This window comes from Bufo bufo, chromosome 7 (genome assembly GCF_905171765.1).
Source record: "Bufo bufo chromosome 7, aBufBuf1.1, whole genome shotgun sequence".
Lineage (NCBI taxonomy): Eukaryota > Metazoa > Chordata > Amphibia > Anura > Bufonidae > Bufo > Bufo bufo.
The window spans coordinates 145,158,905-145,215,598 of NC_053395.1; the positions used below are offsets into that span (position 1 = coordinate 145,158,905).

A 56,694-nucleotide genomic window follows, 5' to 3' on the forward strand; every position below is an offset into this window, starting at 1 on the left:
CCATATTCTGAGCCATAGTTTTTATATTTTTTGGGCGATTGTCTCAGGTAGATTATCTTGGGTGGGGTATGATTTTTGCAGGATGAGATGATGGTTTGATTGGCACTATTTTGGGGTGCATATGACTTTTTGATCGCTTGCTGTTGTACTTTTTGTGATGTAAGGTGACCAAAAAATTGTTTATTTAGCAAAGTTTTTTTTTTTTTTTTACGGTGTTCATCTGAGGGGTTAGGTCATGTGATATGTTTATAGAGCCAGTCGATATGCACGCGGCGATGCCTAATATGTCTATTTTTCCCCCCCATATTTTTTACCAATTTTATTTAACTTTATTTGGGGAAAATGAAGTTTTTGTTTATTTTTACTTGAAACTTTTAATTTTTGGGGGGGAAAACTTTATTTTTCAACTTTTTTTTTCACTTTATTTTTTGTCCCACTTTGGGACTTCCACTTTTGGGGGTCTGATCCTTTACATTGCATTCCAATACTTCTGTATTAGAATGCATTGGCTGTATGAGTAATACTGTGTGTATTACTCATACAGCTTCCGGCCTGTGAGATCCAGGGGGCTGGATCTCTGGATCTTACAGGCACGTCACAGGAAGGCAGCGGCGATGCCTCAGGAAGGCATCGCGCTGCCTTCCATGCCATCGGGTCCCCCCTACAGCCCTATGGGGACCCGTTGGCACCGCAGCCGCACAATAAAAAGCCGCACACCAAAGGTCTGAATTGACCTGCGGTTTGCCGCGATCGCCGACATGGGGGGTCACGGGACCCCCCGCGCATTTAGCCGAGGTGCCTGCTCAATGATTTGAGCAGGCACCGGCTTCCGATCACCGCCCGCCGCGCGGCGGTGATTGGAAATACACAGGGGGTACAGGTACGCCCTTTGTCCTTAAGTACCAGGACATCAGGGCGTACCTGTACGCCCTGTGTCCTGAAGAGGTTAAAAAAATTATAATAATATTCACATTTTTCAATTTTCAAAAAAAATATATAAACAATAAAAAAATATACGTATTATGTACTCCACACCCAAAAAATTCCAAACTATTAAAATATTAAAAAAAACATCTCCTATGCGGTGAACACCGTAACAGGAAAAAAAATTAAAAACAAGCAATTTGCCATTTTTTAGTCACCTTGTCCCCCCAAAAAATAGGATAGGACTGTTCTATTATGGGCCGGACGTTCCAAAAAATGTGGAATGCATTGCATGTGGAATGGTGTTTTATTTTTTTTTGTGTGGTATAGAATGGTATTGAGTATCACAATACTTTTTTATGGTATCGAACTCGAATTAAAGTTTTGGTATTGTGACAACCCTACTGGGTAGATACCCCTGTGATTATTTTGCCTGGGCATGTATATCAAAGTGCCTGTAACGTACAGTGACGACAATAAGAAAGAGGAAGTAGTAATGTGTTGTCTGCGGGGCGGTTCCCTCAAGTTAAACTCGTCAGACTTTCACATTTTTTCACTTCTAGGAGTGAGACAGCAGCGATTGAAGAAGAGATCAGAAATCATCCAGGAAAAGTTACTAAAGTAAGTGAAGTCAACACACTCTTGTCTCTAAAACCTGCATCAGGTTCATTAGGATTGTATTAGTTTTTCTATAACTGAAAAATGATTTGTGTTAGAAAATAGAAAGTGAAACCTCTGTTCTGTTAGCACAGCACAGCACAGAAGAACATAAACTGCACACATTTTCTGTAAAGTTATTAAGACCTGATCATTTAAAGAGGTTGCCCCATGACAACTTATTCCCTATTCACATGATCGGACTGCTGGAGCCCCACTGATCGCTAGAACCGGGGACTGTGTTCCTCTGTTTGAATGGAGCCACAGACATAAGTGTCTGACACTCCATTAAACTATGTGAGGCGGGCAAAGATAGAGGTACAGGTGCTCGGCTGTCTCCAGCAGTCCCATAGAGTTGAATGGAATGGAGGATACACATGTATCTGCCACTGCAGTCAAACAAGGGAACATGGGCCTCTGTTTTAGTGACTGGAAGGGGCCCCTTGCAGTTGGAACCCTGCCGATCAGACACGTCCCTTATCCTGTAGATAAGATAAGATGTTGCCATGGAACAACCCCCTTAATGTAAGCTGTAAGGATTCCTACAGTGACTGCAGTCATCTATGAAAGCGTTTGTCCTGTTTAATAATACTGATCAGTGATGACCTATCGTCAGTAAAAATCATCAGTATCAGACTGGTGGCGGTATGACTCCCAGCATAACTGCCGATCAAATGTTTGAAGGGGTCTTGGATAGGGATGAGCGAACTTGTGTTTTTAAGTTCGGCGTACGAAGTTCAGTTTTGGATTATCTAAGAATTCCGTTATGGATTCCACTACCATGGACCATAAGTTATTGTCCGTGGTAGCGGAATCCATAACGGAATTCTTAGATAACCTGAACCTTGTACACTGAACTTGAAACAGAAGTTCGCTCAACACTAGTCTTGGACCTAAGTCCTATTCAATGTTTACCTGCACATCGTCTACATTGTAGCTGCATAATTACAGCTTCCTGTAGCATTCAAGTGAAGTTACAATTACCCTGCACCGCTGCTACAATGTAGACGGTGTGCAGATAAACACTGAAGAGGATCCAGCACTCACACCAGTGCCATTGCCCCTTCAGTGATGCCGGTGGTCAGAACCCCACCAATCTGATATTAATGACCAATCCTCAATATCATAAAACTGGACAACTCCTTTAAATCAGTCCATCATGTTTGTTTTACTTAAAGGGGTTGTCCCGCGATTATTTTGGGGGGAATTTATCATTTGCAGTGTTTTTGGTGTTAGTGTTAAGTCTGTCTTTGGTTTGTGTTGCTGCGTCAAATTTATTATTAAGTGCAATGTGGTTTAGCCACAGTCAGTGAGGGTTGCCTGACATAAAGACGCGCCTTTTTGTGTCTTTTTAAAAAGTCGCACATCATAAATGAGACATAACACTGTTTTAATCTCTAAGGGTACTTTCACACTAGCGTTAAAGTTTTCCGGTATTGAGTTCCGTCACAGGGGCTCAATACCGGAAAAAAAACGCTTCAGTTTTATCCTAATGCATTCTGAATAGAGAGCAATCCATTCAGTATGCATCAGAGTGTCTTCAGTTCAGTCCCTCTTACGGTATTTAGCCGGAGAAAATACTGCAGCATGCTGCAGTATTTTCTCTGGCCAGAAATCCAGAACACTTGCCGGAATTCCAGATCCAGCATTAATTTCCATTGAAATGTATTAATGCTGGATCCGGTACCAAGTGTTCCGGAAAAACATATCCGGTTTCCCGGTCTGCACATGCGCAGACCTTTAAAAATACGTATTTTTTTTATCTGATCCGTTTTTCAAGATGACACCAGAGAGACGGATCCAGTATTTTGATGCATTTGTCAGACGGATCCGGAAACAAATGCTATCTGTTTGCATACGGATTTCCAGATCCGGCAGGCAGTTCCGGCACCTCAAACGCAAGTGTGAAAGTACCCTCATACCAATCTACTGTTTACTCCACTTCTGAAACTAGCAAGGCTCATCAAATGTCTCACAAATTTGGCAATTGTTGCAAAAAATATGCACAAAATGTCACATGTGATATCACTTGCAACTTTTTTACGCCACAAAACTGGTGTAGCAGATTATGCTTAAATGATCATGCAAAATATCAATCTGAAATGATTTATTAAAAATGCTCCTCTCTCTAGATGTTAATGTTACATATTTGTCATGGGGAAGTCTGGTGTTTGATTTCCTTTTTAGAAAATGTATCTAATGTGTCCAGTGCCAGTGAGGGCAGGGCAGGCACCAAGCTGATATGGGTTTCCAGTTATCCACAGGATAGGGGATAAATATTAGATTGGCCCTGTAACCCCTGCAGACTCCCTGAAATGAACAGAGCAACCGGCTGGGAATGCATACGTCCAATCTATTCATTTCTATAGGAATTCCGGAGATAGCAGAGAGCTGTACTCGGCTATCTCCGGAACTCACTTAGAAATGAATGGAGCTGCCACGCGCATGTGAGACCGGCCGCGCCGTTCATTTCAGGGGGGCTGCAGGGTAAACGGGTCCCTGTTCTCGTAATAGGTGGGGGCCCTCAGCGGTATTCCCTACTGTTTGATAGGGGATCATGTAAGCTAACCGGAATACCCCTTTAACCTCTTCCTGACACAGCAATTTAACATTTTTGTATTTTCGTTTTTTACTCCCAGTCTTCCCGGAGCCATAACAATATTTTTTTTGTTCATATAGCCTTTTGAGGGCTTGTTTTTTGCAGGACAAGTTCTACTTTCTAAAGGCACCATTTAATATTGCAGTGGGAAGCTGGAAAAAAAATCCAAATTGGGTGCAATTGGAAAATAATATGCCTGCGTTTTATGGGGTTGTTTTTACAGCATTTACTAACAGTGACCCTTGCTCTTTTACCATTACATCATTCAACATCTGCTCCCCTGGGTATAGATGCACAACTGCATATGGGGTTGAGCACTTCCTGCCTTTTGACAGCATGCCTTTCTTGTAGTTTGCATATAGATATGTTTGGAGGTATATAAACTCCATATTTAAATGTGCCTGATTTTCATCCACTGTCAACATTAAGGTGCACCTGTGAGGCCTGGGCCTTATCAGTCAGTCTTAGGTGGGACTCATAGCCTCCTCCCTCCTCCCATTGCAAGCATGGCTGCATGCTGGAGGTAACTGGGAGATTGCTGTGAGTCGGACCTTACGCTCCTGTAATTTGCCCACTGGCTCCTGGTATTGCCCATACAGCACAGGTATGTTAGCGTTAGGTCCCGAGCTACATAAGATACCTTGGCGCGGTGCTCGGGCTCAGATATGTCCTTCGTATAAGGATATATTGGCTAAATTCTCAATTTTAACACCAGATTGATGGTTTAGTCAGACTTGTTTGTTTGCATCCACAGTAGTGCACCTTCATTATTAATGTTTATTTCATATAGGATTAAGCTAGACCCACAATATAACCTGATTTAGGGCTCCAGGACACGATAGTTGGATGTTTTGTGGTCCACAATTTGCAGATCTGCATTCCGCATTTTGTGAAACGGACGGCAGGCCCCTAATATTACAGGCCTATTCTTGTCCAATAATAAGACATGTTCTATTTTTTTGAGGAATGACAATGCGGATGATTTTTTTTGTGGCCCAATTGAAGTGAATGGTTCCGCATACAGCCTGCAAAAAAAAAAACACTTGGAGAAGTCCAGATATACGAGATTTATTGATTCGCCGCGTTCAAGTCTAGAATTTACCTCCTCATAGAAACTGATTAAATTAGTTTGACGTGACTGATCCCTCATGAAGCCATGCTGATATGGGGTTATTTGCAAGATAGCATCTCTTAGAAAAGATGCAAGATAGCATCTCTTAGAAAAGCTTCAAACAGTTTATTCACGACAGATATTAAACTTACCGGCCTATAGTTTCTGGGCTCTGTTTTTGGACCTTTTTTGAATATTGGCACCACATTTACTAAGCGCCAATCCTTTAGAACACTCCCTGTCAATATAGAGTCCTTAAATATCAGAAATAAGGCCTCTTTCACACAGGCGTCATGGTTTTGGGCCGGATAAAATGCGGGTGGGTCGCGGGAAAATGCACGATTTTTCCATGCAAGTGCAAAACATTTTAATGCATTTTGCACGCGTGTGAGAAAAATTGGCATGTTTGGAGGGGTTAAAAATAAATAAATAATAAAAAACTCACCTTAATCCACTTGTTCGCGCAGCCCGGCTTTTCTTTCTTCTTTCTTCAGGACCTGAGTAAAGGACCTTTGAATAAATCACTGCGCTCATCACATGGTCCATCACATGATCCATCACCATGGTGATGGATCGTGTAATGGACCATGTGATGAGCTCAGTGAGATCACTACAGGTCCTTTTCCTACTGCACAGCAAAGATGAAGACAGAAGAGAAGCCGGGCTGCGCGAAGTGGATTAAGGTGAGTTAAATTATATATATATTTTTTTTTTAACCCCCCCCAGCCCTATTTTACTAAGCATTCTGTATTAAGAATGCTATTATTTTCCCTTATAACCATGTTATAAGGGAAAATAATAATGATCGGGTCCCCATCCCGATCGTCTCCTAGCAACAGTGCGTGAAAATCGCACCGCATCCGCACTTGCTTGCGGATGCTTGTGATTTTCACGCAGCCCCATTCACTTCTATGGGGCCTGCGTTGTGTGAAAAACGCACAAAGTAGAGAATGTTGCGATTTTCAAGCAATGCACAAGTGATGTGTGAAAATCACTGCTCATGTGCACAGCCCCATAGAAATGACAACAAAAGACTACACACCGTGCTTAAATAAAAGGTATTTATTAACACACTACACTTTACAGTCTAATATTTGCTTATAATTATTTATATCTATATCAATGGAATAGATATATGTATTTATAGCAGCACACAGCAATATTATATGTAAACACACTATAACAACACAGCAATACGGTACTAACTACACTAGACACAATCCCACTTCCAATATTCAACCCTAAAATCGAACTACTCATAATACTCATATACACATTAGCAGCCCACCCAACCTGGCTCTAAGCTATCCCTAAGGGAGAAACGAGGGGTTAACACACACTCAGCTGCTGCTGGGGTAGGCAAGGCAGCAGTGAAGGGGTATCAAGGAGTACCAGGGGATCAGGGGTAGATGATGGGGTGATATAGCAGGACATAACAGGGGAGGTATTACAGGGGTTAAATAATCCAGGGGAGCACGGGTTAACTGTGCAGGGGGTACCAGGGGGATGCAGGGGTGATATTGGAAATGCAATGCAGGGGGAATGCAGGGAAATTAGGGTTAATACAGGGGCGTTGGGGAATTAGGGAATAATGCAGGGGAATAAATAAGGGTTAATGCAAGGGGCATAAGTGTTAATGCAGGGGAATAATCGTTGGTGGTATAGGGAATCGTTGGTGGTATAGGGAGAGTTAATGATACTCAGCCGATGGTATTATGCTCGTTGTCCAGGGGTGCACGTTCTTCTAGGGGATGATCCTCAATGTTGGGCTGCCGTCCTCTACTAACTTGAGTGCAGCCGGACTATTTAAGTTCGGCGGCGCTCGCTCCCGATCAGCCCATGCTGCGCGCGCATGGGCCCCGCCGGCAAGAACACGTGGGTCGGCACGGTGATATGATGTCACCGCGCCGGCCCGCGCATCCCGGAGCGTGCTGTAGCGCATCTGCATACCCTGCGGCGTGATAATTATCGCGCCGGAGGTATGCAGATAACAGAGGGAGGGACGTTTGTTTCCCTCTCTCTGTTATGTTAACTATCCCCAGCAGAGCTGGAGATAGTTAACCAAAAGGCATCGGATCTCTATTGATCCCATGCCTTTTGAAGTCACCAGAAGCTGGACATAATTGTCCAGCCATCTGGTGATCTTCTCATCTCCTGCAGGGATGCAGGAAGAGGTTGGGGGGGGGCACCCGGACAGGGGGACAGCCGCATTTGTATAGGATATGTGTATAGATGCTAGGGGCACATCCATACACATATATATATATATATACATCTTCTGGAGGAATATATATATATATATATATACACTGCTCAAAAAAATAAAGGGAACACAAAAATTACACATCCTAGATCTGAATTAATTAAATATTCTTCTGAAATACTTTGTTCTTTACATAGTTGAATGTGCTGACAACAAAATCACACAAAAATTAAAAAATGGAAATCACATTTTTCAACCCATGGAGTGGAAAAACACACTACAGGCTGATCCAACTTTGATGTAATGTCCTTAAAACAAGTCAAAATGAGGCTCTGTAGTGTGTGTGGCCTCCACGTGCCTGTATGACCTCCCTACAACGCCTGTGCATGCTCCTGATGAGGTGGCGGACGGTCTCCTGAGGGATCTCCTCCCAGACCTGGACTAAAGCATCTGCCAACTCCTGGACAGTCTGTGGTGCAACGTGACGTTGATGGATAGAGCGAGACATGATGTCCCAGATGTGCTCAATTGGATTCAGGTCTGGGGAACGGGCGGGCCAGTCCATAGCATCAATGACTTCGTCTTGCAGGAACTGGTGACACACTCCAGCCACATGAGGTCTAGCATTGTCTTGCATTAGGAGGAACCCAGGGCCAACCGCACCAGCATTTGGTCTCACAAGGGGTCTGAGGATCTCATCTCGGTACCTAATGGCAGTCAGGCTACCTCTGGCGAGCACATGGAGGGCTGTTCGGCCCTCCAAAGAAATGCCACCCCACACCATTACTGACCCAATGCCAAACCGGTCATGCTGGAGGATGTTGCAGGCAGCAGAACGTTCTCCACGGCGTCTCAAGACTCTGTTACGTCTGTCACATGTGCTCAGTGTGAACCTGCTTTCATCTGTGAAGAGCACAGGGCGCCAGTGGCGAATTTGCCAATCTTGGTGTTCTCTGGCAAATGCCAAACGTCCTGCACGGTGTTGGGCTGTAAGCACAACCCCCACCTGTGGACGTCGGACCCTCATATCACCCTCATGGAGTCTGTTTCTGACCGTTTGAGCAGACACATGCACATTTGTGGGGCTGCTGGAGGTCATTTTGCAGGGCTCTGGCAGTGCTCCTCCTGTTCCTCCTTGCACAAAGGCGGAGGTAGCGGTCCTGCTGCTGGGTTGTTGCCCTCCTACGGCCTCCTCCACGTCTCCTGATGTACTGGCCTGTCTCCTGGTAGCACCTCCATGCTCTGGACACTACGCTGACAGACACAGCAAACCTTCTTGCCACAGCTCGCATTGATATGCCATCCTGGATAAGCTGCACTATCTGAGCCACTTGTGTGGGTTGTAGACTCCGTCTCATGCTACCACTAGAGTGAAAGCACCGCCAGCATTCAAAAGTGACCAAAACATCAGCCAGGAAGCATAGGAACTGAGAAGTGGTCTGTGGTCACCACCTGCAGAACCACTCCTTTATTGGGGGTGTCTTGCTAATTGCCTATAATTTCCACCTGTTGTCTATCCCATTTGCACAACAGCATGTGAAATTGATTGTCACTCAGTGTTGCTTCCTAAGTGGACAGTTTGATTTCACAGAAGTGTGATTGACTTGGAGTTACATCGTGTTGTTTAAGTGTTCCCTTTATTTTTTTGAGCAGTGTATATATGTATATATATATATATATATATATATATATTGTAGAGGATGTCAAGTTTGGGTACTCAGTCACAGATATGTATCACCATTATTTGGGTTGTGGTGCCTTTAAGAAAGCACTACCTAGGATCTGGTACCCACAGGGTTAACTCACTCTCCTGCTAAGAGGAAAAGGAAGTGAGTGAGGGGGTGGTGTGGAGTGTGTGGTGTGGTGGACACACTGCTGTGGCTGGCTGTGAACAGAGCTGGAAACTGAGGACATGTGGAAAGTTTGGCAGGAAAGCCGACTAGAATCTATCACGGACTAAAAAGAACCCAGGGTAAAAATACCTTTATTTTTGAACGGACTGTTCTATTGATTATGTTGCACTGAACTAAGTGGACTTTAAGTTGGGTTTGTTTGGACCTTGGCTGCTGGAAGCTGTACCTATTTTCATTTTGGAAAATAAACCTCTGTTTTCTTTAACCCTGATTCTTCCCCCCCCCCCCATATTAATATATATATATATATATATATATATATATATATATATATATATATATATATATATATAATGTTCATAGATGTTTGGGGCACATCCATAAATATATATATATATATATATATATATATATACATATACACACCAATTAGCCCACCTATACAATATATTATATACATAGAGATGCATGCTGCCAAGGGTACATACATACATCTCTATGTATATATCCACACCACCTGGACAGGCCCATATAAAACGGACAATATATTTATATGCATACCGTATATGTCGGGGCAAATATACATATATATTTATATCTAACACTTCCCTCAACAATCCCCCTGTTGTCGGTAACATAACAATAAACATTTTGGGGGAAGGGTTGGGATGTATTTGTCTCCTCAATCGCACTCTTGGTGACAGTTCAGGAAGGACTGAAGCAATATGGCTCTTAGGTACCTAGACTTCACCCATCGCGACTAACACCTCCGACCTGCCCTTCACCACACATCTCCATCCACAGAATACACCGTCTTCTTCCCGCTGGATAACTTTCTTGGCATCTTTCATTATGATCTTCAGGTATCAGCCACTCCCAATGTAGTCTATTCCTGACTCTGGAATGGCTTCACCCTCGCCGTCTTTAGGTTATTCTACGCAGAAACCGTGGACTGTCCTTCTTTCTTTCTCTTTGTCAGTGTTGCTCTTCTGGCGCCAGCCACCCCCAATGTCAGTGCCAGTCTTTCGGTGTCATTCACTCCAAATGATTCCAGAATGACTTTACCCTCAATCTATGTAGCATGATACCCTTCTGGGGTACGGACGGCCGTAGGCTGGCTTCCTTTCAACACAAGTATGACTTCCATCTTGATTGAAGAATCAGTTGTTGGGGAGGTTCTCCCATGGACAGATACGTAGGTCTTTACAAGGCAGGTTGAAAATTCTGGTAAGAGGTGATGTCATGGCACCTAAATTCTAACTGCGGGAAAGAACCCCACACTACTAACATTCAGTCCAACCCTTTCAAACGTCACCGTTTTTTAGGTTAAAGTTGCAAATACCTTGGTAAAGGAGGGGCCTGTCCCTATGGAATCTACTCTTCCCCACTCACACAAACAGATGACATCCCTCCCAATACAGCCAAATTCAATTTAGTGTGTGTACCCATAGAGACTCATGCAACCTGGCATATCTCTCTACACTTCCAAAGACACCGGTAGGTTACAGACCCCCGTTTCAATGGGAATCGACTATAGGATGCAAGTGTGCATTCAGCCATATTGTAGTATGGTGGCCATACACTTGCACCTAGAGTGTCCATGGGTACACAAGAAACTCATATGCAAATAATCAATATATATATACACACAATACTATGAGGTCACAGGATGGCCTTGGATTACATCCCGAACCCTCATAGGAAAACCTACTACAATATAATATATACATACAAACAATACTATGAGGTCACAGGATGGCTTTGGATTTTCATCCTGAACCCTCATAGGAAACAGTATGTCCATGCGATCTCTGGCTTCAGGACTTTGTTGGAGCTATGTCCTGAGCCTCCTACGATTAACTTCGTGAAGTTCTGTCTGGTTCTGGTTTAGTTGGTCCGCAAGTCTCTTGACCCTCCTGTAGATTAGACACAGTCCCATGTACATGACGATTACCAGAACCAGAAGAACTATCACCGGGTGTATCAATAGGTTGAAGAAGGATGTTGCCTTCGGACAGTAGCCGAACAGACTTTCCCACCAGGAAACCTTGGAGTCCTTGTCTAAGGCGGTAGTGATTGCAGTTATTCTGTTCTTGTCGTGCGACAGTTAAATCACTGTCTCTCGAAGATTCTGAAGTATTTCGTCTTCTTGGCTGAAGTCTAGCAGGAGATGTTTGAGTTCTATTCCAAAGCCAAGAGGAATCTTCTGGAGTCTCACGGGAACGTCAGGGCGGATGTCGAGTCTCTTCTCCGGGGTGATTGGTGTCCTTCCTTGTAGCTCTGCGACATCTAAACCTCTCTCGGTGCAATTAGTCCCATAAATTTCATAAGACATATTTTGCCTTTGGTACCAACACCAATACCCCTGTCCCAAGTATTTAGGGGAGGAGGGTATTGGGCTGGCCTTCATCTCACAGGACCCCTCGGTGCTCCAACACTGGTGCCTAAGCACCCAATCCTGACTACCTTGACAGAGGATAGCATCCTCTTTCTTCCATCCCTCTGTGTTTAACAGATAAGGATGGCCTCCCTCATAGGTTAGAACGCTCCAGGGGAGCTGTGGATAAAGTACCGTTCGGTTATTTACGACAATCCCTAGGCTAACTGCACTATAACCCTGTCTAAGATGGCCAGATACAGGAAACAATGACGAAGCAGTGCAAGTGAGATTCCGACATCCATGCCACTGGACTACCCACCAGTTGGTGTGATTGGCTGCAAAAGGAGATATAAGAGGACTTACCCGTTGGTGGAGGTTGAATGGGAAGTGGCCGCCGTACAATGATGATACAATATGTTGTCCGAGAGTTGACTTTGGACTTGCGTACACGCCAGAGCAAGCTGAGCTCTATCCTGTTCCTCCAAGAGACCCTTAACTAACCTTCTAAACTTCTCTCGTAGAGCAGAAGATAGAGATGTAGTGGCATCTATGTGCGAATGCTGTAAACCCTCTAAGACGTGGTTTACATCAAGCTGGGTCTCAAATCCTTCCCCGACATGACACGCAACATCCCCAAGTTTACCTCTCAGGACTTCCATATCTATAGTGTTCAGGGCGCCCACTCCCAACGCACCTCCGCCTAGTCCCATGGCTACCAGATCTCTTCTTCCCCTGTGATTCCTGTGTACGAGATCGAGATTCCTGTGTACGAGATACGAGATTTCTTACCTCTTGCCCTGCCTCTATCCAACTTCTTATGATGTCAATTTGGTTCCTCACAAACTCCCCACATCTGTGATCCCACTGATCAACTCTGAAGTCATCTACGGAAATTCTCCAAGTAAATAGGACAAATTTTGTCCCCGTGATGATCTTCCATGGGGATGACAGTTGAGGAGCTATAGGATCTGCCAATTGATGGATAGGGGCGTTGCAAGAGTCTGAATGCAGTTTTACAGGTTGGAGACCTGTCGCTTCATAGGGGATCCTCACCACTGTTACACAAACTTTCCCTCTACCTCTGAACGGATACCATTGGTTGCTTTCTCCAGCCTGTAACACTAGTTTTCCTATGGGTTTGGATTTGGACAGATAGACCCATTGTATAAATGTCCAGCACCCTTCATCTACTGCCTCGCAAAAAGGCCACTAAACGAACCATCTATATTAATGTCAAACTTAATATCCCTGCCACTGGGGTCTTTCCAATCGGACGACACATACCTACCCCGGTATTCCTCATTCATAGGGGTACCGTCCATCCATACATCCACTGTAGGGGTATCCACCCCATTGCACACTAAATCCCAACTCCAGGGATTAGTGTCTAACATTACCATCTGGGTATCTTGTTCCCAGTGGGCATAGGGGACGAAATAGTATCCAGTCACCTCCTGAACACAATTGTCTCTCATGATGGTGATCATGAAAGACCGTATGGATGAAGATCCCTTTAACTAAGCATACCTAGGATCCTTGGCATCTGTCCGTACTTTTAAAACGGTGGCTCGGTAAAAGCCTTCCAGTTTTACCGGACCACTCTGGTCATTCCATAGGGCCTGGCCAGAGTTACTGCAGTTTAATTTTAACATCATTATACTGGTTCGTATGTAATCTGCGGACACATGTCCCTGAACATAACTGGATTCTCTAGTGATAATCATCTGTGAATCCCTTAACATACAATAAGATTTTAGGGTACCCTTTACCGGAATGGGTCTATCAAAATATGTCCTTACTCTCAGCCCATCATGGCTATCCCTCCTTATGAAGGTAGCTTTAAGGATATACCAGCCACTATACTCTGCCCCAGTGACATCCTCATGACTCAGAACCCCCTCCTTGGTACACAGCACTGTGGTAGTGTTGGCTTTCACTTGCTTGTAAGGGTGCAAGTGAGGGTCCCTAGACACCCATCTTAAAGATTTCATAGGAGTAGGGCCAAAGTCCTGAAAATGTCTGAATTCCATGAGGCAGGGGGCATGTAAATCATGTTGTATGGCAGACACATTCTCCACAGGGGTATAATGTTTAATTACACCTTTGACAAAACCCACCCTCTGGAAACCATACAGATACCACTGTCCCGGTGTAAAGGAGAAGTTCTCGTATGGTTTCAGGATTTTGCCCTCCAAACATTCCACCATTAAAAGGCCGGGTTTATCGATAGATATGTTGGCCATACCATTATTAACTCCCAGGCCCTCCCCGAAGAGGTTGAGCCTTCCATCATCATGCTTACCACCAGTGTCACAAGCTGGAGACGTGCCATGTTCAGAGGATCTCTAAATCTTTTCTGGCTAGTCGGAACCTTGGCGAGTCTCCCTCCCGTGATATGTCAATTCAATGTAAATGTAATCAGTTTCATGGATCCACCATCGACCCACCAAACTCCCCCCCCCCCCTCACCCAACTCTAAGCACATTATTGAGTTGGGGAGGCTCGGGTGGCCTTGGCCTGGTCGATATGGATCCACAAAACTTCCTGCCGCCTGCGTGACTTTTTCTTGGTCGTCATCGGCCTTTGCACCTTCAGCATAGTGTCACCCATTACTTCAAGGACCTGATAGGGTCCTTCCCAGTTTGCGTCCCAGGGGCCGGCCCGACTGAATATTTTTACCATCACCAGCTCTCCTACAGAGGGCATCGGTGTTTCCCCCTGTAGATACGGTCTGTGCAGTCGTATCGCTGCATGAGGCAATAACTCTTTCAGGTTTAGTTGAACCTGTTGGAGAAACATGTCTCTGGCGATGGCGTTCTTCACAGGCTCTGACACTAGAGGTTCATTGGGCAGGCATAGGGGCATTTTGCATCCGGTCATGAGTTCAAACGGGGTGATACCGGTACTGGTAGCCTCGGTAGCTCGGATTCCCATTAGCACATCTGGCAGAGAGGTTACCCATGAGGAACCTTTCTCCAGTAGCGCTTTAGAAAGTTGTGTCTTAATGATCCGGTTCATCCGCTCCACGATGCCTGCAGACTGAGGGTGGTAATGCACATGAAACCTTTGCTTTATGTCTAAAAGACCACAAAGCGCTTTCATTACCTTACCCGTGAAATGGGTCCCTCTGTCTGACTCTATCAATCTGGGGATACCCCATCGTGACAGAACCTGTTCCCAGAGAACACGGGCAGTGGTTGTAGCCGAATCGTTGACTGTGGGGATGGCTGCTATTCATTTAGAGAAGACATCAACTACCACCAGTGCGTAACGACAGCTACGACTTCCTGTTGTTATAGGTCCTATGAAATCAATTTGTAGTGTGGACCACGGACCATCAACAGGAGGAACTCCCGCAACACCGGCTTCAGGGCAGACACCCTTGGGTTGACCTGAGCACATACCATGCACTGTTGTGTGACTTCCTCTACTGTATTGGACATTCCCGGCCAGTACAATTTGTCTCTCAGGAGAGACAAGAGTTTATCCCGGACAAGGTGTCCAAACAGTTGGTGGTTCAATCTCGTTAGCTCTGCTTGCAGATGCTGCGGAACCACGGGAAGAGGAAGTTGCTGTGTACCGGTATCGTAACATAGGATCCCTTGCTGTGTTCACCAGGGATGCTGTGTAGATGTGAGGTGTGTCATTAGAAGAGGATCTTTGGCTTGTTCCTCCTCAAATGACACCGGGCCTTTTTTCAGGTTGGTACGAACTGCAATCCGGTAAGCTGGTAACAGCTCAGTGCCTGTTTCCCGAAGAATCCCAGACACTGCCGCTGGTTTGGTCAATTCATCCGCCTTGTTGTTACCTAGCGTCAAAGGCTTGCCCCCTTTCTGATGCGCAGGGATTTTTATGATAGCTGCTTCCGCCGTGTGTGCCATGCCCCATTCCCATAGTTCCTTTTAGACCGACAGATGAGCTAGAGGTTTGTTTTGGCAGTCCACAAATCCTTGTCTTTTCCATGTGTTCAGGTGCAGGGTGAGAGAACGAACTACATCTGAACTGTCGCTATATATAGTTAGTTTCCCTGGGGGTTGAAGAAGCAAGGCTTCCTTGACCGCCTCCAGTTCTGCCCGCTGTGCCGACATTTAAGTCTCAATAGCTCTTTCAACAGAATCAAGTGTTCTTCTATGGTTTCTGTGTGTAAGAGCAAGTTGTCCACGTATTGCAGAAGACATTCCGGCCGTGAAAATACGCTCAGAACGGCCGCCAATGCCTGGTGAAAATACGTGGGACTACTGTGGAACCCCTGGGGGGGTACACCGAACATGTACTGTTTTTCCCCTACTGTAAAGGCAAATTTGTACCTACAGTTTTCAGTGAGTTCAATTGAAAAGAACCCATTGGCAACATCTATGCGACTTTTGCCGCTTATTCTAGCCATGATATCGGCAGTTTGTGCCACCACTGGAGCGGACATTGGGGTGTATTTATTAAGGACCCGGAGGTCTATGGTGAGCCTCCATGCATTGGTGTCCTTCTTCTTTACTGGCTAGAGGGCATTGTTGCATTTAGAATTGCCCTCTATGACCACCCCCCTAGTTTTCAATTCCTGGACGGTGTCCAAAATTGAATGGGTGGCGTCTGGCGGAAAGCAGTATTGGCGTTGAGGTGGATGGTCGGGACCTTGTATGTCCACCTGAACTCCAATCAGTCTGCCACAATCATTTTTGCTCTGGGGCCACAGATCGGGGTACTCATACACAATAGGCTCAAAGTCCGGATTATACGAGATCTCTGGCCATTTGTGTTTGAGTACTTCGGTAAAATTGTCTACTGTTGACAATGGTGGTCCCAGACGCTGGCGTTGGATGACAAACACCTTGGATTGTCTGGGACCCTTCCATACAATACCATTTGCCAGATCTAGGATCCACCCATTTTGTGTTATTACGTCGGTTCCAATAATGTTGTCAGAACCGGGGTAATACCACATTGGGATCCTAAGGGTCATGTAACTGGTAATCTGGACAATTACCTCAAAGATTCTGTCGGCCTTCACCCCCCCTTGTTGGTGATCAAATCTGATCACCACACACTGAGGGCTGTTGGGATGTAAATCATGTTTGACATTGGTAATTGAAATTTCCGCACCAGTGTCAAGCATGATTTCAGCATCCTGATTCTTTATTTTGGCTTTTATGTGGGGTCTCCCTGAAGAATCCAGTATGATGGGACATACTGGCGCCAGATCTTTAGGGACCCCTGATCTTCAATCGATTTCTACCAGACTCTCCGTAGGTAACTGTGAGGTACATACTGCCACTTGTGGGTTCTTGCTTTGGACACTTGGTGTGGATTCCCGGGATTCCACACCCCTTACCGAACGCGCTGGAGCATTCACAACAGCCACACGTTTTTGGGTCTGGACCTGTGAATGTTCCAGATTTTTCTCAACATATTCCCCCACTGATTTGGCATAATTAGGTTTCATCTTGAAACCGTTATTATTGCCCGTTCTCTCAGGATTTGTCCGGTTATTACGTGGCCATTGTGGACAATTCCTCTTTATGTGCCCGTATTGTAAACACAGGAAGCATTGAATGCCTCCTGTCCTTTCCAATGGCGGGGCTGTGGGGCGAACAGCTGAATTAACCTTTGTGTGCTGTACCCGTTCATCTTAAGATGTAACGTGTACAGGAGCACGCTCTGTCACTTTGACGGATTTCTTATTGAGCAGTGTATCCTGTCTGCACTGCTGAATAATCATAGCCGCATCCGTGAGGGGTGGCTCCCTAGCTGCACTCAACCGGATTGCAGTGTCAAGGTATGGGAATTTTTCCACAAACATACGTATCATACCCTGTGGAATTCCGATACCGTGATCCTTTGTAACCCTTCTGTACATTGCTTCAAACCGACTACACATAGACAGAGGTTCGTCATGTACAGTGGGTCTGAATTTGGACAGGATATCTGGAGTGATGTCCCAATGACCCGTTGCCAGTCTCATGAGTATGGAGAGACGTTTATCCTTGTCATAAAACTGTCCATTTATGGGTTGCGTCCTCCTCGTTACCTCATAGCTTTGGTTTAGGTGTGTAGGTAACCATAACTTGAATAACTCCATGCGATATTCGGGAGTCACTGAATACTTGTTAGTGACCCTCGAAGATATCACATGAAGTAAATGGATCTACACTAGGATCGTATATTGGGATCTCCTTGCAAATCCGTAATAGGAAGTTTATCCTTTCCATACTGGAATGGTTAGGATAAAAGTCTTCCTGTCTTTCCGGACGCGTTGGCGGATTGGAAGTGGTAAATGGCCATACACTTTCCTCTCCCCAATTGTTGTCCTGTTCCTGGAAGCGGCTGCTATACCTGTTCTCCCTGGGTGTTTGGGTGAAATGTAGCGTCCGTTCTACCTGTCCCCAAGTGTCTACCACGTCGGATGTTTGATCCGTGGGAGACCTTGGCGGCGTCACCGCTGTCTCCTCCTGCACTGTTCCCGAAACACAAACCTGTTTCGTGGGCAACATGCTTTTAGCACCAGGCCGTGACAGATTCGAAATGACCTGCTGCAAATCCGCAATGGTTTGCGTTTTCGCAGTCAGGTCCTCTCGAAGTTGAACAATTATGGTATAAGTAGATACCGCATTGTTCCTAAAATGATTTATCTCAGTGTAGAGTCTGAGCAGTTCCTTGTCCATGTCAGAGTAGAAACTCTCCTTGTCCGAGAGTCTAGACTCTAACACGCAAATCTCTCTGCCCCTCTCGACCGTACACTGGGACTTCTCTTGTAATTGTGTTTGTAATGTGTGTAACTGTTTGATGTTGTCAACACAACAATTGCAGTGAAAGTTTGCCGTGTTGGAAACTTCCTCTGACTTTGTTGTGCTGGTGAGTGTTTCAAGATGTTCTGGCTTCCAAATGGTATCCTCAAAGGTGTAAACCAATTTGGTTAACATTTGGAGCCGTTTTTTTATTTTTTTTGAACATACTATTATTAATACAGATTTTATCATGAGCGTATGCCTGGTCCAATAGAGTGGATCATAGCAGCTCAGTGGATTTGTAAGTGGTGGGAATGATGGGGTTGAATGTGCTATGTATGCTGAGGTGTTGCAGTGTGGAGAAGTTCATACTCACTTTTTGACGAGAGGCCATCTTCTTTGGTGCCGTTGTTTGTTGTCCTGTGTTGCTGCCTGGAGGAGGTCCTTCAATATTCGGAACGCCGTCTCCCGACCAGCCAGACGACTTCTGTTCAGCTTCAATGATGATGGTTGTCTCTTCAGTGGTGTATGTGATAACTTCTCTCCAGTTCTCAGTGGGCGTGTAAGGGAATCAGAAAATACTTAATACACAAATCAGAAAGATTTAAGTTCTCTGCTGTAGATTTTGGCTCGTGCCTAGCTCTGGTTGAAAAATCGCTCTCTGTCCGAATTATCAGGTCCTGGACGCTCAGAAACCACTGACCACATCTCTCTTGCCTGACTAATTCACAGAATAGCGACTTCCTTCACCAAAGCCAAATTAATATTCATAAATAGGCGTGAATCGTCTAGTGATGCCTTTGCCTTTTTATACCAATTAAACAAACGCTACTGATTACCTTACTCTACACTGAACTACATGCGGCGCCTACTACAACAAAAGACTACACCGTGCTTAAATAAAAGGAATTTATTAACACACTACACGTTACAGTCTAATATTTGCTTATAATTATATATATCTATATCAGTGGAATAAATATATATATTTATAGCAGCACACAGCAATATTATATGTAAACACACTATAACAACACAGCAATACGGTACTAACTACACTAGACACAATCCCACTTCCAATATTCAACCCCAAAATCGAACTACTCATAATACTCATATACACATTAGCAGCCCACCCAACCTGGCGCTAAGCTATCCCTAAGGGAGTAACGAGGGGTTATCACACACTCAGCTGCTGCTGGGGTAGGCAGGACAGCAGTGAAGAGGTATCAAGGGGTACCAGGGGATCAGGGGTAGATGATGGGGTGATATACCAGGGGAGGTACTACAGGGGTTAAATAATCCAGGGGAGCAGGGGTTAACTGTGCAGGGGGTACCAGGGGTGTGCAGGGGGGATTTTGGAAATGCAATGCAGGGGGAATGCAGGGGAATTAGGGTTAATACAGGGGCGTTGGTGGTATAGGGAATAATGCAGGGGAATAATAAAGTTTAATGCAGGGGAATTAGGGTAAATACAGGGGCGTTGGTAGTATAGGGAATAATAAGGGTTAATGCAGGGGAATCGTTGGTGGTATAAGGAATTATGCAGGGGAATAAATAAGGGTTAATGCAGGGGCATAAGTGTTAATGCAGGGGAATAATCGTTGGTGGTATAGGGAATCGTTGATGGTATAGGGAGGGTTAATGATACTCAGCCGATGGTATGCTCATTGTCCAGGGGTGCTCGTTCTTCTAGGGGATGATCCTCCATGTTGGGCTGCCGTCCTCTACTAACTTGAGCGTATCGCCGCCGGACTATTTAAGTTCGGCGGTACTCGCTCCCAATCAGCCCGTGCTGTGGCAAGAACACGTGGTCCGGCGCGGTAATATGACAGCACCACGCCAGCCAGCGCATCCCGGAGCGCGCTTCCAGACGGGGGGATTTTTTGATCCTCCGCCTGTAGCGCATCTGCATACCCTGCGGCACGATAATTATCGCGCCGGAGGTATGCAGATAACAGAGGGAGGGACGCTTGTTTCCCTCTCTATGTTATGTTAACTATCCCCAGCAGAGCTGGAGATGGTTAACCAAAAGGCATCGGATCTCTATTGATCCCATGCCTTTTGAAGTCACCAGAAGCTGGACATAATTGTCCAGCCATCTGGTGACCTTCTCATCCCCTGCAGTGATGCAGGAAGAGGTTGGGGGGGGGGGGCACCCGGACAGGGGGACAGCCGCATTTGTATAGGATATGTGTATAGATGCTAGGAGCACATCCATACACATATATAGATATACATCTTCTGGGGGAATATATATATATATATATATATATATATATATATATATATATATATATATATATATATATATATATATATATATAAACAAAAGATCGGACTGCACTCCAAAGCGATTCTTCTATGAAATAGTGTGTTTATTCACCCATATGGTGGCAAAAAGCGACGTTTCGGTTCAAACATGAACCTTTCTCAAGATGTTTGGGGCACATCCATAAATATATACACACATATACACACCAATAAGCCCACCTATACAATATATTATATACATACTGATGCATGCTGCCAAGGGGGCATACATACATCTCTATGTATATATTCACACCACCTGGACAGGCCCATATAAAAGGGCCAATATATATATATATATATATATATATATATATATGCATATATGTTGGGGCATATGTACATATACACTGCTCAAAAAAAAAAAGGAACACAAAAATAACACATCCTAGATCTGAATTAATTAAATATTTTTCTGAAATACTTTGTTCTTTACATAGTTGAATGTGCTGACAACAAAATCACACAAAAATTAAAAAATGGAAATCAAATTTTTTAACCCATGGAGGTCTGGATTTGGAGTCACACTCAAAATTAAAGTGGAAAAACACACTACAGGCTGATCCAACTTTGATGTAATGTCCTTAAAACAAGTCAAAATGAGGCTCAGTAGTGTGTGTGGCCTCCACGTGCCTGTATGACCTCCCTACAACGCCTGTGCATGCTCCTGATGAGGTGGCGGATGGTCTCATGAGGGATCTCCTCCCAGACCTGGACTAAAGCATCTGCCAACTCCTGGACAGTCTGTGGTGCAACGTGACGTTGGTGGATAGAGCGAGACATGATGTCCCAGATGTGCTCAATTGGATTCAGGTCTGGGGAACGGGCGGGCCAGTCCATAGCATCAATGCCTTCGTCTTGCAGGAACTGCTGACACACTCCAGCCACATGAGGTCTAGCATTGTCTTGCATTAGGAGGAACCCAGGGCCAACCGCACCAGCATATGGTCTCACAAGTGGTCTGAGGATCTCATCTCGTTACCTAATGGCAGTCGGGCTACCTCTGGCGAGCACATGGAGGGCTGTGCGGCCCTCCAAAGAAATGCCACCCCACACCATTACTGACCCAATGCCAAACCGGTCATGCTGGAGGATGTTGCAGGCAGCAGAACGTTCTCCACGGCGTCTCCAGACTCTGTCACATCTGTCACATGTGCTCAGTGTGAACCTGCTTTCATCTGTGAAGAGCACAGGGCGCCAGTGGCGAATTTGCCAATCTTGGTGTTCTCTGGCAAATGCCAAACGTCCTGCACGGTGTTGGGCTGTAAGCACAACCCCCACCTGTGGACGTCGGGCCCTAATATCACCCTCATGGAGTCTGTTTCTGACCGTTTGAGCAGACACATGCACATTTGTGGCCTGCTGGAGGTCATTTTGCAGGGCTCTGGCAGTGCTTCTCCTGTTCCTCCTTGCACAAAGGCGGACGTAGCGGTCCTGCTGCTGGGTTGTTGCCCTCCTACGGCCTCCTCCACGTCTCCTGATGTACTGGCCTGTCTCCTGGTAGCACCTCCATGCTCTGGACACTACGCTGACAGACACAGCAAACCTTCTTGCCTCAGCTCGCATTGATGTGCCATCCTGGATAATCTGCACTACCTGAGCCACTTGTGTGGGTTGTAGACTCCGTCTCATGCTACCACTAGAGTGAAAGCACCACCAGCATTCAAAAGTGACCAAAACATCAGCCAGGAAGCATAGGAACTGAGAAGTGGTCTGTGGTTACCACCTGCAGAACCACTCGTTTATTGGGGGTGTCTTGCTAATTGCCTATAATTTCCACCTGTTGTCTATCCCATTTGCACAACAGCATGTGAAATTGATTGTCACTCAGTGTTGCTTCCTAAGTGGACAGTTTGATTTCACAGAAGTGTGATTGACTTGGAGTTACATTGTGTTGTTTAAGTGTTCCCTTTATTTTTTTGAGCAGTGTATATTTAAATCTAGCACTTCCCTCAACAATGAGTTTTTAACGCGCGTGAAAAAAAACCCTGAACCATTCTCTAGATTCACCTTTACTGCCAACATATATCAAAACCCCTAGCATACATTATATTTGTGGAAAGCTCCATTTTTTGTGGGAGGTTTGGTTGTTTGGCTGGTTTGTGTGATAGGTTTTTATTTTAACACGGTATGTGATATATGTACTAATACCTCATTACTGTAAAGATTAAATGTAGGCACTATTAAATGTATGCCAGTATCATAATTAATAACGTTGTAGTTGGCCTCATTATCAATTACTAACAACTATCATTACATGTGTCTTGTCACTAAACTCCATCTGTATTGTCTAGACTCTAGACCAGGGATGCTCAACCTGCTGTTGTAAGACTACAACTCCCAGCATGCCCTGCTGTAGGCTGATAGCTGTAAGCTGTTCGAGCATGCTGGGAGTTGTAGTTTTGCAACAGCTGGAGGGCCACAGGTTGAACATGCCTGCTCTAGACTATCGTGTGCATAATGTACATTAAAATGTTTTTAAGTTACTTTTGAAGATATGTATTATAAATTCCCAAATGTTGACTAAAGTCATTCAATTGGTTGATTTTGTTTTTAACTAAATTAATATGTATGTGTGTAAATGAATTATAAATCATGTTTATATAGTTACGTGTATTTAGATTCTATTATTTATAGGAAACGTGTACAATTATTGTGTTCTATGTGTTTGTGCTGCATAAATATAATTATTTAATGTGTAGAATAAAGACAGCAAAGAATCAAATAAATGAAAATAAAACTCAGTTTATTTTTTGGCACAGAGTACTCAACTGATTTTTGTTATAAAAAAAATAACATAAACAATAAATAGAAATAAAAAATGAAAGATTAAAAAAAACGGCTGGGTGAACCCTGGCGGTGACTGAAAATGTGACACATGGTAGGTGCTTTGGGAAGAAGGGACAGAGTGCTGGGATGGGGCAGCTTGGGAGGAGGAGAAGGGGCCAGGCTGGCCATATGAAGACTCGCCATACAGTTGGCTGTATGGCCTACTTTTTCGCCCATAATGTTCCCTAATTGTGGGGTTTTGGAGCAGCCCCTGTGGAACCTGGTAAATTGGCCAGGGGACAGACATGTGCCCATGGGTGCGCCAATTTTCCAGGGCCAAAAATATTTCTGACGGATCATGAGGAGGAGTGGCTACCTCCAGAACGATGCCGAGAGCTGCTTGAGTTCTCAGCAATCGTTCTGGCAGCACACTCCTCAGATGATGCGTCACACTTTGACCAAAATGGTCAATGTGGTCCTCCTGCCGGGCTCTAGCCAAGTACTCTAGGACCTGGCTATTGACTAGAGTCTCAGCAGGAGGCATGGGCCGTCTTCTTGGCCAGCTCGATATGGGCAAAGTGGGGGTAGGGGGGATCCTGTATCGAGGCAGCGGGATGTGCGGCTGCTGATGTGGTGGGTCTTTCCGCATTCTCTGCAGGTGTGCTAGAGGTAGTCTCCTCCTCACACGTGGTCGAGTGCTGTGGTGGAGATTCATCAGCTTCCTATTTAAGATTGTCCTCCGTTCTTTAAAAAAAAAAACACATTAATATATGACCACAATGTTGTAAAAAAAAAAAAATTGTCACATCACATCTTACTATCATCGGCCAAATACATTTACCACATTGTACTACATTAAAGAGGACCTGTCACCACTCCTGACATGCCTGTTTGAATAGCTTCTTGCATTCCCCATTTAAAAACCATTCAGGAGCATCTATTCTTCCACCCATGTGGCAACCTTCTTATAGCGGTTGTGACCTGATGTCCCAAATGCAGGACCTCTCCTGCACGAGGAGTATCAGCCTCTCCACATCCATTGATGATTGTGTAGCTTTGGACATGTTTCAATTGCTCAAATCGCTCCGCAAGGGCAGGAGACTCACAAATACAACCTTCTCACTGCACTGCCTGGAGCCGCACACTGTGGAACAGAACTTCCTGTCTTAAATCCCTTCACTGTTGCTAAGTTACTTGCGTTTAAAATGCAACGCAGTGCATCCAGATACAATGCGTTTTTTAACGCAGCCCCATTCACTTCTATGGGGCCTGCGTTGCGTGAAAAACACAGAATATAGAACATGCTGCGATTTTCACGCAACGTGGAAGTGAAAAACACTCATGTACACAGACCCATTGAAATGAATGGGTCAGGATTCAGTGCGGGTGCAATGCGTTGACCACACGCATTGCACCTGCGCGGAAAACTCACTCGTGTGAAAGTCTTTCCTTTGTACATGTCCTCTATTTATGATCCATTCTGGCTGTGGCTTCAAAAACAGCATAAAAAAACTGACATCTGCCTTAAATATGTTCTATATAAGCATGCACGGCAGTCTACATGTATGTGAAATGTTTACTCTTATACATGATTTTCCTTTTTCATAGTATTACATTCACACCTGAGATGGATAAAGACCTACAGACCACTCTGCTGCAAATCAGTGATGAGCTCACAGATAAAGAATTAGAGGCCATGATCTTTTTATGTGGAAAGAATTTAAAAGAAGGAGATAAGGAAAACATAAAAGAGGGAACAACGCTGTTTTCAACTCTGAAGAAGAAAGGTTTTGTTTCAAAAGACAATTTGCTTTTTCTTAAAGAACTTCTGAGTAAAATAGGTAGAAAAGATATCTTAGCAAATGTCCTAAAGACTACAGAAAATGAAATGGAAGAGCTTGAAAGATCCTTCCAGCATGTTCCCAAATACAGGTATTAACCACAGCCTAACCAGCAAGATCTTTGTAAGGCCTCCTTCACGCATGTCCGCCGATCTGATCCAGTTCTCCTCCGGTGTGAAGTAGAAAATGCCAAATCAGCTAGAACTGATCCCATAGTTTTCTATGGGATTGTTCTCATACATCTGGTTCATCAGTCGTGATGCCAGATGCCAAATGGCACAGGACAGAAAAACACTGTTGTGGTCATTTATCAAACTGGTGTAAAGTAGAAATGGCTTAGTTGCCCATAGCAACCAATCAGATTCCACCTTTCATTTTTCAAATGAGCTGTCAAAAATTAAAGGTGGAATCTGATTGGTTGCTATCGACAACTAAGCCAGTTCTACTTTATACTTTTTAATTTTTTCTGTTCTGTGCTATAAGAGGATAGATGCTGGATCTGTGCAGTAAAGGCTACTTTCACACTCTCGTTTTGGCTTTCCGTTTGTAGATTTGTACCTCTGACACTGGTTGACCTGTTACATGTGCGCTTGGCAGCTGAAGACATCTGTGTTGTTCCATGTTCATATGTGCCTGCATTGTTGAGAAAAATTAAGTTTCAATATATGCAAATGAGTCTCTAGGAGCAACGGGGGCGTTTCCATTGCACCTAGAGGCCCAGCTCTCTCTGCAACTGCTGCACCCTCTGCACTTTGATTTACAGGGCCAGGCAGTGCAAACTTCATTATGTCCGGCCCCGTCAATCAGAGTAGAGAGGGTGCAGCGGTTGCAGGGATCGATGTCCTTTATCGATCTGATGCATATGCAATAATGTATTAAGGTATCAAGAGGTGCAATCTAGCTGTATGTTCACACTCATTTGCTGGTGCTGTAATTTTAGGAGGAACTGAAATGCAAAGTAGTTAATTCTATTCCTTTGTTATTATCCACAGGTCCCTGCTTTATGATATTTCTATGAATCTAGCCTCTGAAGAGACTGAGAAAATCATGTTTTTGTTATCTGATGAGATAAGGCACCTTCGTACCCTTAACAAAGCAGTAAGATATTCTGGATTTTAAAATTCTATATGCAAATACATGCACATAATCTCAGGAGCCGTGATAGAGTCTTCTGGGAACTGCAGGGTTTCTACAATGGTGATATACTACATAGACTATGGTCTGCGCGAGTTTTTAGGACACACCCCAATACACCTCTCTGGCCTCTTTAAAGGAATACCTCCATCCAAAGATTGTACCTGTATTACGTATTAACAACCTATATGTAAATATTCTATGCACCATAATTTTTATTTATAAAAAACATATGGAAAGGTTTTCTGGATATGATTTTTTTGAGGTCACTCCATGTATTCTACTTCCTCTGCTGGCTCTTTAACGTCCTCTTTTATTTGGACTTTTAACATGCCGGGCAGCCTTGCTTGACTTTCTCAGTCAGACCATCGCTGTGACCAGAAAGAGCCCACCCTTTAGTGAGAGAGCGTGACACATTACATTAATTACTCCAATACTCTTTTGTGGGCATCTTTATCTAGCTCTGTCAAGAGAACCATACAGGTGTCATACTGTCATCCTAAATTCTACATCTACTATTATACTAGCAGATAACATCTTACCCTCACAGCAGAAAATCAACAATGAATTTCCTATCTATGTGGAGCTTAACCTCTCTGTGCTGACTGCTACAGAAGGAGAATATTTTGTATTTAAATTTCAATGGTATAGTAGTGCTGAAATAAAAAATGTTTAATCCAGTTTTTAAAAAAATAGCCCTTTCTAACAGGAAAACAGGTTTATAATTTGTAAATCATGAGGCTGAACTTGAAAAAGAAAGTCATCTGCTAATTTAGTAGCACCCGCACCATACTTAACTTCCACCACTGGATTTTACATGTGCACTGTAGAATTTTCAAGAAGCATTGTTGGTGGCTTTCCAGAATTAGGAAAGTATGCTCGGTTTTCTGGGCTACAGATATTGATGACCTATGATCTCCAAATAGGTCATCAATATAAAATCGGTGGGGGTTCGACACCCGGCACCCCAACAGATCCTGTTTCTGGCCGCTGCAGCGCTAAACACTACAGTGTACGGAACTGGAAGAGGACATAAAAAGAGCAGCACAAGCTCAGGTATGGATAAGGTATGGATAAGGTGCTCCCAAACCAGCGGAACCTCTTCTGGTAACTTCCAAATAGCAGAAATATAGGGACAGCACTCCTTCCATAAATGGCTTCTTTATTCAGCAAAACACTGTACAGCATATTGTTCTGCCATACATGCAAAATGTAATCAAAAACAGTGCTGTAATGTAAAATTACTTACAGTGATCTGGAGTTCTTCCTCAGTCACAAAAGTTGCTGCCAACTATTTTCTCCAGTGCCAGGAAACTTCTAGCAGCTTGAAAAATGTAGCAAAAAATGAACAGACCTGTATTGCGCAAGCAATACGCGCATATTACATTGCCGGTTTTTGCAATCATAAAAATAATGACTGGAGATCACGAATTCTAGAATTTGCGGATTTATGGCGATATTAGGCCAAAAATTTGCGAAATATTGCGAAAACAAATATTGCCTATGCTGCTCATCACTAGAATGGCAATTTTCCCGGTCTTAATGATTTATTTGCAATAATATTGTGAGAGGAAGATACCTTATAATCATCTATAAATAGGATAGCAATACTGGATTCAGCATCATTATACGTACATGCGATTCGGAGTATGTGGCGTATATTTCTCAGTGCCCTTGCCCTCTTATTTATGTGAGATGACCATGCCAGTCAAAGTCAGAATTAAATGGGTTATCCGGGAATTTATATTGATGACCTATCCTTTGGATAGCTGATCAATATCAGGTGGGGGTCCGACACACAGGACCCCTGCTGATCAGCTGTTAGAAGAGGCCGGCTGTTATCAGCTGTTAGAAGTCTATGCTGGCCATCAACTTCTGTTATGATGGAATGCAATACCGAATGCCTCTTATAGGCTTCCGTGGTGCATGCCGTCATAGAATTCCATTTATGGTCCGTGGTAGTGAAATCCATAATGGGATTCTCCGATAACCCAAACACAAGTTCGCTCAACACTAATTATAACATATACTATTTTTGTCTGGCCCTGACAGTCTTGCGCCTGCGCTGCTGCACTGAGTAGCTGTGCAGACGCTGAGCCTCTACTTAAAGGGAGCCTATCACCACAATTTGCCCTTATACACTACTTACATAGCACTGTAGCATAACTATACAAGCGTCAAATGGTACCTTTGTTGTTTTGTTCTGCAAAAACGCTGTTTTATTCATATGAAACAGTCTAGGGAGGAGTTGTTTGTGAGAAGAAGGCAGAGCGGCCTGGGTACTTACAGCCCGAGTGTTCTAATGACAGACTCCCTTTAAGAAACAGTAACTGTTCATCTCTTGGTACCCAGAAGTATACCGGCTCATGCGCTGGTATATATTTATGTGTGCGGTATATAATAACTACTGGTATATATTTATGTGTGCGGTATATACACTCACCTAAAGAATTATTAGGAACACCTGTTCCTATTTCTCATTAATGCAATTATCTAGTCAACAAATCACATGGCAGTTGCTTCAATGCATTTAGGGGGGGTGGTCCTGGTCAAGACAATCTCCTGAAACTCCAAACTGAATGTCAGAATGGGAAAGAAAGGTTGATTTAAGCAATTTTGAGCGTGGCATGGTTGTTGGTGCCAAGACGGGCCGGTCTGAGTATTTCACAATCTGCTCAGTTACTGGGATTTTTCACGCACAACCATTTCTGGGGTTTACAAAGAATGGTGTGAAAAGGGAAAAAACATCCAGTATGCGGCAGTCCTGTGGGCAAAAATGCCTTGTGGATGCTAGAGGTCAGAGGAGAATAGGCCGACTGATTCAAGCTGATAGAAGAGCAACGTTGACTGAAATAACCACTCGTTAACAACCGAGGTATGCAGCAAAGCATTTGTGAAAGCCACAACACGCACAACCTTGAGGCGGATGGGCTACAACAGCAGAAGACCCCACCGGGTGCCACTCATGTCCACTACAAATAGGAAAAAGAGGCTACAATTTGCACGAGCTCACCAAAATTGGACTGTTGAAGACTGGAAAATGTTGCCCTGGTCTGATGAGTCTCGATTTCTGTTGAGACATTCAAATGGTAGGGTCCGAATTTGGCATAAACAGAATGAGAACATGTATCCATCCTCTGATGGCTACTTCCAGCAGGATAATGCACCATGTCACAAAGCTCGAATCATTTCAAATTGGTTTTCTTGAACATGACAATGAGTTCACTGTTACTAAAATGGCCCCCACAGTCACCAGATCTCAACCCAATAGAGCTTCTTTGGGATGTGGTGGAACGGGAGCTTCGTGCCCTGGATGTGCATCCCTCAAATCTCCATCAACTGCAAGATGCTTTCCTATCAATATGGGCCAACATTTCTAAAGAATGCTATCAGCACCTTGTTGAATCAATGCCACGTAGAATTAAGGCAGTTCTGAAGGCAAAAGGGGGTCCAACACCGTATAGTATGGTGTTCCTAATAATTCTTTAGGTGAGTGTATAGTGGGCTACTTGGTTGGCTTTCATACTATTTTTTTAATGGGGGGGGGGGGGGGCATTTAAATCTTTATCTCAGGCAGCAGAAGAGCTAGAATTGGCCCTGCCTGCAGATGTGATAATTATGACCTATTCTGAGGATTATCAACTCCTGGATAAGGCCTCTTGCACACGACCGTATGCCATCTGAGACATACGGTCTGTGAGCGGGCCATATGTGCCAGAGCGGCATTGATCGTGTGCAGGGGAGCACACGGCATCATAGATTACAATGATGCTGTGCACGTCGGGCCGCCCGCGGGGCTATTGTCCCGCACTCATATTATCTTATGACTGCGGGACAATAGTCCTGCGGGCGGCCGGACGTGCACAGCATCATTGTAATCTATGATGCAGTGTGCTCCCCTGCACACGATCAATGCCGCTCCGGGACATATGGCCCGCTCACGGACCGTATGTCTCTGACGGCATACGGTCGTGTGCAAGAGGCCTAACCCCTTTAATAAACACTAAAGAACTAAAGGAAGATGGTGGAGTTACCTATTCCACAACACTTCTGGGCCGAAATGTTGCTAATATGCCATAAATTGTTTTTGCTAAATAAACTAGATGTTTTATGTCCTTTGATGTCGTTTTCTGCTATCCAGAGGATAGTTCATCAATATCTGTAGCCTGGAGATCCTCTTTAAAGAACCTACTCCAGAAATGTGACTATCCCAAATGTTGCTAGCAACTATTTTGACCATAGGGAAAAACTGATGTTGCTACCACAATTTTCCAGAAATTCACAGGTGACTTTCAGTTACTATGTAACCCAAGTCTATCACAGATGGTGCAATAAATAGGGAGAAGAAAAAGTGTATTACTGTAGTATCACCTTCACAAGGTATAAAGCCTCATTCACACGTCAGTGTTCCACGGATGTGTGGTGTACGTGTTCTCCAAGGACAGCACATGTCCCCATTCATTTAAGGGTTCATTCACACGAGCGTAAGTGTTTTGCAGTCCACAAATTGCGGATCCGCAAAACATGGATACCGGTTTCGCATTTTGCGGAACGCACATGGCCGGCGCTATAGAGAATGCCTATTCTTGTTCTCAATTTTGGGAAAGAAAAGGACATGCTCTATATTTTTTGCGGGACCGGAGCATTGAAATGAATGGGTCCGCACCCCTTCCACAAAATTGTGCAACGGAGGCAGACCCATTATATGTTTGTATGAATGTCATGCTTAAAGGAAACCTGTGAGGAGCTTCATGCTGCCTGAACCATGGGCAGCATGAAATTCTGACTGGCTCTCAAGTTCAGGAGAACGTTGTGTTACCCTGCAATTCTGTATGGAAAAGATAGTTGAACATTAGTGGGAAACAAGGGAAAAATCAACAGGACACATTGCAGCCGGATTCTCTCTACCCAGCTTTGGTTGATTGACATGTCTCTTCCTATTTGTGAATAGATACACAAACATGTCAATTCATTTTTAACTATGTTTTCCCTGAAATGCCCCAGCATTTGTAACCAGAGAGCCTGTTGGATGCTGCCCATAGTTCAGGCAGAATAAGGTCCTAAGAGGTTCCCTTTAATTCAACCAGTAGAAAAATATGTGCATGCAGTAGGTCATATTTTGTAGATATTCATGAACTAATTTGGCACATTTCTGTTATGTGTCTTATCTCAAAGAAATGCATGATGGTGGTCCTTTCTGAAATGGAGAAACAAAGAAAATTAAGTGAAGATAATCTGAAAATGTTGAAATCTTATTTAGAGGAAATCGGACGATCAGACCTCTCTCACAAAGTAAAGAAATTTGAAGAGCAGTGTATGTATAATTTATGTACATGCAGTATCCTATGTAAGGTTACTGAAAATCATGATTAAAGAGAACCTGTTATCTTGAATATGCAGATTAGACCGCATTAAAGGGATTCTGTCACCTCGTTTTAGGTTATAGAGCTGCGGACATGCACGGCTAAATTGCCGCTAGCATGTGGACAATATACTTGTCCTATAGGGCTGTGTCCTTTTATTTAGTTTAAAAAATGATTTTAGAGATATGTAAATGAGCTTTGTAAGGTGCCCAAGGGGCTGTACTAACCTTCTTGGTGCCCCAGCCACGCCCCCTGTGAAGGAGCCCAGCACCGGCTGCGTCCTCGAATCTCCTCCTTTCTTCACAGTTAGATTGCCGTAATCTCGCACATACGCAGTTCCTTCCCTAAGGCTGATGCCAGCACAGGGAAGGAACACTATACCGGCACTGCGGCATGCGCGAGCTCGGCAATCTAACTGTGAAGAAAGGAGGTGATTCGGAGGACGCAGGGCGGTGCTGGGCTCCTTCACAGGGGGGCGTGGCTGGGCACCAAGAAGGTTAGTACAGCCCCTTGGGCACCTTACAAGGCTCAATTACATATCTCTAAAATCATTACATAAACTAAATAAAAGGACACAGCCCTATAGGACAGGCATATTGCGGACATGCTAGTGGCGATCTAGCCGTGCATGTCCGCAGCCCTATAAGCTAAAACGAGGTGACAGAATCCCTTTAAAGGGGTTATCCAGGATTTACATATTGATGACCTATCCTCAGGATAAGTCATTAATATGAGATCGGCGGGGTCCGACACCCGACACCCCTGTCGATCAAATCTTTGAGGAGGCCTTGTAGCTTACCAAGCACAGATCCGTCCATTTGGTAGCAGATGTGCTTGGTATTGCTGCTCAGTCCCATTTACTTGAACTTGGCTGAGCCGCGCCTAGGACAAGTGACCAATGAACGGGATGTCACAAGGCCTAGGAAGAGGTATAATCACTGCTGTATTTCACTGTTCCCATGCTAGTTCCCTTATGACATTATATGTTCTCTTAACCTGTACCGATCCTCTCCTTATATCCCATTTCTGCAAGTGCCCCAGACCAGCATCTAATGTACTCTTCCTAAGTCTTCTCATTGTCTGTAAAGTGCTGTAGAATGTGCTACAGCTGTACAAACAGGGGCTGCTATTATTATTACTACTATCAATCTTATTATGAAAGACAGTCTTTTATGAGTGTTTTTTTTACATAATACAGGTCATCAGAGTGTGCTTCACACTAAATTAGAGAAAATGGCTATTCAAGGTATGTACAGTATATACAGTACAATCTCAAAAGGGATGGCCCAACTCAAGCCATCCTAGTGATGGGCCATGGGTATTTTGTCTAACCTTTCTAACCCCCAACATTCAGATATGGGCAGGGAAGCTGTGTGCGTCAGCTCATTTCTCTGCATGGGAAGCGTAGAATTGCTTGCTGCCTGCGCATATACATAGTAGTGCTTGGTTCATCTTTCTAGCAGCCGTTTGCTCTGGTTCGTAAGAAGCAACCTTACAAAATCATTATGTCCAAATAGATTGCTACCATCAGCTAAAAGTGTATTAATGATAGAATGTTCTGGGGGCTACTTACCACCCAATGGGAAAGGTACTAGGACTAGTTCTAGAAAAAATATTTTTCTGGAGTGGTGGGGAAAAGGGCCATATTTACTTCACATCTCGAAACCAGTTGACAAAAATTTGGATTGTGCTTTCTTTGCCCCTACTCATAGGGGGCAACCTCCCCCTTTATGACATCTACACACCCAAACTGTGTATTCACAAAATAGTATTACATTATCATTTTGTCAAGTTATCTAATGAGGTATTTTTTCTTGTAGAAGCATCAGGCGGTGATGTAAATGTAAACAGCGTTCAGCACGATAATGAGAATGATCCATCACTAACAGATAAAGTAAGAAATTATATTTTCTGTAATATCCTTCTCATAATAACCCCCGCTCTAATATCCAGAGCAGAAATTGAAGTCAATGGGTCCACAAAAAATGAGGATGCAACATGGGCCGTTATCCGTATTTTTCAGATCCACAATTTGCAGACTGCAAAACAGATACAGTTGTGTGCATGAGGCCCCTATTACAATTTTTTTCAGTACATTGGATAGAGCGCAGAATGGTACCATTGAAAAAATAAGACTTAATACGGCAACATCTACAGATAAAAAGAAAAAAGTTATGACTCATGGAGGGCGTGGAAGAAAAAAATAGTAAAATTGCCATGTCATGAAGGCCAAAACTGTGTAATAATGAGGGAATGGAGCGCCGCACACTGTAGTTGCTGGTGCTCACAAAGACTGAGTAGTCGAAATCAATAATACGTAAATTGTGGCACACAGAATTTTTTTTGCAATTTAGGTTATTTATTGATGCGATATCATACTAAGTTCAGGATTCAGTTACATTCTAAGCCCAATTAGGCAACCACTCTTGATAATGACGATGTGATCCAGCCCATCGCTTCCTCACCATAAAAAACAGATAAGACCGCTGAGGAAGGTCAACTTGGACCGAAACGTCCGGTCATCATCATTATCAAGAGTGGTTGCCTAATTGGGCTTAGAATGTAACTGGATCATGAACTTTGTATGATATTGCATCAATAAATAACCGAAATCGCAAAAAAAAATTCTGTGTGCCACAATTTACATATTAATGAAGGCCAAAACTGACTGTGGTAGTAAGTGGTTAACAGATGCCCGATTACTATTATTCGGAAGGAACATTCATTGCTTAGTTATTTCCAGAGCATATGAAACTGCCCAGGTCATTCAATAATCAAGAGAAAAGATGGATTTACAGGGCTCAACTTTCAGTCCGATTATCGGGAACAAGCGTTACGACTAATGCTCGTTCCTGTTAAGTGGCCGTTGTAAGTGTGCTGTCGATCAAATGAAGAACAAGCAAAACACTCGTTCATCGGGTGAATTAATTGTTGATGTAGCACATTAACTCATCTTTCACAAAGCACAATCTGCTGCCCAGAAGCGCAGGAATCTGTATGGCTGTAACAATCAGTCATCTTCATACAGTGGGGTGAATGCTGCATGTAAATGCAGCTCTTCACCTCCGCTGACAAAGCGTCCCTTCCTGATCACTGCCTGCTGTGTTGGACAGTGTACAGATGTAGCAGGGTTAGCACTCAAGCTCTTAACTCTTATCTTGAGACAAAAGCCATTGAAAAGCAATTGAATGTGTTTCCTTAACTCATTTAGTTTAGATAACACGTCTCATAAATCATGAGTAGAGTTGAGCGAACACCTGGATGTTCGGGTTCGAGAAGTTTGGCTGAACTTCCCGAAAATGTTCGGGTTCGGGATCCGAACTCGACCCGAACTTCGCCCCGAACCCTATTGAAGTCAATGGGGGCCCGAACTTTTCGACACTAAAAAGGCTGTAAAATAGCCCAGGAAAGGGCTAGAGGGCTGCAAAAGGCAGCAAAATGTAGTTAAATCCCCTGCAAACAAATGTGGATAGGGAAATGAATTAAAATAAAATAAAATAAATAAAAATTAACCAATATCAATTGAAGAGAGGTCCTATAGCAGAGAATCAGGCTTCATGTCACCCACCACTGGAACAGGCCACTTTCAGATATTTAGGCCCCAGCACCCAGACAGAGGAGAGAGGTCACATAGCACAGAATCAGGCTTCATGTCACCCACCGATGGAGAAGGCCACTTTTACTTATTTAGGCTCCAGCACCCAGACAGAGGAGAGAGGTCGCATTGCAGAGAATCAGGCTTCATGTCACACATCGATGGAGAAGGCCACTTTTACTTATTTAGGCCCCTGACACCCAGACAGAGGAGAGAGGTCCCATAGCAGAGAATCATGCTTCATGTCACCCACCACTGGAACAGGCCACTTTCAGATACTTAGGCCCCGGCACCCAGACAGAGGAGAGGTTCATTCAACCTTGGGTTGCCCCGCAATATAATGGTAAAATTAAAAAAAGAGGATTGAATGAAGAAGTGCCCTGGAGTACAATAATATATGGTTAAGGGGAGGTAGTTAATGTCTAATCTGCACAAGGGATGGACAGGTCCTGTGGGATCCATGCCTGGTTCATTTTTATGAACGTCAGCTTGTCCACATTGGCTGTGGACAGGCGGCTGCGTTTGTCTGTAATGACGCCCCTGCCGTGCTGAATACACGTTCAGACAAAATGCTGGCCGCCGGGCAGGCCAGCACCTCCAAGGCATAAAAGGCTAGCTCTGGCCACGTGGACAATTTGGAGACCCAGAAGTTGAATGGGGCCGAACCATCAAGTCAGTACGTGAAGGGGTGTGCACACGTACTGTTCCACCATGTTAGTGAAATGCTGCCTCCTGCTAACACATTCCGTATCAGGTGGTGGTGCAGTTAGATGTGGCGTGGTGACAAAACTTTTCCACATCTCTGCCATGCTAACCCTGCCCTCAGAGGAGCTGGTCGTGACACAGCTGCGTTGGCGACCTCTTGCTCCTCCTCTGCCTTCGCCTTGGGCTTCCACTTGTTCCCCTGTGACATTTAGGAATGCTCTCAGTAGCGCGTCTACCAACGTGCGCTTGTACTCGCGCATCTTCCTAACACGCTCCAGTGCAGGAAGTAAGGTAGGCACATTGTCTTTGTACCGGGGATCCAGCAGGGTGGCAACCCAGTAGTCCGCACACGTTAAAATGTGGGCGACTCTGCTGTTGTTGCGCAGGCACTGCAGCATATAGTCGCTCATGTGTGCCAGGCTGCCCAGAGGTAAGGACAAGCTGTCCTCTGTGGGAAGCGTATTGTCATCGTCCTTCGTTTCCCCCCAGCCACGCACCAGTGATGGGCCCGAGCTGCGTTGGGTGCCACCCCGCTGTGAACATGCTTCATCCTCATCCTCCTCCTCCTCATCCTCCAGTAGTGGGCTCTGGCTGGCCACATTTGTACCTGGCCTCTGCTGTTGCAAAAAACCTCCCTCTGAGTCACTTCTAAGAGACTGGCCTGAAAGTGCTAAAAATGACCCCTCTTCCTCCTCCTCCTCCTGGGCCACCTCCTCTTCCATCATCGCCCTAAGTGTTTTCTCAAGGAGACATAGAAGTGGTATTGTAACGTGATAACTGCGTCATCGCCACTGGCCATGTTGGTGGAGTACTCGAAACAGTGCAACAGGGCACACAGGTCTCGCATGGAGGCCCAGTCATTGGTGGTGAAGTGGTGCTGTTCTGCAGTGCGACTGACCCGTGCGTGCTGCAGCTGAAAGTCCACTATCGCCTGCTGCTGCTCGCACAGTCTGTCCAGCATGTGCAAGGTGGAGTTCCACCTGGTGGGCACGTCGCATATGAGGCGGTGAGCGGGAAGGCCGAAGTTATGCTGTAGCGCAGACAGGCAAGCAGCGGCAGGATGTGAACGCCGGAAGCGCGCACAGACGGCCCGCACTTTATGCAGCAGCTCTGACATGTCGGGGTAGTTGTGAATGAACTTCTGCACCACCAAATTCAGCACATGCGCCAGGCAAGGGATGTGCGTCAAACCGGCTAGTCCCAGAGCTGCGACGAGATTTCGCCCATTGTCGCACACCACCAAGCCAGGCTTGAGGCTCACCGGCAGCAACCACTCGTCAGTCTGTTGTTCAATACCCCGCCACAACTCCTGCGCGGTGGGGCCTGTCCCCCAAACATATGAGTTTCAGAAGTTGCCGGGCGGCAGGTGCCAACGTTCCTCCCGAGGCGGAGGAAGAGGCCGAGGCAGCAGCAGAAGAGGTAGCAGGGGGAGCCTGAGTGAGTTCCTTGTTTTTAAGGTGTTTACTCCACTGCAGTTCATGCTTTGCATGCAGATGCCTGGTCATGCAGGTTGTGCTAAGGTTCAGAACGTTAATGCCTCGCTTCAGGCTCTGATGGCACAGCGTGCAAACCACTCGGGTCTTGTCGTCAGCACATTGTTTGAAGAACTGCCACGCCAGGGAACTCCTTGAAGCTGCCTTTGGGGTGCTCGGTCCCAGGTGGCGGTGGCCAGTAGCAGGCGAACTCTCTTGGCGGCGGGTGTTCTGCTTTTGCCCCCTGCTCCCTCTTTTGCTACGCTGTTGGCTCGGTCTCACCACTGCCTCTTCCTCTGAACTCTGAAAGTCAGTGGCACGACCTTCATTTTCATGTGGGGTCTATGACCTCATCGTCCCCTGCATCGTCTTCCACCCAGACCTCCTGTTCAGTCTCCACACTGCAGAAAGACGCAGCAGTTGTCACCTGTGTTTCGTCATCATCATAGACGTGCTGAGGTGGTCATCAGGAAACATAAGTGGTTGTGCGTCAGTGCATTCTATGTCTTCCACCGCTGGGGAAGGGCTAGGTGGATGCCCTTGGGAAACCCTGCCAGCAGAGTCTTCAAACAGCATAAGAGACTGCTGCATAACTTGAGCCTCAGACAGTTTCCCTGATATGCATGGGGGTGATGTGACAGACTGATGGGCTTGGTTTTCAGGCGCCATCTGTGCGCTTTCTGCAGAAGACTGGGTGGGAGATAATGTGAACGTGCTGGATCCACTGTCGGCCACCCAATTGACTAATGCCTGTACCTGCTCAGGCTTTACCATCCTTAGAACCGCATTGGGCCCCACCAAATATCGCTGTAAATTCTGGCGGGTACTGGGACCTGAGGTAGTTGGTTCACTAGGACGTGTGGCTGTGGCAGAACGGCCACGTCCTCTCCCAGCATCAGAGGGTCCACTAACACCACCACGACCATGTCCGCGTCCGCGTCGTTTACTAGATGTTTTCCTCATTGTTACCATTCACCACAATAAGAAAAAAATTATTTGGCCGAATGTATTGAATTGAAATTCAGGCCTTTTTTTTTTACAGGCACCTAACACTATCTGGCTATCTATTTATGTACCGTATTACACTAATACAGGCACAGCAGTAACCACAGATTTAGGGGACTATCAATTGTAGGCCTAGTATTTAGGCCCTGGATGAAAGGTATCCTTTTACGGACAGAATTACACTTGGAGATGCACAGTAGCGTGTGAAAAAATATATAGGATTATGCTTTGAGCACTTTTATTTTAACACATTGTAATATACCCTTTAACGGAAAGAAATACACTTGGAGATGCACGGTAGCGTGTGAAGTTATTGAGGATGACCCTATCAGCACTTGTATTTACACCTTGAGTGTAATATACCCTTTTACGGACAGAAATACACTATGAGATGCACAATAGTGCGTGCAAATTTAAAGGATTATGCTTTCAGCAATTGTAATTTAACACTTTGTGTAATATACCATTTAATGGAAAGAAATACACTTGGAGTTGCACGCTGAGTGTAATATACCCTTTTACGGACAGATTTACACTTGGCCTGCAACAGCAGAAACCACTGATTTAGGGTATTGCTATTTTGGCAATTGAATTTCACCCCAGAACAAAAGCTATCCTTTGACAGACACTATGAAACTTGTCCAGCCACAGCTGGAACACCAGATTTACGGTATTGCTATTTTGGCAATTGAATTTCACCCCAGAACAAAAGCTATCCTTTGACAGACACTATGAAACTTGTCCAGCCACAGCTGGAACACCAGATTTAGGGTATTGCTATTTTGGCAATTTAATTTCACCCCAGAAAAAAAATATATCCTTTGCCAGACAGCAGACAGTATTACACTTGGCTAGCCACAGCTGGAACACCAGATTTAGGGGATTGCTATTTTTGCAAGTAAATTTCACCCCTCAATAAAATATAGAAAATTCTATCCTGAGTTTCTAGGGGTGACAATAAGCACAGCCAAGCCCCTGATGTAGGATATAGCAAAAAAAATAAAAAAATACTATTGATGGTTAAATGGACTTGGTGGCAGCTTGTGCTGGCGCACCACAAGACACAAAATGGCCGCCGATCACCCCAGAAAAAAGTGACAGAAAAACGTTCTGGGCAGCCTAAAAACTGGGAGCAATTAACTAGCAGAAGTTGAATGATTCACAGCTGTAGATCGATCACTTCATTAAGTGTTTTTGCTGAGTTAATCCCTGCCTAATCTCGCCCTAACAGAAGCTGCATCCTCTCCCTACACTGATCAGAGCAGAGTGACGTGCGGCGCTGCGTGACTCCAGCTTAAATAGAGGCTGGGTCACATGCTGCACTGGCCAATCACAGCCATGCCAATAGTAGGCATGGCTGTGATGGCCTCTTGGGGCAAGTAGTAAGACGCTTGTTGATTGGCTGCTTTGCAGGCTTTCAAAATGCGCCATAGAAATCGCCGAACAACGAACCTGAACCCAAATTTTTACGTAAATGTTCGGGTTCGGGTCCGTATCACGAACACCCCAAAATTCGGTACGAACCCGAACTGTATAGTTCGGGTTCGCTCATCCCTAATCATGAATGTTAACTCTACTACATCCGTAAATGCAGAAAAAATCCCTGACAATTTCAATTTTAGGGTATACAGTATGCACACGGTAGTGTAGTTTAGGCAGACTTTTTGCACCGATTTTTGTGTGGTTTTCGCTGCGTTTCTGCAATAAATCCACTTGATCCACGATTGAAGGCCTAAAAACAGGCGAGGTTGATAAATGTGTCCCAATTGTCCTTTGCATCTGCTAGATCATCTCATAGTCAGGACAATTTTGCCTGCTCTGGAAGAAAAGAATCAATTCAATACATTAAATTACAACAACCTGAGCAAATGTGAGCAATTGATAAAAAAAAAAGTATATTGAAATTGTACAACCTTATCTCCAATCACCAGTGGCGTAACTAGAAATGACTGTGTACCACAAAAAATTTTTGCAACCCCTGACTTCCATGCAACCCCCCTCATGTGGCTAGTCAAGATCACTCTCTCACACGAGGCCCGGCAGCTGCTCAGTACGTTTCCTACAGTGTCACTATATATCGTGTCATTGTATAATACTGTTGAGGGGGCCCTGACAATAAAACCTTTTAGTCCTCCTCCTGAGTGGGCCCCTTCTCAGTTCGGGCCCCAAAGCAGCCGTTTCCCCTAATTCCTCTATAGCTACGCCCTGCCAAACAGAACAAAAGGATGGAAACGCATGTGGAAATCCATTTTTCCCATCAGGGCACAGCTTGGAGACCCTTATATTGTAGAAATGACTTAGCAGATCTTATAATAGCAGGATGCACTAGCAATGAGGTACATTCACACTAACGTAAGGTGTCCATGCCCATGCTGCGGACCACGTGTGAACTTATTGACTTCAATAGTTCCATAATCCACTATATATAGGAAAAGATAGGACATGTCAATGGGTCCACATTCATGATATGGGATTCAAATGGTCCGTATATTGTGGAACCACCAATTGCGGTCCACAATACAGGCACGGACGCCTACAGTCATGTGAATGGACCCTTAATCTAATGTCTAGGGGCAGCATCAGGTAAATAATCTAGGATCTGGTTTCTGATGTTGGTGCATGGAGGGCATAAAGGAAACATTAGTAACATAGGTTTTAGAGGATTTGTTAAATATGATGTTATAGATACCTACTATTCTAACAGTATTTGGAAATCTGTACAGCATAAAAAAAAAAAAAATATTTAATGTTGCAGCAATTTGAAGAATACAAGCTGGACAAAATCCCACATGGTCTGTGCGTTGTTGTGGATAATAACAACTTCAGTGAAGCCAGGGAAAGTGGAATGGAAATGGAGGACAGGCCTGGGACACACCAGGATGCAGGTAGAATGACACTTTACAGATTACTTAGGAATCTGTGTTGGTCCCATGTTAATATTCAGTGATGGCCTGTTCGCATTGTTCAGCCCTCTAACACATGCGGGCTGCCATCTTTTCTCACAAGTCCAGCGAGGCACAGGTAAGCCCTTACCTGTGCCTGTGCCGGGAGCCAATCTGAAATCAAATGCGGCCAGCGGGAGCAGGCAGTTCCGAGAACAGCCCGATGAAGGCCCCCGGTGGCTGTTCTCGGAACTGCCTGCTCCCGGTGACCGCATTTGATTTCAGACCGGCTCGCGCACAGGCACAGGTAAGGGCTTACCTGTGCCTTGCTGGACTTGTGAGAAAAGATGGCAGCCGCATGTTTTCACGGGCGAACAATGCGAACTGGCCATCACTGTTCATATTTGCCCGCATTGCTGAGAATTTTTTTAAAATATATGCAAATGAGCCTTTAGGCATTGAAGAAGGAACAAGGGGTCGTCATTGTCAGTGTCACAAGGTTCCTGGCCTCGTTGAGGTAAGAGACGTTTTTTCTCAAAGTGTCAGTTTTGCAGATTGCAGTCTGGGTTGATGGGTGGGTGGCTACTCCCCAAGTTCCAGGCCAAATCTTGGTTTGGGATATAAAACACAGGCAGCACTGTCAGGTGGGGTGGATTACTCATCTCTGACAGTGGAGAGCTGCCAGTCTCTGTGTTGGGGCCTGGGAGTTTGGGCCGGGATTAAGGCCTGCTACCTTGTTTGTGTGAAAGCACGTGGATTCTGCTTTATACAAGGACTGCCTGGTGTGAACGAACACCAGAATCAAGGTGACAGTTTTTTATGGAAACTGATTTTTTCGTAACTTACTTAATGTGTGAATAAACACTGAACTGTTTAAGTTAAATACTTTGTTATTGCCTCTACACTGCGTCCGCTAACCTGCCTACCAGAGAGAATCCCCACAGCATATATTGCCATTACTCCTAGAGGCTCTGCTCTCTCACTGCCACAGTCGCGCCCTCTCTACTTAGATTGACAGGGCCTGACTTCTCCTAAAGTCAATTAAAGTACAGAGGGCACTACAGTTGCAGAGAGAGCTGAGCCTCTAGGAGTAACGTCAACGCCCTTGAAGCTCCTAAAGGTTCATTTGTAGGGTTGAGGGTTCATTTGTGAGTTCGGGTACCCAGACACGAACCCGGACTTTTTCACTGAAGTTCGTGTTCGGTGTTCGGGTGATTTTATTATTTTCCGTTATAACATGGTTATAACGGAAAATAATAGCGTTCTTAAGATAGAATGCTAAATAAAATGACCAATGAGGGGTTAAAAATAATAAAAAATACTCACCTCATCCACTTGATCGCGCAGGTATCCTCTTCTTTCTTCAGGACCTGCAAAAGGACCTGCGATGATGTCACCACGTGGGGAGCGCGGTGACCTCATTGCAGGTCCTGCTCACTGAAGATAGAAGGATCTTCTATCTTCATTCAGCAGGACCTGCGATTACGTCACCGTGCGTCCTGCTGACTGAAGATAGAAGGATCTTCATTCAGCAGGACCTGCGATGATGTCACCACGCTCACCGCGTAGTGAGCGCGGTGATGTCATTGCAGGTCCTGAAGAAAGAAGAGGATACCTGCGCGATCAAGTGGATGAGGTGAGTTTTTTTTATTATTTTTAACCACTCGTTGGCCATTTTATTTAGCATTCTACCTTAAGAATGCTATTTATTTTCCGTTATAACCATGTTTAACGGAAAAAAAAAGATAAAATGAAGTTGGGGTCCCCATTGACTTTAATAAGGTTCGGGTTCGGTGTTCGAGTCAAGTTCATGTCCCAAACCTGAACTTTGACCTGAAATTCGTCCGAACCCGGCGAATCCCTATTCATTTGCATAAATTAAAACTTCATTTTCTCAGCAATGTGGCTACAGCTGTCAGTTCAGCCCGTTTCATAGGTACAAGTCTGCTGACAGATGCCCTTTAATAATTGTGGCACGCCTAATGCCAGTAGGGGGACAGATTAAGACTAAGGATGAGCGGGAGGTGCCATATTCGATTTCGCGATATTTCACGAATATTCGATTGAATATTCGTCTTATATTCATCGAAATCGAATATTCGTCATTATTCTATTTATCGCGAATAATATGCTATTTAATTATTCGCGTATTGCGATTTCCTTTTAACTGTATAAGGCAACTTTCCTATTGGTTGGCTATTTAGAATATTTGCTTTTTTTCCCCCAATCTGTACAGTTGTTCGCATACTCCTCCCCGACAAGCGTCCCAGTCACCATGGGAACGCCTGTGGATTAGAAAATACCATCGGATCTGAGTTTTCCCTGAGATCGTGAAAACTCAGATCCGATGGTATATTCTAACCCACAGGCGTTCCCATGGTGACGGGGATGCTTGTCGTGGAGGAGTATGCGAACGACCGTACAGATTGGAAAAAAAAAGACGAATATTCTAAATAACGAATATTTTCTATATTGCTATTACTTCGGCATATTCTAAAACACGAAGTTATAGCAATATAGCGAATATTCGTGAAATACACATATAGACTGCAATTTAGCTAATATAGTGCTATAGTATTTTTTTTTAATAGTGTACATTTTTTCCAAATCTGAACTTCAGAAGAGACAAAAAAAATTTGACTATAAAAAAAATTATAGCACTATATTAGCTAAATTGCAGTCTATATGTGTATTTTACGAATATTCGCTATATTGCTATATATTCTTGTTTTAGAATATTACGAATATTCTAAAAACCAAAGTTATAGCAATATAGCGAATATTCGTAAAATACACATATAGACTGCAATTTAGCTAATATAGTGCTATGATCTTTTTTTATAGTCTAATTTTTTTGTCTCTTCTGAAGTTCAGATTTGGAAAAAATGTACACTATTAAAAAAAAATACTATAGCACTATATTAGCTTAATTTCAGTCTATATGTGTATTTCACGAATATTCGCTATATTGCTATAACTTTGGTTTTTAGAATATTCGTAATTCTAAAACAAGAATATATAGCAATATAGCGAATATTCGTAAAATACACATATAGACTGTCATACCAAAATGAGCAAGGGCGTGAACACTAGCAACCTCATTACCACTAGCATGATCCGCCACATGGCATCAAAGCACCCTAATAGGTGGTTTGAACGGCTGGGTCCACAATCAGTGTCTGCGGGTTACACCACTGCCTCCTCTTCCCCTGTGTTACGTGCAGGCCAATCCCCTGTCCAAGACGCAGGCCCGGATGCTTCCCGCCCTGCACTTGGACCTTCGCAAGCACCATCAGCTAGCACATCCACTTCTGTGTCCCAGCGCAGCGAACAGATGTCCATACCCCAGGCCTTTGAACGAAAGCGCAAATACCCAGCCACCCACCCACAGGCCATAGCACTAAATGCACACCTTTCCAAATTGCTGGCCCTGGAAATGTTGTCATTTAGGCTTGTGGACAATGAAGCTTTCTGCAGCCTGATGGCGACAGCCGTCCCTCGTTACTCAGTCCACAGCCGCCACTATTTTTCCCGGTGTGCCGTCCCTGCCTTACACCAGCATGTGTCCCGTAACATCACCTGTGCCCTGACCAACGCAGTTATTGGGAAGTGCTTTTGGCCAGGAATGCTACATTTCCCTGACGGCACACTGGGTGAACGTTGTGGAGGCGAGTCGTACTCTGGGATGGCACTGGTGCTACCGACGACATTAGTGGTTGCAACCCCCCTCCCTCCTCCTCCTCCTCCACCACTTCCACCTCTGAATACTCATATTGCAGCACCAGTCAGCAGCTGGAAGCAGGGTAGCACTGCAGTGGGGAAGCAGCAACAGGCCGTGCTGAAACTAATTTGCTTAGGTGACAAACAGCACACCATTGCAGAGCTGTGGCAGGGTATAAGGGACCAGACTGAGCTGTGGCTCTTGCCACTCAACTTACAACCAGGCATGGTTGTGTCTGATAATGGCCGTAACTTGGTGGCGGCTTTGGAGCTCGGCAAGCTCACACACATACCATGCCTAGCCCACATGTTCAACTTAGTGGTTCAGCGGTTTCTCAAATCCTACCCCAATTTGCCTGAGCTACTGGTGAAGGTGTGCCGCATGTGTACCCATTTCCAAAAGTCATCTACAGCTACTGCCGGTCTGGCAATTCTGCAGCAGTGCTTGCAATTGCCAGCTCACCGACTGTTGTGCGACATGAGCATGCGCTGGAACTCCATGTTCCACATGTTGGCCAGGCTTTGTGAGCAGCAGAGGGCAGTAGTGGAATACCAGCTGCAACATGGTCGTTGCCTTTCCAGTCAGCTTCCGCTCTTCGCAAGCGACGAGTGGGCATGGATGTCTGACCTCTGTGAGGTTTTACGCAACTTTGAGGAATCAACACAGAGGGTGAGTGGCGATGCCGCTATTGTCAGCGTAACCATCCCACTTCTGTGTCTACTGAAACGCTCGCTGCTCACAATGAAGGCGGACGCTTTGCATGTGGAATAGGTGGAAATGGGGGAAGACGGTACACAGGGTGATATCCAGACCACCCTCAGTTCGTCCCCATGCTGTTCCCGAACCATTTCAGTGGTGTTTCCATCAATTTCTGACCTTTTCCTGTGAACCAGACACCCTCCCCTCTTCAGAGCAGGGGGTGCCTGGTTTAATGCTCTGGTTCTCCAATTGACTTCCATTGTTCTCTGGTGCTCTGTAGAGCACCCGAGCATCCCAAAGTGTTCTACTCGAGCACCAGAGCACCCGAGCACTTTGGTGCTCGATCAACACTAATGCAAACCCCTCTTTCTAATCCTTCTGTGATGCAAAGACTACTTGTCCTTGAATACTCCCTGAGAAACCTTTATTAACTCTTTCAATGGATCAGTAAAGTTTGCAATGCCTTCATTTATGTTTCTGAACAATTTGATGAATACATTTAGACTTGTTTTAGTTTGAAGTTGTAGGTAGTTATTTGTAATATGATACAGTGATGTGATAATGAAAAAAACTATAAAGACATATAGCAGGGTATAAATACAGTTTATGTCTTTCTGTTCTGTCTAAAAAAAAATAACAATAAGAAAGCTACTTTACTGATTCCAGTGCTTGGTCATGCAGATTCTAGCTTCTCTAGTTCTCTCCTTCGTCTTTCTCCTTCTCTCCTTCAATAGATCTTGCAAAGACTGGCGAGTCTCTAGCTTTTTGGGCCTTAGAAAAGAGAGAAAAGTCTCAGCTTTCTTTCTCCACAAACTCCAGTCTAAACTGACCTAAGGTTAGGGGTGGGGCCAGCTTTCCATACATAGTTATGCAGGGTACGATACATAATTGGGTTAAATTTGGGGGAGGGATAACATAGATAATCTTAGATAACATGATAATACCTAACAGTATATTTCATAACAAACCATTTGCAGATACCCCCTGCTCTGGGGTGCTGCATCTATTGTGTGTCTGTATAAAAAAACATCAACGGTCATCTAAACCAAGAGCTTACTTTTGGGTATAGCTAGAACAGTGGTCAGCAACCTCGACACTCCAGATGTTGCAAAACTACAAGTCCCAGCATACACACTTGCTTGGCTTTTCTCTAAAAATGCCTACATAGATAAATGATGCACAATGCAAGATGAAGTTTCAGAACAGCTGGAGTGCCAGAGGTTGCTCAACAGCAATAATAAGGCGCCATAGACCTGGGTTGTCTAAATCATACAACCTACCTATAAGAATAAATAGATATGCAACTTTTCAATATTTGATTATGTTACCTATTCCCTTTGTGTTTTTTTACAGAGACAATATGCAGTGCTTTTAGTTCACGCGACTATGAAGTAATTCAACACAATGATCTTACTGGTGAACAAATGCTGAATACTATTAAGATCCATGCAAAGGAGAATCACGCTGAAAAAGACAGCTTTGTGTGTTTTGTACTCAGTCATGGGGAAAAAGGGATTGTGTTTGGTACAGATGGAAAAAAGGTGCCAGTCAATAGCCTAACAGACTGCTTTAATGGTCTGCAATGTCCATCACTAGTTGGGAAACCCAAAGTCTTCTTCTTTCAAGCATGCCAAGGAGATAAATCTGATACAGGTGTCCTCTATGTCAGTGACAGCATTTCATCGGTGTATGTAAATGATGCCCTTGGCCAAAAACTTCCAATAACTGCGGATTTCTTAACAGCTTTTGCCAGTGTTGAAGAGTATGAATCTTTAAGGTGCACAACAACTGGCTCTGTCTATATTCAGACTCTCTGTTCAGTCCTACAGAATCATAAATTTTTGTAAGTATGATACAGCAATCAACATTTCTATATTGTTTTCACATTTTCAATACAAACAGAAACTGGTGGATACTATGGGCATATGTACAACCAATTTTTATTGCTGCATCTAAACTGAAAAAGAAAGCAAGTTTTCAAATAGTATTGATTAAAAAGTTCCTATAATTTTCTAAACACAACTCCCAAGCAAGCAAACCATGTGCAGTCTGGTCATGCCAACAAACTCTCTTCCACTTGTCCCCTACTTTTTTTTGCTAATCTGCATTTTGTAGGCTATCAAGAAGGAGGGGACAGAAGGTAGAGAGTATGACTGCAGGATTAGACTTCACAGGGTTTGTTTCTTGTCTGTAACTGGTGCAACATCCCCAGCGGGACATGGACCTTAGGAGATCCATAGTCTGCCTGTAAAGAATGTCCAAATGAAAAATGCAGCAGGCGCAACAATGTGTGTGCTGTGTAAATAACACCCCGGGCCCAGTGAAAAGTTGCTTACATAGAAACATAGAAAATGTGTCGGCAGATAAGAGTCATTTGGCCCATCTAGTCTGCCCAATATACTGAGTACTATGGATAGCCCCTGGCCCTATCTTATATGAAGGATGGACTTATGCCTATCCCATGCATGCTTAAACTCCTTCACTGTATTTGCAGCTACCACTTCTGCAGGAAGGCTATTCCATGCATCCACTACTCTCTCAGTAAAGTAATACTTCCTGATATTACTTTTAAACCTTTGCCCCTCTAATTTAAAACGAGGTCCTCTTGTAGCAGTTTTTCTTCTTTTAAATATTCTCTCCTCTTTTACCTTGTTGATTCCCTTTATGTATTTAAAAGTTTCTATCATATCCCCTCTGTCTCGTCTTTCTTCCAAGCTATACATGTTAAGGTCCTTTAATCTTTCCTGGTAAGTTTTATCCTGCAATCCATGTACCAGTTTAGTAGCTCTTCTCTGAACTCTCTCCAAAGTATCAATATCCTTCTGGAGATATGGTCTCCAGTACTGAGCACAATACTCCAAATTAGGTCTCACTAGTGCTCTGTAGAGCGGCATGAGCACCTCCCTCTTTCTACTAGTAATGCCTCTCCCTATACAACCAAGCATTCTGCTAGCATTTCCTGCTGCTCTATGACATTGTCTGCCTTTAAGTCTTCTGAAATAATGACCCCTAAATCCCTTTCCTCAGATACTGAGGTTAGGACTGTATCACTGATTTTATATTCTGCTCCTGGGTTTTTACGCCCCAGGTGCATTATTTTGCACTTATCCACATTAAATTTTAGTTGCCAGATTTTTGACCATTCCTCTAGTTTTCCTAAATCCTTTTCCATTTGGTGTATCCCTCCAGGAACATCAACCCCGTTACAAATCTTTGTGTCATCAGCAAAAAGACACACCTTACCATCGAGGCCTTCTGCAATTTCGCTGATAAAGATATTAAACAATATGGGTCCCAGAACAGATCCCTGAGGTACCCCACTGTTAACAAGACCTTGGTCTGAATATACTCCATTGACTACAACCCTCAGTTGCCTGTCCCTCAGCCACTGCCTAATCCATTCAACAATATGGGAGTCCAAGCCCAAAGACTGCAATTTATTGATAAGCCTTCTGTGTGGGACAGTATCGAAAGCCTTACTGAAGTCTAGATAAGCGATGTCTACTGCACCTCCGCCTATTGTTTTAGTCACCCAATCAAAAAAATCAATAAGATTAGTTTGACATGATCTCCCTGAAGTAAACCCATGCTGTTTTTCATCTTTCAATCCACGGGATTTTAGATGTTCCACAATCCTCTCCTTAAGTATGGTTTCCATTAATTTCCCCACTATTGATGTCAGGCTTACTGGCCTATAGTTGCCCTACTACCTTTCTTGTGAATCGGCACAACATTTGCTAATTTCCAATCTTCTGGGACGACTCCTGTTGCCAGTGATTGGTTAAATAAATCTGTTAATGGTTTTGCTAGTTCACCGCTGAGCTCTTTTAATAGCTTTGGGTGTATCCCATCAGGCCCCTGTGACTTATTTGTATTGAATTTAGACAGCTGACTTAGAACCTCTTCCTCTGTAAAGACACATGCATCAAAAGATTCATTAGTCTTCTTTCCTAACTGAGGTCCTTTTCCTTCATTTTCCTTCGTAAAGACTGAACAGAAGTATTCATTGAGGCAGTCAGCTAGTTCTTTATCTTCTTCCATATACCTTCCTTCTTTTGTTTTTAATTTTGTAATTCCTTGTTTTAGTTTCCTTTTTTCATTTATGTATCTGAAGAATGCCTTATCGCCTTTTTTCCCTGACTGAGCTAATTTCTCTTCTGCCTGTGCTTTAGAAGCTCTTATAACTTGTTTGGCCTCTCTCTGCCTAATCTTCTAAATTAGCCTGTCATCCTCGTTTTTTTTTTTTTTATAATTCCTAAATGCTATCTTTTTGTTTTTAATGATTTTGGCCACTTCTGCTGAGTACCACAGTGGTCTTTTCCTTTTTTTGCTTTTACTGACAAGCCTAATGCAATTTTCTGTTGCCTTCAATAGTGCCTCTTTTAAGTAGTCCCATTTTTCCTGGACTCCAATGAAACTGTTCCAATCTGATAGGGACTCGTATACCACTAATCTAATTTTAGAAAAGTCAGTTTTTCTAAAATCTAAAACTTTTGTTTTTGTGTGGTGTGACTCAGTCACTGTACTTATAGTAAACCACACTGACTGGTGATCACTAGATCCCAAGCTTTTCCCTACAGTAATATCATATACCAAATTCCCATTTGTGAATACTAAATCTAAAATGGCCTCCTTCCGGGTTGGCTCCTCAACTACTTGCTGTAGAGATAATCCCAGTAGGGAATTTAGAATATCTGTACTCCTGGCAGAACTAGCTATTTTGGTTTTCCAGTTTACATCAGGAAGATTGAAGTCTCCCATAATGATAACTTCCCCCTTCAATGTCATTTTAGCTATTTCCTCAACTAGTAGATCATCTAATTCTTTGACTTGGCTAGGTGGTCTATATATCACACCTACACGAGTTACCTTATGATTATCAAGCTGCAAGGTAACCCAAACTGACTCTAAATTGTTCTCGCTAACTTGTATCAAATTAGATTTTATGCTGTCTTTCACATACAGGGCCACCCCTCCCCCTTCTTGCCTTCTCTGTCTTTCCTGTATAGAGAGAACCCTGGTATTGATATATCCCAGTCATTACTCCCCTTGAACCACGTCTCAGTAACAGCCACTACATCTATATTCTCAGATGCCATTATAGCCTCAAGTTCATTGATCTTATTCCCTAAACTGCGAGCATTTGTAGATAAGAATCTGAGCTTGTCATTTCTTAACCTTTGTGCTACTGGCATCTTCTGGCATTGGTCCGGGGGGCAGTCGGACTGCTGGATTATCACTCTTTTGCCCCCCTTTCCTAGTTTAAATGCTCCTTAGCAAATACTTGGAACTGTTCACCGAGGACATTCGTTCCTTTGAGAGAAAGATGCAAACCGTCTTTCTTGTACAGTTCTTTTCCATATATATATATATATATATATATATATATAATGTCCACTTATTCTGTGAATTCCTTATAAGTACAGTGCTTACTAGAGAAAATCCTTGAGTAGACATATCACTGAGTGGCAGGTGAAGTCAGTCCAGAATCAAAGCCGATTCCGTCTGCTGGAAATAATTTTCTGAGGTCTAGAAAAAGGAAGTAATAATAACAAAAAATAAAATAAAAAAAGGGGAATTGTGAGCGCTAACTGATAAAAGTGGAAAAAATAAGCAGGGTGACGCATTTCAAAGGGGGTCTCTCTTCTTCATCAGACCCATAAGGAATTCACAGAATAAGTGGACATTATATATATATATATATATATATATATATATATATATACTTCACAAATAACGAGGCAGCACTTCCAGCTTTAGGTGGTAGGGTGAAGACCCCAAAACTTTAATCCCAGCTGGGATTAAAGTTTTGGGGGTCTTCACCCTACCACCTAAAGCTGGAAGTGCTGCCTCGCTATTTGTGAAGTATATATCGTGGAGGAGGGGCCGGCCTCTGTGGGGATTTGCACCCAGTTCATCACGTCTGACTGTGCTGCTGCGATATTTTTGATTATTTTTATATATATATATATATATATATATATATAAAAATGAAGGTGGATCAAAGCAACATTATGTGCATAATTCCATAAAAAGACATTTGGGGTCACCTATCAAACTGGTGTAAAGTAGAACTGGCTTAGTTGCCCATAGCAATCAATCAGATTCCACCTTTCATTTTTCACAGCTCCTTTGAAAATGAAAGGAGGAATCTGGTTGCTATGGGCAACAAAGCCAGTTCTACTTTACACCTGTTGGATTAAATGACCCCAATTAAATCTACATGCAATAATTGAAAAAATCAATTAGTAAAAGTATTTATCAATACCCTGACCTAGAAAGAATGGTGTAAAAGAAGAGATGAAGAATGTAAAGAGAAAAAAAAATGTAAATAACCCAAGTGAACCATTTGAGGCAAAGACAACAAAAAGTGCTATGGCAATATAAGTGAGCACACCTACCAAGTAATATACAATAATCCTTTATTGAATCACACAAAGCAAACATAAAATCATTGAAAAACATGCTAAAGACACAGATTGGCTGCCATGTAATGCACCTATCCATACACCAACCCCATGGTCAGAAGATAATGATACCACCACAAGATGAAATAGGGAATAACGTGATACAGGAGAGAATTGACAGAAAATGTGAAGGATCAGGAGGTAATGCATGCAGGACCAAAAATATAATTGGAAGCTAGAATCAAAAAGGTAGGATCTAGAGTAGAGAGAAAAAGAATTTAAGTGATGCAGGAAATGAGTTGCAGATATTATAAAGGGAACCAAATAAAACACCCCCTTGTTTTATTCAAAAAAGGGTTTTAAAGGGGTTTTCTGAGATTTTTTTTTACTGACGACCTATCCTCAGGATAGGGTTCTGACACCCAAGACCCCCGCTGATCAGCTGTTTGTGCCGCAGCCCTTTCTCTGCTTTTCCTAGGCCGCTAATGTCACGTTCACGTGGCCTTGAAGCAGCACAGCCCCATTCAAGTGAACGCAATATCAAGCATAACCACTATACAATGTATGGAGCTGTGCTTGATGAGCTAAGAGAAGGCAGCGGTGCACACAGGAGCGCCAGTGCCTTTTTTAAAACAGCTGATCGTCAGGGGTCCCTGGTGTCAGACCCCCTCCGATCAGATAAAAAAAAATAATCTCAGAAAACCCTTTTAAGGTAAAGAAAAAATATGAGAGAAATAACTAATCAAAGGGGTATTCCCATCACAATGATCACTGTTAAATCTGTTATTAACCAATTCCCACCCTTTTTGAGAAAATAAATCCCTTCTTACCTGATTGTTGTCTTTCGTCTCCCCTGGTTACGGCCACCTCTCCCCTGTCGAACCCTGTGGCCGCGCTTGCGCAGAAGACTGAATATTTTCTCCCGGCCGGGCCGCACAATGTCCTGAACACGCACGCTGCCGCGCATGTGCCATGATTACTTTTTCCTGGCCAGTATAGTACAGAGCCGTGAACGCGCACGCCGGCTCTGTACTATACAGGCCAGGAATAAGTCACCATGGCGCATGCACGGCGGCGTGCGCGTTGAAGACAGCTCGCGGCGCGGCCGGGAGAAGACGTCAATAAAGCTGATTGAGCCCGCCCAGCCGAATCCAGGAAGTGAACGTCGCGCACGCCGCAGGTAAGTATGAAAACTGCTGACGGGAATACCCCTTTAATATTTAATAAATGGCAGGAATATAGAATATAGGACCCCCTCCTATAACACAAAGGTAGTAGGTAAATTAAAAGGGAAAATTAAAAAAAGAAAAAGATAAGCAAAAATAAAAAGGGAATAACAGTGAAAGAGGGACCACATGAAACCAATCGATGACTTGATGTATTTTATAGAAAAAAGAATGAAAGCAGCACACACGGTCTCATCGGGTCACCAGAATGCATCAGCCGCCAAGAAGACCGCAGTTTTTTTTATTGAGAAAACTTCACAACATGTATACAAATAAAGTGCGACGTTTCGGCTGTATCCATTATGCTTGATAAAGGCTGGATACAGCCGAAACGTCGCACTTTATTTGTATACATGTTGTGAAGTTTTTGCAATAAAAAGAAAAAAACGGAGATGCTGCTGTGACTCTTCTACTTCAACTTTGATGTATTTTATAGACACCAAGGGTAAGAATACTACAAAATATATCAAGGCACTGCATGGAATAGGAATGCCAAAAAAGAGCACTCATAAAGGGATAGGTTCCCAAAATCCTAAAGAAAAGTCAGCCGGACAAACTGTAAAAAGAAAATTACAGAATCAGTATACGAAAATATTAAAGGGGCAATCCAGCCCCTGAAATGCCTCCCCATACGCCCGGGCCCCTGACAGAGGTTATACATTCCTGGCTCCCTGGGACCTGAGTCGCTTCTGATGCCCGCACGGCTGCCGCTGCATCTCCCCTTCGCGTGGATCAAAACATCCAGCGTCAGGGGGAAGGTAGCCAAAAGCAGGAGGTGACAGGGACGAGCCTCCCTAGCATCGCAGGTGACACTAGGAAGGCTCGTCCCTGTCACCGCCTGCTATTGACTAGCCCCCAGTCCCCCCCGACGCCAGATATTCTCATTACCAGGAGTACCCACAGACATTTGTGAGGTGCTGGAAATGGATTTCAAGTAAATAGGGATAATACTTTTTAATACAGGATCAGTCATTAAAATATGCCAGTATTTATATAAAATCTAATATCCCCATAGGCCACATTAAAATCCATAATAAAATTAAATACATGTCCACAGGATATTGTAATTGTATTGTAACTTAAACACTTTTCCTAAGTAAGAGACTTAGTTTTAATAAAAGCAGCAGTTATGAGGGAATTCTGATATTTTTGGTCTTTAAAATAGGTATGTAAAATATCTGGTGATCTTTCAAATCAGTCATTGGGACAATTGTTCGGATACGTCTATACTGCCCATATAGCATGTTGTTAAGGCACTTACAGTAATGACTACTCCCATGGTTCAGATAACTGTTAGAATCTACTTGTTTAAAATGAGTTTTCGTAGTAATGTTAGTATTACAGGATTTAACAATTACCACATCCAAATACTGCGAGTAACGAATAAACCTATCTGATTAGGTAATCAATGAACCTACGATAAAATAATATAAAATACAATCCTAAATCACAAATCATAAAGTGTGTCCAGATGCCTTTCATCTCCTGGACAAGTTAGCTTAGCACCATAAGCCTTTAAGTCTATCTAAATTATCTCCACAGAAATTCTGCACGCACCTCCTCTCAACACTAGTATGTATCTATGTATCTTTTGCTTTTAGCTGGTTTGAAGCTTTCTCTACACCTTTGCTTCTTTCAGGCTGATTCTGTCCTACTACTGTTCTCAGTTTGCATCTGTTATCTTCACTGTCTCAGCTTACACGCCCTATTACCTAAGTGATGGTAATGCTGACTGCTACAGAGGGACAATATTTAGTATTTCTTGTTCAATCTGATAGTACTGCCTGTTTCTGACAGAAGTGTCCCCTTAAGATAGCATCAGTGTAATGGCCCTTTGTAAGAATGAGTGGCTCTTACTAAACAGGGCAACGAACACAAATGAATATTGAAATAAGAAATACATTGGTGGCAATACATTTATTTAAATGCAATCTAGAATACAGAAAAATGTGCCCACGTAAATGCAGGTCATTACAATTGTTCCACTGTGACTATAGCTGTCCTATGTTCTTGTGAGACATTGTTGGAAATTAATGTGCAAATTCTTTATTTTTCAGCACAACAGACTTGATAAGAATTCTTACACATGTGCAGAATAAGATAGCAGATAGAGATTTCACCATAAAAAAAAAATTTGGATATCTGAAAGTGAAGCAGATGCCAACGCATCAATCTAAATTGCGTAAAATACTGATTTTACCACCCCCGTCCAATGGACAACAAGCAAGCTAATTACCTCATATATAGGAAACAACAAATAGCACAATGTGATTTTAATCTGACATGCAACCTGAACAATCTGGAGTAAAGACGACTGAAAGTGCAAGACTTCTCGTAATTTAGAGAAACTATTATTATAGTAAAATATTCTATGTTTTTAATTACGTGATTTTATCTTGAGTCTTATAACTATTAGTAAACTGGATATCTTCTTGAAAGATCTGTATTCTTAAAGACTATGGACACCTTTGACATGGAAAATGATTTTTACATATGTTAGTGGTTACCTTGAATTACAAATGTGCATTACGTCTCAGTCTGCAGTCTTCATTCCTTCATTCTTTTCTCAGACCCACAAAATGCAGTTTGCCCCCTGCTCCTAGTTTCAGACTTTTTCAATGTGGTTGAGCCTCATCCAATAACATGTGCTGGAGGTGAGGTCTGTGTGTCCAGGATACTGCTGTCTTCTCTGGTTCCCATTTATCAGCACAACTAATTTCCCTTTCTACAGATCATGGATAATCTCCTCTCACTTGTGCTCACAGACAATGAAAGAAAGGGGAAAAAAAGAGCTGAAAGATCAATACTAAATAGGTGGGGGCCCAACTCCCAGAAGTATCGGCTGTTTGAAGAGGTTGCGGTGTTCTGGTGAGCGCTGCGACCATAACAAGAACAGCGATGTACATTATATAGCGGATGTACTTGGTATTCCAAGCCAGGCCATAAACTTAAATAGGACTCAGTTGCAAACAGGCCATGTGATCAATGAATGTGACATCTCTGGCTTTGGAAGCCTCTTCAAACAACTGATTGGCTGGGGGGGTTGAATCCCCATGATCAGATATTAATTACCTATCCTGAGAATAGGCCAGGAAAATCTGTTTAATTTTACATTTATG

The 56,694-nt window shown here is 43.8% G+C and overlaps 1 protein-coding gene across 2 annotated transcripts; it reads left to right on the plus strand.

Annotated features, from left to right (window-relative positions):
• The first annotated feature begins 1,442 nt into the window (after positions 1–1,442).
• On the plus strand, positions 1,443–55,988 carry LOC121008461 (caspase-8-like). 2 transcript variants are annotated; one of them, XM_040441033.1, is made up of 10 exons: positions 1,443–1,545; positions 25,134–25,457; positions 26,359–26,464; positions 31,676–31,814; positions 33,062–33,109; positions 33,684–33,757; positions 41,396–41,525; positions 47,296–47,358; positions 47,686–47,785; positions 55,633–55,988. In XM_040441033.1, the coding sequence occupies exons 2-10, from the start codon at positions 25,153–25,155 to the stop codon at positions 55,805–55,807; spliced, it is 1,140 nt and encodes a 379-aa protein (XP_040296967.1). In that variant the 5' UTR covers positions 1,443–1,545; positions 25,134–25,152; the 3' UTR covers positions 55,808–55,988. The 2 variants fall into 2 exon arrangements, with proteins under 2 accessions (XP_040296967.1, XP_040296966.1); XM_040441032.1 differs by having other exon boundaries at positions 47,296–47,785.
• The last annotated feature ends 706 nt before the right edge of the window (positions 55,989–56,694 follow it).

Coding starts and splice junctions, on each gene's coding strand:
- LOC121008461 (XM_040441032.1), top strand. CDS start 25,153: ATGGATAAAGACCTACAGACCACTCTGCTGCAAATCAGTGATGAGCTC. Junction 33,110..33,683: donor AGAGAAAATGGCTATTCAAG/GTATGTACAGTA, acceptor TTTTTCTTGTAG/AAGCATCAGGCGGTGATGTA. Junction 41,526..47,295: donor TGGGACACACCAGGATGCAG/GTAGAATGACAC, acceptor GTTTTTTTACAG/AGACAATATGCAGTGCTTTT.